Source organism: Lolium perenne, chromosome 1, assembly GCF_019359855.2.
Source record: "Lolium perenne isolate Kyuss_39 chromosome 1, Kyuss_2.0, whole genome shotgun sequence".
Lineage (NCBI taxonomy): Eukaryota > Viridiplantae > Streptophyta > Magnoliopsida > Poales > Poaceae > Lolium > Lolium perenne.
In genome coordinates, this window is record NC_067244.2 from 151,806,101 (window position 1) to 151,878,189 (window position 72,089).

At 44.4% G+C, this 72,089-nt stretch overlaps 1 protein-coding gene and 1 long non-coding RNA gene across 7 annotated transcripts; one reads left to right on the plus strand and one right to left on the minus strand.

The window, feature by feature from the left end:
* Window positions 1-13,811: 13,811 nt before the first annotated feature.
* On the minus strand, window positions 13,812-36,874 carry LOC127307672 (uncharacterized). 6 transcript variants are annotated; one of them, XR_007855715.1, is made up of 19 exons: window positions 36,583-36,874; window positions 27,619-27,895; window positions 27,426-27,497; window positions 27,168-27,311; window positions 26,813-27,013; window positions 26,433-26,493; window positions 26,209-26,317; window positions 26,021-26,092; window positions 25,761-25,905; window positions 24,848-24,974; window positions 24,638-24,707; window positions 23,940-24,057; window positions 23,101-23,220; window positions 20,263-20,386; window positions 20,093-20,169; window positions 16,474-16,776; window positions 16,254-16,369; window positions 15,244-15,359; window positions 13,812-14,077 (listed from the first exon to the last, which is right to left on the minus strand). It is a non-coding gene; the product is annotated as an uncharacterized lncRNA (long non-coding RNA). The 6 variants fall into 6 exon arrangements; XR_011743446.1 differs by having other exon boundaries at window positions 24,638-24,703; window positions 27,426-27,895; XR_011743443.1 differs by having other exon boundaries at window positions 20,346-20,386; window positions 27,426-27,895.
* Window positions 36,875-41,653: 4,779 nt separating this feature from the next.
* Window positions 41,654-47,080, plus strand: LOC139832761 (protein STRICTOSIDINE SYNTHASE-LIKE 4-like). The gene is made up of 3 exons (XM_071822610.1): window positions 41,654-41,744; window positions 46,607-46,641; window positions 46,736-47,080. Exon 3 carries the CDS (start codon window positions 46,763-46,765, stop codon window positions 47,009-47,011), a length of 249 nt encoding a protein of 82 aa, XP_071678711.1. The 5' UTR covers window positions 41,654-41,744; window positions 46,607-46,641; window positions 46,736-46,762; the 3' UTR covers window positions 47,012-47,080.
* Window positions 47,081-72,089: the final 25,009 nt, after the last annotated feature.

A 72,089-nucleotide genomic window follows, 5' to 3' on the forward strand; every position in this document is an offset into this window, starting at 1 on the left:
GATAAAAAAGAGTAATTTCTGAAGTGACATGCTACCAACATAATCTTGATCAATACTACTGTAAAGCATATGAGATGAATGAAGTGACTCAAAGCAATGGTCTATAGTTTACTAACAAATAGATAATGACTAAACAACTGAATCATATAGCAAAGACTTTTCATGAATAGTACTTTCAAGACAAGCATCAAAAAATCTTGCATAAGAGTTAACTCATAAAGCAATAGATTCTTAATAGAAGGTTTTGAAGCAACACAAAGGAAGATTTAAGTTTCAGCAATTGCTTTCAACTTTCAACATGTAAATCTCATGGATAATTGTCAACACAAAGTAATATGATGAGTGCAATAAGCAAGCATGTAAGAATCAATGCACACAGTTGACACAAGTGTTTGCTTCTAATATAGAAAGAAGTAGGTAAACTGACTCAACATAAAGTAAAAGAAAGGCCCTTCGCAGAGGGAAGCAATGATTAAATCATGTGCTAGAGCTTTTCAAGTTTTGAAATCATATAGAGAGCATAAAAGTAAAGTTTTGAGAGGTGTTTGTTGTTGTCAACGAATGGTAGTGGGCACTCTAACCCCCTTGTCAAACAGACTTTCAAAGAGCGGCTCCCATGAAGGACGTTATCTCTACCAGCAAGGTAGATCATCCCTCTTCTCTTTTGTTTACACATGTACTTTAGTTTTATTTATGGATGACACTCCTCCCAACCTTTTGCTTTCACAAGCCATGGCTAACCGAATCCTCGGGTGTCTTCCAACATTTCACATACCATGGAGGAGTGTCTATTTGCAAAATTAAGTTGCTTACTGATGAATCAGGGCAAAACATATGAAGAGAATTATTAATGAAAGTTGATTAATTGGGGCTGGGAACCCCGTTGCCAGCTCTTTTTGCAAAATTATTGGATAAGCGGATGAAGCCACTAGTCCATTGGTGAAAGTCCGCCCAACAAGATTGAAAGATAAAACACCACATACTTCCTCATGAGCTATAAAACATTGACACAAATAAGGAGTAATAAAGTTTTGAATTGTTTAAAGGTAGCACATGAAGTATTTACTTGGAATGGCAGAAAAATACCACATAGTAGGTAGTTATGGTGGACACACATGGCATAGGTTTTGGCTCAAGGTTTTGGATGCACGAGAAGCATTCCCTCTCAGTACAAGGCTTTGGCTAGCAAGGTTGTTTGAAGCAAACACAAGTATGAACCGGTACAGCAAAACTTACATAAGAACATATTGCAAGCATTATAAGACTCTACACTGTCTTCCTTGGTGCTCAAACACTTTTACCATAAAATATCTAGACCTTCGAGAGACCAATGGGCTTCAGCTACGGCAGTATCCTCCTGTTGCCACCTACGTCTTTGAGCTGGATCCCTTATCTACTGCACGTGCAGGGGACTTTCTTTGGAGGCAGGTTAACAGCCTCAGCGACCACTCTCTGTTCCTCGGACTCAATTACCCAATCATTGCCAACCTGAAGAAGCGTGAATCCAAAGCTCCTGATGGCACATTGGTTCCATTCATGAGGAAAAACTGCGTCTACACAGCATACCGGAATATTCGTTATAATCAATACCCTAAAATTTTGCGCTGCAACCTCCAGCCAGATGAAGGTGAGACTGTGGGAGTTATCAGCCTTCCCAAGGATGGTTGGGATAGTGTCCGACAAGCGGCTATGTGGTTTAAGCCTGCTTTAAACATTGCCCGTTCGGTGTTACCTTTAAAAAAACAGTGACACTTTTTTATTATGCTTGAAGTGTTGAGAAGTAGTACACTGTTTTTAGTATGTACTAGTTTGAATCAGTTTATTTGAACACTGCCCTGCTTTTGTATTTCGTGTTGCCTTCATATTATAACCCATGCATGGCTGTTTTAGGATTGACTTTATTTCAGCACTATAATTACAATGTGTGTACGGCCTTTATAATATAGCCACCTCTTGTTGATCATACTCATGAGAGGACCATTCCTATTTTTTTCGCCGCTAAAGGGTAAAGTACATCCACTGGCACGGGGGTGTGTTCGGTTCCACCCCATCCCCAAACCGAACATGCATCAACTACGAGCAAGGAAGTAGATGTGCGACCTAGGTGACTGTGCGGACCCCACATGTGAACCAAAGAAAAAAACATGTCAATACGGAACTGATGTACATACGACAACTCCTATATGATATGCGTATGTACGATTGAGCATCTGGAGGTGTGCTGCCACCTGCTTCCTCACACGAAGGGTTGGATCTTGTGTTTCGTACACGGATCGGACTGAAATTGTCATGTGCATAGCAAGGTTCATGTCAATAAGGCTGAGTTTGGCATCTAAGTCTAGGCAACAAATACTTTTGGGTTCCAACGGCCATCTACAAGGTATTTGCTATAGGCCTACTTGCTCCTGTCGAAGCCCAATAACTACAAATGGGCCTTTCTGCTCATGCAATGTTGGCCCTTTTCTAAAGAACCACAGATCCTATGATTGGCAAAAAAAAAAACACGGAGATTCTACATAAAAGTTGTTTGTATTTATTTTGAATTATTGGGTTGCAATTTTTGAAACTGCTCATGGCCAATATGAAAATCCTTGATCGCTCCATACCCACAAAGATCACGGTATTTTCAAAAATTCATAAAGTGGATTTGAAATTTAAAACATATCCTAATAATTCCATGATTTATTCTATTAACTTGCAAGATCTTGGAGCGAAAGAGCTTGTATTAGTCTGCGAAAATAATACCGATAAACCCGTCGTTAACAAGAAATGAAGGTTTATCGTTCGTAGAGGATGCCATGTGGGACCCATGAGACAAAGAGCGTCCTCAACGTTTCAAAGAAAAAGGCAAGTAGCCCGAAAATAGGGGTAAAAATAAATCCTACAAAGGAAACATTTATAGTTCATAGAGGCCGACATGTGGGACCGATCTCGCATTTGCATCCTCATCATTTCGAAGTCGGCAGGGATCGAAGAAAAAGGAAAATAGCCGTAAATTAGGGTCAAAAATAAATCCAAAAAGGAAACTTTTATTCTTCATAGAGGATGACATGTGGGACCGACCTGCCGTAGCGTCCTCATCGTTTCAAAGGCCGCAGGGATCAAAAGAAAAAAAGGCAAATAGCCGTAAATTAGGGGTAAAAATAAATCCAACAAAGGAAAGGTTTGTTGTTCATAGAGGCTGACATGTGGGACCCATGAGCCACGGCGACCTCAATTTCAAAGGCGGCATATGATCGAAAAGAAAAAGGCAAGTTAGCAAAAATCGGGGGTAAAAAAATCTAAGAAAATAAACTTTATTGTACATAGAGGATGACATGCGGGTCCCATGAGCCAAAGACCTTACTCAACGTTTCGAGGCGGCATGAGATCAAAAGAAAAAGGAAACCGACCAAATATCAGGAGCAAAAAATAATCCAAGAAAATAAACTTTTATTGTACATAGAGGATGACATATGGGTCCCACTTATACAAGCTCTTTCGCTCCAAGATCTTGCAAGTTGATTGTACATAGAGGATGACATGCGGGGCCCTTGTATCAGCAGCTTAATCAACGTTTCCAAGGCGGCAGGGGATCAAAAGAAAAAGGAAATATCCAAAAATAAGAGGGTGAAAAAAATCCAAGAAAAGAAACTTTTATAGTATAGAGGATGACATGTGGGTCCCATGAGCCAGCAGCTTCCTCAACGTTTCGTAGGCTGCATGAGATCGAAAGAAAAAGGCAAGTGACCAAAAATAAGAGGGTAAAAAAATCCAAGAAAAGAGACTTGATTGTACATAGAGGATGACATGCGGGTCCCATCGCCAAGCCTTACTCAACGTTTCCAAGGCGGTAGGGGATCAAAAGAAAATGGAAATAGCCAAAGATCAGAGGGTGAAAAAAATCCAAGAAAAGAAACTTTTGTAGTACATAGAGGATGACATGCGGGTCCCATGGGCCAGCAGGTTCCTCAACGTTTTCAAGGGCGGCATGAGATCGAAAGAAAAAGGCAAGTGACCAAAAATCAGAGGGTGAAAAATAATCCAAGAAAAGAAACTTTTATTGTACATAGAGGATGACATGTTGTCCCAACGTTTCAAATGCGGCTTGAGATCAAAAGAAAAAGAAAGTAGCCGTAAATTAGGGGGTAAAAAACTCCAAGAAAAGAAAATTGATTGTACATAGAGGATGACATGCGGGTCCCACGAGTTAGCAGCTTACTCAACGTTTCCAAGGCGGCAGGGGATCAAAAGAAAAAGAAAATAGCCAAAAATCAGAGAGTAAAAAAAAACCCCTAGAAAATAAACTTTTGTAGTACATAGAGGATGACATGCGGGTCCCATGAGCCAGCAGGTTCCTCAACGTTTCAAACGTGGCATGAGATCGAAAGAAAAAGGCAAGTGACCAAATATCAGGAGCCAAAAATAATCCAAGAAAAGAAACTTGATTGTACATAGAGGATGACATGCGGGTCCCATTGTGCGGCAGTGGTCCCAACGTTTCAAATGCGGCTTGAGATCAAAAGAAAATGAAAGTAGCCAGAAATTAGGGGGTCAAAAAAAAACTCCAAGAAAGGAAAGCTTTATCGTTCATACAGGCTGACATGTGGGACCTATGAGCCAGCAGCTTACTAAACGTTTCAAAGGCGGCAGGGGATCAAAAGAAAAAGGAAATAGCCAAAAATCAGAGGGTGAAAAAAATCCAAGAAATCAAACTTTTATTGTACATAGAGGATGACATGCGGGTCCCATTTTGCAGCAGCGGTCTCAACGTTTCCGAGGTGGCACAGGACCAAAAGAAAAATGAAGTAGCCAGAAATCAGGGGGTGAAAAAAATCCAAGAAAAGAAAGATTTCAATTGGGCTGCATCTGGACATCTGGGCCTTCGAACTATGCCTTTTGACTCGTACAATTTCAGCCCACTCCAGAATATGAAAGTTCGGATTTTTCTCAAAAAAAAAAACAGAAAAGTCCTATGCTTCGCCAAAACAAAAAACAAGGAGATTCAAGATATAAGTTGTAAAAATAAAGATTTAATTTATCCGTTTGCAATAGCTCAGAGCGAAATACACTGTTTATTGTCTGCAAAATAATCAAGATATCACATGTTTCTTGTACGGGGAGGCTGACATCAGGGACCCATGAGCCAGCAGCGTCGTCAACGTTTCAAAGGCGGCAGGGGATCGAAAATAAAAATAAACCAAATATCAGTTGGTAAAAAAATCCAAGAAAATAAAACATTTATCGTTCTGAGAGGATGACATGCGGGACCGATGAGGCAGCAGCATCCTCAACGTTTCCAAGGCGGCAGGGGATCAAAGAAAAAAAAGGAAATAGCCAGAAATTAATTAGGGGTTCAAAATAAATCCATCAAAGGAAAGTTTTATTGTTCATAGAGGATGACATGTGGGACCGACCTGCCAACATCGTCCTCATCGTTTCAAAGGGGGCAGGAGATCAAAAGAAAAAGGCAAATAGCCAGAAATTAGGGGTAAAAAATAACTGCAATAAAGGAAACTTTTATTGTTCGTAGAGGATGACATGCGGGACCCATGAGCCAGCAGCTTACTTAACGTTTCAAAGGCGGCATGAGATCGAAAGAAAAAGGCAAGTGACAAAATATCAGGAACCCAAGATAATCCAAGAAAAGAAACTTTATTTACATAGAGGATGACATGCGGGTCCCATTTTGCAGCAGCGGTCCCAACGTTTCAAATGCGGCTTGAGATCAAAAGAAAAAGAAAGTAGCCAGAAATTAGGGGGTCAAAAAAATCCAAGAAAATAAAGTTGATGGACATAGAGGATGACATGCGGGTCCCATGAGCTAGCAGCTTACTCAACGTTTCCAAGGCGGCAGGGGATCAAAAGAAAAAGGAAATAGCCAAAAATCAGAGGGTGAAAAAAACAAAGAAAATGAACTTTTATAGTACATAGAGGATGACATGCGGGTCCCATGAGCCAGCAGGTTCCTCAACGTTTCAAACGTGGCATGAGATCGAAAGAAAAAGGCAAGTGACCAAATATCAGGAGCCAAAAATAATTCAAGAAAAGAAACTTGATTGTACATAGAGGATGACATGCGGGTCCCAATTAGCAGTAGCGGTATCACCGTTTGAGAGGCTGCACGGGATCGAAAGAAAAAGGCAAGTGACCAAATATCAGGAGCCAAAAATAATCCAAGAAAATAAATTTTATTGTACGTAGAGGATGACATGCGGGTCCCATTTTGCAGCAGCGGTCTCAACGTTTCCAAGGCGGCACAGAACCAAAAGAAAAATGAAGTAGCCAGAAATCAGGGGGTGAAAAAATCCAAGAAGAAAGATTTCAATTGGGCTGCATCTGGACATTCGGGCCTTCGAACTATCTCGCTTGGCCTTTTGACTCGTACAATTTCAGCCCAGGTCCAAAACAGGAAAGTTCCGAATTTTCTAAAAAAACAGGAAAGTCCTATGCTTCGCAAAGACAAAAAAACAAGGAGATTCAACATATAAGTTTGTTTATGTAAAAATAAAGATTTAATTATCCGTTTGAAATAGCTCAGAACGCAATACATTGTTTATTGTCTGCAAAATAATCAAGATATCATATGTTTCTTGTACGGGGAGGCTGACATCGGGGACCCATGAGCCAACAGCGTCGTCAACGTTTTAAAGGCGGCAGGGGATGGAAAGAAAAAATAAACCATAAATCTGTTGGTAAAAAATCCAAGAAAAGAAACATTTTCGTTCTGAGAGGATGACATGCGGGACCCATGAGGCAAAGATCCTCGGCGTTTATTGTTCATAGAGGTTGACATGTGGGACCCGTGAGCCAGCAGCGTCCTCAACGTTTTAAAGGCTGCACGTGATCGAAAGAAAAAATAAGCCAAAAATCGTTTGGTCAACAAAATCCAAGAAAATAAACATTTACCGTTCTGAGAGGATGACATGCGGGACCCATGAGGCAGCAGCATCCTCAACGATTCCAAGGCGGCAGGGGAAATATCCAGAAATTAATTAGGGGTTCAAAATAAATCCATCAAAGGAAACTTTTATTGTTCATAGAGGATGACATGTGGGACCGACCTGCCAACAGCGTCCTCATCGTTTCAGAGGGTGCAGGAGATCAAAAGAAAAAGGCAAATAGCCAGAAATTAGGGGTAAAAAATAACTCCAAGAAAGGAAACTTTTATTGTTCGTAGAGGATGACATGCGGGACCCATGAGCCAGCAGCTTACTCAACGTTTCAAAGGCGGCATGAGATCGAAAGAAAAAGGCAAGTGACAAAATATCAGGAGCCAAAGATAATCCAAGAAAAGAAACTTTATTGTACGTAGAGGATGACATGCGAGTCTCATTTAGCAGCAGCGGTCTCAACGTTTCAAATGCGGCTTGAGATCAAAAGAAAAAGAAAGTTGATTGTACATAGAGGATGACATGCGGGTCCCATGAGTCAGCAGCTTACCCAACGTTTCCAAGGCGGCAGGGGATCAAAAGAAAAAGGAAATAGCCAAAAATCAGAGGGTGAAAAAAAATAAAGAAAATAAACTTTTATAGCACATAGAGGATGACATGCGGGTCCCATGAGCCAGCAGGTTCCTCAACGTTTCAAACGTGGCATGAGATCGAAAGAAAAAGGCAAGTGACCAAATATGAGGAGCCAAAAATAATTCAAGAAAAGAAAGTTTTATAGTACATAGAGGATGACATGCGGGTCCCATTTAGCAGCAGCGGTATCACCGTTTGAGAGGCGGCAGGGGTTCAAAAGAAAAAAGAAATTGCCAAAAATCAGAGGGTGAAAAAAATCAAGAAAATAAACTTTTATAGTACATAGAGGATGACATGCGGGTCCCATGAGCCTGCAGGTTCCTCAACGTTTCAAACGTGGCATGAGATCGAAAGAAAAAGGCAAGTGCCCAAATATGAGGTGCCAAAAAAAACTCCAAGAAAAGAAAGTTGATTGCTCATAGAGGATGACATGCGGGTCCCATGAGCCAAGGGTTCCTCAACGTTTCAAACGTGGCATGAGATCGAAAGAAAAAGGCAAGTGACCAAATATGAGGAGCCAAAAATAATTCAAGAAAAGAAAGTTTTATAGTACATAGAGGATGACATGCGGGTCCCATTTAGCAGCAGCGGTATCACCGTTTGAGAGGCGCCAGGGGATCAAAAGAAAAAAGAAATTGCCAAAAATCAGAGGGTGAAAAAAAACCAAGAAAATAAACTTTTATAGTACATAGAGGATGACATGCGGGTCCCATGAGCCTGCAGGTTCCTCAACGTTTCAAACGTGGCATGAGATCGAAAGAAAAAAGGCAAGTGAAAAAATATCAGGAGCCAAAAATAATTCAAGAAAAGAAAGTTTTATAGTACATAGAGGATGACATGCGGGTCCCATTTAGCAGCAGCGGTATCACCGTTTGAGAGGCGGCAGGGGATCGAAAGAAAAAGGCAAGTGAAAAAATATGAGGAGCCAAAAATAATTCAAGAAAAGAAAGTTGTATAGTACATAGAGGATGACATGCGGGTCCCATTTAGCAGCAGCGGTATCACCGTTTGAGAGGCGGCAGGGGATCGAAAGAAAAAGGCAAGTGACCAAATATGAGGTGCCAAAAAAAATCCAAAAAAAGAAAGTTTTATAGTACATAGAGGATGACATGCGGGTCCCATTTAGCAGCAGCGGTATCACCGTTTGAGAGGCGGCAGGGGATCGAAAGAAAAAGGCAAGTGACCAAATATGAGGTGCCAAAAAAATCCAAGAAAAGAAAGTTTTATAGTACATAGAGGATGACATGCGGGTCCCATTTAGCAGCAGCGGTATCACCGTTTGAGAGGCGGCAGGGGATCGAAAGAAAAAGGCAAGTGACCAAATATGAGGTGCCAAAAAAAACTCCAAGAAAAGAAAGTTGATTGCACATAGAGGATGACATGCGGGTCCCATTTAGCAGCAGCGGTCTCAACGTTTCCAAGGCGGCAAGGGATCAAAAGAAAAAGGAAGTAGCCAGAAATCAGGGGGTCAAAAAAATCCAAGAATAGAAAGAATTTTGGTTCATAGAGGATGACATGCGGGACCCATGATCCTGCATCGTAAACGGCTCGATCGGAGAACGTTGAACGAGATGGCGTGATCGAGAAAAAAAACAATGCCAGAGAGGCTGCCATCTGGGCCCTACATCCCTCGGCGGTGCGGATTTGCGTTGACTCGGCCGGCGAACCCGAGATTTCGAGATGCACCACGTCCCGGGCCACCATACGCGACGTTTTGGCCGCTTTCGTCGGGCTAGGTGGCCGCAAAAACGAGAAAAAAAAAGTTTTGACATGCACCACGGAAGGACCCAAAATCGTCGGCCATGGTACACCAGCAACCACGGCGCGACTTCAACTTCGTCGGCCATGGCAACTTTTCTTGTAGTGCTCCACGGTGGCTGTCGAGGATCTCGGGTGGGGAGGAGGAAAAGAAGGAAAGGGGAGAAAAGGGAAGCCTCGCCGAGCAGCCACCGTGGTGGGCTCGCTGTCACTAGCGTGGCGCCGGCCATGGGCGCTCGGGTTTTTTTCCCTCCGCGGCCGCCAGCGAGCGGGAGACGGAGCAAGGGGCAAATGGTTAGGTTTTCCTGGGGGTCGGCATTTTCGGGCCTTTTATACGGCCGATCGACGCGCACGACCATCCATTGTGCATCGGATGGCAGTGTAGCTCGGAGCCGCCCCTCCCGCGCGAGCAGGCCGTGGGCCGCATTGCTGGGCCAATCTCGCAGGCCGCAAAGCTCGCGTGGGCTGTGGGCCGTGGGAGCAATTGGGCTGCACACAGTTTCTTTCAACATTGCATTTTTAGTCAATTTTGGCTGTTTTTATGCCTAATTGTATCCAAGTTTTATCTGAATAAATAAACCAACTGATATTTGTTCAAGAATTAAAAAGTGAAAGTTTATGGCTCTGAAAATTTTAAAAGTCAAAGTTTGAATTCAAACCGCTGCAAATATTTAAAGATGTTTTTTAAAATTTAAAAATGCAAAAGTGATGATTAAATTTAAAAAGTTAATTAAAAGTGATTGTTGAAACAATTATGATCCTGTCATTTTATGACCAACGTTATTTGTTGTAACAATATGTGAAAACGTGAACATTAAATTTTCAGAGAGATGATTAAAGTAATTATTATGATAATTATAGTTATGTTATTTTTGGACCAACGTTATTAATGGCATGATCATGTTTTGTTGCAATAAAGGTGTGCATTTATCTCTATTTTCTTCCTAACGGTGATATAGATTTAATTGCACAAATATTTGTATGTTTTAATTTTAACCAACGTTGAATTATTGCATGCAATTATTGTTATGCTCACACTCAGATGTGGTTTTAAATGAGGGTACTAATTGATGAGCTGCATCAAAGATGTTTCAACCCTCAGAGGTGATAACTACACTGAGTGCAGGAAGAAGATGGATTTTTCCTTCGTTTGTGTTGAGGTGGACTCGGTTGTGGACACTCCACAGCCGGTCAGACCAAAAGATCCAGTCAGAGATGACAAGGATGATGATGCTGCATGGCAGAAAAAGAAAATGGACCATGCTCCAGTGGAGATGGGATATACCCTAAAGAACCAAAAGTGGCTAAGTGCCATGATACGTTCCAAACGTATATATAATTTTTGATTCTCCATGCTTGTTTTGTTACAATTCTTATATGTTTTATGTGTACTTTTCTACACTTTTTAGCATTTTATGGGACTAACCTATTAACGCAGTGTCGCAGTGCCAGTTCCTATTTTCTGTTGTTTTTGTGTTTCAAAAAAGTTTTACATGAAAATTTCTCGGAATTGTACGAAACAAAAGCCCATAGTCTTATTTTTCTGGGACGAAGACGGAGCCAGAAGGACACGCGCAGGAGAGCTGCCACATGGCAGTACATAGGGCAGGCGCGGCCCCACCCTTGGCCGCGCATGGCCCATGTATTGGCACCTCGTCGCCTAGTTCTACCGATTACATCTACCCTAGTGGATCCTAGGGATTCAACATTGGTATCAGATTCAGAGCGCCTAGGGTTCTAGATTTTTCGGTAGAAAAGAAATCAAAAGAAACAGCAAGAAAATGCAAACCCTAGACCGCTGCAAAAGAAAAGTATCACCGGCTGCTGCTGCCTTTGGCCGTGGCGCCGGCAAAGAAAACCGCGCCGCCATTGACCTGCCTCGGGCTGCAGCTGCTCGAGATCGTGGCGCCGGCAAAGAAAAATCGGCACAACCTCTGCGCCGCTTGATGGCGATGCGCCCACCCTCGGGTGCACGCACACGCCGGCAAGATCGGCAGGCACAATACCCAGGGCCTTGAGAAGTGTCGACTCAGCCGCGGAGGCCTTCTTGGGCGCCTTCCCTGCACACTTGGCCAGCGTGGTGAAGCGCACGCTGCGTCTAAGGGTGAAGGGTTCCGCATCAGGGCGCAGGGCGGAGACCGATGCAGATTCCACTTCCTGCAGCAGAGGCGGGCGCAAGCTTTTTTAGAATGCAGTCCCACAACAGAGGTACAACCCGCTTTTGCACCGATCTGCCTCGATAAAAAAAGACTGTGCACCAATCTGCCCGTCTGATTTGGAATCCACAGTCCCAAAAAAAAGGAATTTAGAAAAAACAGCCGAGGAATTGGCAGTTTGTACGGACCGGCTGCTTGTTTTGTTGAAGAGCCTATACACGTCTTTTAGACTAAACAGTTGGTACAGTACATAACATATCAGATATTTTTAAAGAAAGACACATAATCAAGAGGAGGCACCATGGACGGACAGGCAGTGGAAGAGGATGCTAAGAAGAAATATAAAAACTACTGACCGATCTTTCTTCAAGCACACCCACATCCCAGCTCGCTTCGCCTATGTCGATCTAAAAACAGAAGGTAACATCAGCAGAAAAGGCAAATCATCCAAGAACCGTCGAGGAAGGGATTGATGGAATACTTGTGGTTGGATGCTCCCCTTCACGGCCGGCTGCACGACGACGAGGGAACAACGATGAAGCCAGCCGGCCGAGAGATCGAATCGACGGACGGCAGAGTGTACTCTCTCATCTCATCTCCTCTCCTCTCCGAGCAAGAGTCTAAGTCTAAGTCACACGCGACGCACGCGTAAGATACACCCCTTGTGGTATATATAGATGGTGGAAGGTCATGGCAGAGTTTTCGTTCGAATTTAAAAGAAAAAACTGGCGCCACATTCTGCCGCAACATTTTCATCTCCGAGATGAAGAGGTTTCTAATGCAAAGTAAACGGACCTACCAGATGGAAACCAAACGGTGTGGCTGGGGAAACGGAATTAATGCATCCGTGCATGGCGGGCCGGTGCTGTTTCCACTCCCTATTGGCTATTACTAACGATTCTCCTCCCTCCTATATAACTGCTCCTACAGTAATCGCTCCATCTTTCAAGGAAACTAGAAATCATGTAAAAAAAAAAGGAAACTAGAAACCAAATGATGGTCTCTGTCTCATGTTTGTTTCTAATGGTAACTACATAATGTGGCTGTATCCCCGTGATATTTTTCCTGATATTCATTTGCATCCAAATATGTGAATTAAACTTTGGCACGGTTATTACGATAGTTTTTTTCTTTCCTTCAATAGTATTTCAAAAAAACTAGCATCTAATCTCTCGTTTCCATGTTTGTTTCCAATTGAAATAACATAATGATGCGGCTATGTTCGGAGTCTCACCGTGGTATTTTTTTCTTCTTCGTTTTCTTATAATAGCCATGCATTTTCTTTTTCGCTTCCGCAAAGGTGAATTAAAAATCTTGCCACAGTAAAACAAGGAGTTATTCTTTTCCTTTGATTCGATCCATGCAAAAGTTATTTTGCTAGAGAAAATGGTTTAACAAAAATTCCAATAGGGATGTGGAATAATTAAATCTGGATATTTTATAATAACAAGGAAAAAACGTCAAAAGTAGTTAAATCTTTTTTGTCCCACTTCTTGATCGGCCAGTCAAACGCAACGCACGCCTGGTATTTATATATGGTGAGGAGGCCATGGCTGAGTCTTTGTTCGAATTTTGAAAAACTCGGCCCCAAATTTGACGCTACTTTTTCACCTCTCTTTTGGTTTGTTGGAGAGGAGAGGTGGAGAGGATCCACGATGATTATGTAATTGATGGGACACGGATAACTGACTTGCCAGTGGAAACCAAACACTAACACAGGAAATTAATGTGCGCTTGCATGGCGGACTAGTGCTGATTTCTCTCCCAATTACAACGGATGGACTCTCAGTAGTACTAGTACCGATTCTCCTCTCTTCCTTTCGTTTTAAAAAAATTCTCCTTTCTCCCTTCCGTTTCAAAAAAAAAATCTCCTCTCCCTCATAACTGCTCCTTCACAGTAATCACACTCCATACTTCATGTACACTAGCAGCAAAATGATCGACTCACGTTGTTTGGTTCTTATTTCGTTTGCTTTCAAAAAGGTGAATTAAACAGTTGTTAAACAACGATTAAACAAGGAACTATTTTACTTTGCCTACAGAGACAAAGATATCATGTCACATACCAGGCAACTCCATTTAGAGTCAATCTACCAAACGATCAATCGTATATCAACACGCAGCCACAGTGCATGTCACCAATGGACTTGCATTTCTCCTTATCTGTATTCTCCACTGGTCAGTTGCGTAGATCACACTTGATCGACCACCTTAACTTGCACATGCATGTAAGCAAAACTGCCTCTTCTTTGTTATTCTTTTTACACACAAAAAAAGGAGCAAAACTCTCTTAACAAAAATGTTCTGCATTAGCTAAGCATTTTTTGGCAACATCTTTGGCCATTGTTTTAACATTTCAATCTCAAAGCAAACAAAAAAGCACAGCTCTAAATGTACAGTTCAACTCAGGTTTCATTTCCCATAAGTGCAAGTTCAAAATCATCAAGATTGCCACCAAAGTGCAAAGTCAACATTTAAACATGCAACTTCTCGTGGTTGCAACTTGAATACTGAATTGTATCACACTAAACTGAAACAGTATTCACAGCACATAAACACAGCGCATAAACACAGCTGGACAGTAAGCAGGGTCACGCCAAGCGGGAGAACAAGCAGACATCGCACGCAACCAACTCCAGCTTCAAACCAACTCCCTTCCTGCAAGTGAGTCAACAATAGACATCAACCTAATTACACAGCTACACAACATGGAGACTTGTACAAAACGGCCATAACACAGCTCCATGGCAGATTCATGCATACAGCATTACACGAAAACAAGGGAGATCGCCTAGAATAGCTACAAAAAGCTTCACTGCACAACCATTTCCACTAGAAAAATGCTAGCCATAACCCCTTCACAGGGAAATCAAATCAAGGCTTAGAACTACACCGATTTCATGTTAATCATGTAAAAATTGGCAGATCAATACCATCCTATGTAAGCAACAGTGCAAGAATCAAATCCAGTGTTCTATTGTCAGAATCAAACGTAACTACATGGATGAATAGCATATCACAAAGAACATGACATAGTTTTAAGTTTTAACCTTCATGTGAGAAAATCCTGCAGAACAGCAAAGCTGAATATCCAAAGCTATGTACTCCTGAGACTACTGAAGATGCTCATGTCAATCAAAATCATATTTTTGACCTCTACACAGATATGAACTAAATCAACCCTCATAGCAGTTTATCACAAAGACTTCCCATAACTGGTTTAACGTTCCTATGAGTGAACCATAGACATCAACGTAATACACATCTACGTACACTACGGACTTGTACAAAACGGCCATGATTGGCATCAGGACCGGTACCACAGCTCCATTGTTACCATAAACTGGATAATGAATTAGTTGATTAACTACCTTCACATGGCCAATTGAATCAAGGCCTAGAACTACACCAATTTCATGTGATTCTATTGGTTGATGTAACCAAAACTAACTGACATGATGGATTGATGGTGCACACGTATTAAATTTAATGCAACTAGATAACAACATAACACTACACCTACATTTGGTATGTATCCAGTATTACCGAAATTAGTACTTGATCCACTGAATGGAACATAAATACAATAGACAACAACTACAGATACACCAGAAAATGCTAGAATTAACTGGATGTGGAATTAGATGATTAACCCCTTCACAGGGCAATCGAATAAAGTCTTAGAACTACACCAATTACAAGTTAAATCAACTTAAAATGCCATATCAATATCTTCCCATCTAAAATATCAGTGCAAGAACCAAATTTAGTACATATCAGAATCAAGATCATGCATATAAGAAGAGGAGAGCTGAAGAAGCAACCAAAACCAAGCCGCGCTGCATAGTCGGTCGACCAGGTGGAGTCGTGCCAAGGCCTGGCAGCATCATCCTCGACACTGAGCATGTGACACCCCCCACTGCACTAGGCCAATCGGAAGCTGCAGATAACAGAAAAAAGACGTCATTTTGACTTAACCCACATGACACAGGCATCAAGCTCTACTTCCTTTGTCACAAAATACCAGCAACTGCAACCTAGTTGATGCACTGAAATGTCAAGAGGGAAAAAAGGCTAGCACATGTACCATAATTCAGGCCCACTACCTCACTCATCGTAAAAATCCACCAAAATTATTCTACTCTCCACAATAATCAATCATCATCCTAGTGGCGCTGATATTTATATTTTTTCTTCAAACAGCAAACTCACAAAGAAAAAGAGTTGGGACAATAGACGCATGCCAATATAAATGTAATACTTGAACATAAATAGAGATCCACGAGTCCTAGACCCATGATGAGCAACCTGTCAGTGACATGAGTACAGGTCAACAAAACAACTAGAAGATAAAATTCAGCTTGGTGATGCCTACTTTCCTGTTTTCTGGAGAATTTTAATTCTTAATTATTTTTAATAATGATAAAAAACTATGCAATTTCTACCTTAGATTGCATCCATGGCATATCTGAGATCGTTTGGTAAGAAGTCATTAGTGCCAACATATGCGATCCCTGATTCCCTGTATGTCACTTTTCTCAGAAATCACAAAGCTTATTCAATGAACCATCTCTTACAGAATATAAGCTATACAATTTCAAAAGTCTAAGGTTCCTACAAAGAGCAATAATCTTGAAACTTCGTAGAATATAAACCGTCTTAATAATGCAGAATATATTTCATAGATATCAGAAATGCAGTTTTCGTAGTATAATTTGGGGCAGGGCTCTTCCTTAACATTTTCCTCCCATTTCACAAGAACATACATAATGCACAAAGATTTACAACTGCATTAAGCAACCATACATACAAACCACCAGGACCATGATATTACCTTAATGTCGTTCGTGCTTGATGGTTGGACAACTTGTCCTAGTGGAAGTGAGCAGCAGGACGGTGGCATCCTCTCTTGCGACATCAGTACCGCTGCAGCACTGGTCAAAGCCCTTCCTGCCAGTGGAGCGAAATCAGTCACTTTTCAGTATGTTCAAAACAAGAGGAATATACATGATGGCCTTGAACAGCAATCAATCTGAGCATGACCAAGGAGGTACATTTGGACGCCGATGCCGACAAGCTCCTGAACGGCAGCATCAAGATCATCACCGTGGGACTTGGGTGCGAGAAGCTTAAATGACGCGGACACCCCACACCTGGCGTGCCTAGGTGCCGCATCCACAGCCTCCCTGTTGTGGGGCACCCCCACGAAGATGCTAGCAAAGCGGCGCGGTGCTGACTTGGCTTCGGCTGGTTTGCGCACCTTCTTGTGGCCGCGTTGAATAGAAATCAAGAGGAGAAAAGGGAACAGCGATGCTAGCACCGACAAGGGGTCCTCTTCATCTTTCCTACTCCTTTTCCTGCCACCAGAAAGAAAAATTAGCCTGTGAGAAAATGCAAAAATATATTTGCATGTAAGCAAACTGCTAAGCTTCAACAAGTTGGAAGCACGGTGAAATACCCTTCAATAATAATTCACTAATGAAAATGTGTAACCTGAAGCCATTGTGAATCCTAAATGGTTCATCAATTGGTTGTAGCTAGATGTTTGCCTTGACGAAATTAAGTAAGACATTTCTGATTCTTCCTATAACAACAAGTGAATATAAAAATTGCTGTTCGGAACGTCAAAGGAGCGCTAGAAGTTCAGTCATTTTGCGTTTTCTCGGAAAAAAAAGACGTACACTACATGAAAACTTTAGTTTGTGTCTGCATGATTGCAACTGCAAAGACACAAAGTGGCAGCAAGTGAATTTACAGTTGTTTTGTATCTTTCTAATCTCCACATCTAATCAAAGTATCTCAACAAGTCAACAAGGATATAAGCTATGACTTTGTGCACTTTCAATTGCAGCTGCCCTACACTTACAATCAACATACATGCAAAACTAGCATGCTTCCCTGAGAAACACCACCAGGTTTGAACATACATGCAAAATTAGGCATGTACGGACATTAATTAATCAATTAGATAAGGATAACCAATACAATGTTGTGCGACGCATACGCATGTGCATTATTCCTATAAGGGAATCGTGCGCAGAGCACAAAGATGCTTAAATCACACGAACACACCAGTGAGTACATAATAAGTAGATCATCAACAGCAAGCCCACAAAACATCCATGTCTCAAATCATGACTTCAAGTAACATCGAAACATTACGATAAATAAACTGGAAAGCAACAAGCAAAGATCCATGCATCTAATAATCCCATTAAAAAAGGCATCTTAATCTGATTACCTAAGCAGATGTACATGCGCATCTGTAGCAGGTTGAGAAATGTTATAGTATACTCCCTCCGTCTAAAAATAAGTGTTATTTTTTTCTAGATATGGATGTATGTACAACTAAGTTGTGTCAAGATACATCTGTATCTAGAGAAAATGAAGACACTTATTTTTGAACGGAGATAATATTTGGCAGTTGTATATTACACGAGATTTGTATGGGAATCGTAGTCCATCTCCTACCATATCTCTAGGAGAGCTTCTTAGAGCATCTCTAGCAGATACGGCATATCGGCCCGCAAACGCGACGGCGGGCCGATATGCGGTTTTCGGCGCAAATTTGGGCCAGACCAGACCCTGCATCGGTGGTCTGGCCTGGATATGGGATCCAGGCCGCAGCCCAAATCGCCATTTTGCCCGCATATATAGCGGTCAGCGGGGCGGATGGGGGCCAAACCCCATCCGCTCCTCCGCCTCTTCGCCTGCCGTTGACGACAAATCCGCCCAGCTCCGACGTGACATTAGCACGCGCTAGCGACAAATCCCGGCGAGATGGTGTCCGGCGGAGGTCGGGGAGGACGCTGCCCGTATCCGCGGATCGTACCACCGCGACCTCGAGGCGTCGAGGTCGCGGGCTCTGCCGCCGCTCAAGCTCCCACGACATGGAGGCGTCCAGCTCTAGCGCGCCGCGCGACCTCCAGCGCCCCGGCGCCGCGCCGCCTCACCTTCTCGGAGGTCTCGAGCTCGAGCGGGCCGCCCCCACCGCCGCGATTCGACCCCGCCGACTACGCGGAGGACGAGGACATCGCCGCCATCGCGGCAAGGCTGGACAAGGAGGCATAGGACGCGCTCAAGCCGGGCGACTTTGTCCCGAGGCGGCCCTCAGCACGGTGACGAAGCTCGTCGAGGAGAAGTCAGCGCGCGACGCCGAGAAGGAGCAGGAGTGGCGCCGCGAGCAGGTGGCGCAGGACGAGGTCCACATCGAGCTCGACAGCGAGAAGGCTGCCGGCTCCGCCGCCGTGGCACGTGGCGGCGCCATTGACGTAGAGAAGCAGAGCACTAGGCTCCACTGTTGAAGTCCTGTTGTATGAACAATCCCTGGCGCGAATAAAATTTTAAATTTGCAGTTTATTTATCGCGTATCTGAACTGCGCATGCGTTTTTCGAACCCCAAATCCGCATTGGGGTGCCCTGGATACGCGAATTTGGGGTTTGCCGTATTTGCTAGAGATGCTCTTAGCCTCCATGTCTTGTACTACCATATAACTTGCCCGAGAGGCTCAATACAACATAGCCGGAGGCGAGCCACACTTCATAGCCAGTCAACGACGGACCAGGCAGAGTCGTCATCCTCGGGGCTTCACCTCCGCTGCACTAGGCGAAGAGAAGCCTGCAGATAACCATGGCAGCTAGCACTTAACCTATACAACTAATGAATTGAATGGAAATCACAGTCTTTAGATCTGAAATAATGGATGCATCGTTCAAAATAAACTCATCATCAAGACAGCAATGTATGACCAAGATATATCGATTTGTTTTTCGATCTCACATCATCTTACACAATTTTAAGAGAACAATTGTTATACATCAGGAACAGGTTTGATGCAAACAGGCGTAATGGACAAACAGGGAAAACAAAACAAACACCAAAAGTTACTTTTATTTGAATGCTGCCTCTTGGGTAAAATTGGTCCTCGACCCAATACAAAGGCCTTATCTGTGACACGATTCTACCGGTCAAGAAATACAGAACACAAGATAACAACGTAAAATAAAGAAATAACTCTTGAACTACAGACAGGTAAAAGTGCACATATATACTATGAACTGCCAAGGAATAAAGCATTTATGCATGAGTTCATTTTCACACAGAGAAACATGAATAGGACAGTATGCAAATAACAATGGGCATGTCAAAAATCAACATTTATAGCGCAAAAATACCTATATCGGTAGATTCATAAAAGATATACAGCAGCTCAGTAAAGCGAGTCTTTCTATATCAATAAATAATAATATGCACATCACTAAATCCAATAGTTTAGGTTCCTTAATATAAAAAAAATATTTAGCTGATGCTACAGAGTTCAAAAAATTTGATCCGGCAAAGAAAAAGAATGGGCCTAAAATACCCAGTACTAACACGAGCACCCTTATACATAAATAAAAGAAAAATAAGTGTTAATATAAGGAAGGGAAGGTATTTATTAGCAACAAACAAAAATCGTGTCAATTAATGTACCAAAGGCAAACTCATAAGACTATGGTCACATGCACAGCAAGATAAAAAAAAACCGTTATGTCAATTAAATTTTTAGCCAGTGTACACGCACAAAAAAAAACAACAGAAGGTGTTCAATTATAAAAGAGATACAAATAGTACAATGAAAATTCCAGCTATTGGTAAGCTTGGGTCTGAATATAAGCAAGAAATTTACCAACCTGCGTAATGTTCTTGATGATCAACATGAGCATGAATAGAGGCCCGTGCGGAACTCCTCCTCAACCTTCCTTACCTGCTGTCAGAAGAGTCATGACAGCAAAAAAAGAGAACCAAGTCAGTAATTAGCAATACAAAATAGCCAGCTGAAACGAGAAGGTCTTGGTCATACATTAGCTCAGATCATCGATTTCTTTTTTGATCTCACATCGTCGGACAAGACAATGTATAATCATTGGGAGAATTGATGCTTACATTAGCAGTCGTTTCCTCCATCGTGGTGAGACGCGAAACCTCTGCTAGTTAAAGGCCAGAAAAGATAACAATTTAATAGCTCAAGATTACAAATTCAGGACAACATAAGACTTGAACTCAAACCAGCATTATACAAGAACTGATGGTAGGTACAACAACAGCGAGTAACTGCACACATTTTTTTCTCGAGAAAACGCAAAGGACTGCGTTTCATTTCATTGAAAAGATAGGGGGAAACAAGTTTACAAGCCTCCTAGGAGGTGGGTTACAGATGATAGCCAAGAAAAGCCTAGTGCACACATTGAAACATTAAGGTAAATAAACTGAAATGTAACAAGGACAAGAAACCAACTGATCAGCTAAGAGCTCATGTCCATAAATAAGTCGGTTTCTTCAAATATATTATACATATACTTAGACAAACAAACTGGTCACTAAACAAATACTTGACGACAATAAATGCAAGGCGCAGCCGTTTTCAAGCTTTCTCTTTGACTAATAGTCGGTTCAACAACACGGTGGACTATGCAACAATACACAACTAGCATAATGCCACTAGTGTTCACAGTCTACTAATTATATATGCAACAAAGCGGTTCATGTTCTCCAATCAATAACATTCAGAATTCTCAGAGAAAAGTCATGAATTGATCAGGAACAAAATTGATTTTATAGGATTAAATCACTATACATAAAGATTCATGGCTAATCAGCTGAATCCACAGCCAAGAGATACATTTTATTCATGCTCGACAAATTGAGAGAATCGGAACTATGCTTCAGCTACCAAGGACTATATTCTTTTTGTAGAACACAAGATAACCTGAAATATGCAGGGTTATGTAGATAGCAGACACGTCTATTTAACTCTTTTGTGGCCTTTTACTCTTGGAGCTAACTGGGCACACATAAAAATTTAAAAAGAAAAAGAAATTTGGGATCTTCAATTAGATAAATCAGAAAGCTGGCCATTAACTTTGCCTCTAAACAAGAAGATGCTGGATAAAAGAAAAGACGATTACGTTTTACTCTTACATGTATACCTAAATCAAACAAAACATGCACATGATTGTGTTTACTCACACACATGAACAACAAAACTGTGGTAAACTTTCAGAACAGGGTACAACATTTTCAGAGATGCCAAGTTGAAGTTCTCTGTCAAAAAAATAGCATTTTGGTCCCAATACTCTCTATTTGAATAAAAACTATTTGTGCAACTGGCCTCTATCAACTGAAATACTGGCTGCCAGTTGACACCAATAGTGTTACTGAATACCCTTCATCTACAGAACTAGTTTAACCAAATAGTAATTATGCAGAACTAGTACAGGAATAATATCCCTGATACAAGTCAGAGGAACAAGCAGAATGGGATCACCAAAATACCAATCATCATGCATTTTCCTAAATTATAACCAATGCAAGCATTATTTAATCTTAAGACAAACTATAGAGCTAGAGTCCAACAATGCGTGCCTAAACCATACAATTCAGCTAGATGAAACATAACAGAATAAACCTACTGATCAATCGCACATTCAATCCATATAACTGGTAGTTTTAACATCACATAAGAAAATGCCTAGTAAAATGGATGCATTACTCTGCATGAGCAAAAGCCTACACTGCCTGTGCATAATAAGAAGAAAATAATAAAAAAATAGCACATCCATTTCATGCATATGTAGTTATGTACACTGCCTATGCACATCAAAAATTTATTGAGTGAACGAAATTTGCATCCATACATACATGCTTTATCTATTGCCCACACATTGAATTCTAACGAAAAAAGAAAATTTGCATCCATACATACATGCAATCAGCAGAATATTTTCAAGAATCAATCAGCTGGTGTTATAATGTTTTTGCTTGATCACAAGAGTAAAAGAAATACTATCGAATATAACTAATCAGAAACATCAATAGATTCAAAGAACACGACCATATGGTTACTGTGAATTGTAACCATAGATTAAAGCATAGTAAAAAATTAAAATAAAGCAGTGATCATGGTAAACATCAGGATGGAGGTCCTAGAAAGCAAACTGCGATGCCAAAGTATAATCCAGAATAGCTTCCAAAATTAATAAGGCCAAAGCTTCAATCTTAACCCTGTGCATGGAGGTCCTTTACTATCGCCTGAGCATGGGCAGCCCGGCCCGAACGGCCCGACCCGACCCGGCCTGGAAATCCTGGGCCAGGCTGGGCTTGCATGTCAGACTGGGTTCAGGCCTGAATTTGGAGCCCAAATGTCAGGCCAGGCCGGGCTTGCAGAAAACATGGTTTTGGCTTAGTTCGGGCCAGGCTTGTCGGGCCGGGCCGGACTTTTGTCCGTTCAGCCCGGGTTCAGGCCTAGTTTGTAAGTCCGAAGGTCGGGCCGGGCCTGGGAATTTAGGTTCAGGCTTTTTGGGCCCGGCCCGAAAAATGCCCAGGTGTCAATGCATGCTTAAAAGAATATTGTATACTCTACTACATAAACATTACAAAGATTGTTGACTGCATGAAAAATCTAGACCAATGAGTAGGAAATCAGAGTGCAGCAAGCATGCTGGTTTAAAAAACAGAAGGAGCATTTGTCCTCAAATATTAGCACAAGCACACATGCTCAAATATTGACTTGGGAAATAAGCTAGGGACGCTAAAAATCTAATCTTTCGGTGCAGGAGTCTCGTTCGTTTGTTCGTCACACCCGACAGAAACATGCACAACGCAGTCCAAGGAAAATAGGGAGGCATTGAGAGAGAGAGACCTTCCGAGGGAGCATGTGGTACTGTAGCGGATGTGTCGTAGTGCACGCCAGTTCCGGTGGACAGCACGAGTACCACAACACCAACGGAGGGGTTCACCACCACTGGAACAGCAACTTTACCTGAGAAAATCAAATCATGCATTCAAACATAGATCCAAGCGATGCAGATAAACTATCAAACAAATTATCGCAACTTTCATATGCATAAATCAAATCTAAGCCTGAAAGTATTGCAGTTAATAATAATTTATTTTCTCAGGTGGGACATTTGCATTACATACCGTTATATTACATCATCGCCTATCATGCCCCAATCATGAATGGAAACAAGTGCTCGACGATGAAGGAAAAAGTTGGTTCACAAACAGCACAACACACACATAGCTTGCTCAAAGGAAAGACACAAATGCACAGAGATACAAATTGGTGCTAAACAATATACCTACACATTGGTGCTATACAAAATTGCAGCTAAATCCTGGTATCAAATAAACGAAAAATAAATACCATGGATAGTATAAACTAGAGAATTAAGAATAGACCAATAACCAGCAACCACAGATCATCTACACTAGTTAATATTTAACCATGACACTGATGCCAGTAGCTCACCTAATAAAATCTAAAACAAACATATATGTTAATAAGATTTAAATAAACACCACATGAGTTTGTATGTATGCTAGCAGCAAGTACGTCTACAAACATCAATACATCATTAGAGTCCTAAATAACTATATCACAATTGGCGCCATGGCCAGAGCATAGAATAACCAAAGCTCCAAGCCCATGGTGTCACAGAGATCGCAAAGAAGAGAAGGGCATAAGAAGAAGCTCACCTAAACCATGGAGAGGAAGAGGCCACCGCTCGCTGCTACCGCATGGCAGCGAGGGTGGAGATGAAGCGGTACTGCTCCCTTCACCCAGCTCCAGCCAACTCCACGCTCCAGACAACGCCTTGTCACAATTTTTTTAGTACAAAGTTAATACCAGGAAAAAACAATTACATACGAATGTTTGATGATTAAAAGAACAATAATATGCATGGAGCGTGACACATAGCAACCAAGGACATAATATTTATAAATAAACTTCTCTTAGAAGATAACATGTGCATAATTCAAAACTAAACAGAATAGATGGTATATGATTCTACAAGCTAAGGAAATTTAAAGAAAATGCAAACCAGAAAACATCCCACGTTGTATCATGGAAACCAGGTGACTAATCTACATAACAAGCAACACATTCCAGTAATAGAAAAGCACGACAAATTCTTAAAAGTTTTGTGGCCAAAACAGCAAACCAGCAATTTAGGAGGTGATTTTCCTTTAATGCGATCAAACCAACAATATGATGGACTAGTTGAGCATGCCCCACTAGATTAGTGACACAATTCCAGCCATTCAATTTAAGATGATGTGCACTTACATATCTCAAGATTCATTTTTTGCAGCAACATATTTCTATCAAGTAAAACTGAATCAAAAGATTTTTCAATGTCACATGTTTTGAATAAAAAAAAGAGTAGGCTTACCCATCAGCAACAGTCAAATAAGGATGGCTTGCTGTACTGCCTGGCCATCATGGGAATGCTTGGGGCCTTGCTGGTCACAAAAACATCATATAATTAACTATTAGACAAGGATTGGCAAATGCTATCTAAAAAGGCATGCAAGCAAGAGAAACGTGGTTGTGTGTTGAATGCAGTGATACTAACCAGCAGGGTTGGAGAGAGTGGAATTACCTCGACACTGTACTCGATGATGATTCCGAAGAGCGTATTCTGCTCTCTCTGGCAACATTGCCAACGCGCTGCTGTGTAACTTGTTGGACAGATGGTCCCCATTGGCAACCAGCCATGAAAGATGTTCCTGCCAGTGGTTCCAAATCGCATATAATTTCAGTAAGTAGAAAGAGAAGAGTAGATTAGGTAGGAAGATAGAATCGCGGGTATTGATGGACCTAGAAATTTTCATGTAAAAGACTAATACATCACACTAGAATACACATAAATATTCATCATAGTATCAATGGGATAAAATATCATTAGTGGAAAAAGATGGGAGAACTCAATGCGACAGAGTAAAGATTAACTCAATCGCCAAAGTTAACACACAGATCTGCTAGCATATTGATTACGACAAGCTAATCACGCCTCGAGTAAGGTGCAGATTCTAAACCACTATGCTATGTCGATCCAGCAAGTGAATGAAGTAATCATTCAACCACAGGTAACGATCCACTCAACGGTGAGAAAAAAGGGTGCAAATGTATACACTTGGAGCTACGAAGCATCTTAAAGCCTGCCTTATAGCCGAGTGTGTATTTGCCGGCCGCTATTCATCACTTTGCCGTAAAGGATTGGCCTGGTTGTGGTATGGACTGGCAGGACTCGATGAGGTGCCGCTGCTCTTGACAGAGACCTGGTAGTGGGTCCTCAGCGTCGGCATTGGCATCACGGATGACAGCAGCATGTTTCTTCATATTAATGAGCACAGATGTTGCAGAAAGATGGAAGGATTTACAGAACTCAGCTAGTGCTGCTAGCCACATGGGAGGAGATGCAGTAACACAAGGATTTAAAGTTTATGTACAGTACCTAATTTGCAACCATGGGAAAGTAGGCTAGATCATAGCGGAAGATGGGGAAAATGGACCTTTTGTGGGGGGTCGTAGTGGTCGAAGCCTCCATCGAGCTCGAGATGGGCCTGGGCGACCTCTTGGTGGGGCCCCGCATGTCCACGCCGCCCCCCTTTTTCCCTTGTCCATTCTCATCCACGTCATCAAGAAAGCTACCTTGGCCTAAACAGCAAGAGAAGAATTCCAGAGCAAGAGTGTCAGCGCGAACGAAAAAAAGATACTAACAATAGAATCGGTAACAAGGCAGACTAGAATGTATATGCCTAGGAATACTTACCAACTCAAACTTCTGCACTGGAGGTCTTTCTGCAAGAATGTCAGAGGGAAGGATGGGAGTTTGATAGGCCTCCTTCAGCATATACAACATTAATGGAATTAGCAAAAAGAGTTGCAAAGTAAAAAAAAATGAAGCAACACATAGCATAGCATAACATTCATTATATACAGGAACATTAAAGATCGGACCTAAATTGCGGCCTTTGTGGGAGCAAAGTACTTGATAACAATGGGTGGATTTTGGAACCTGCCCTGTGTTGTGGCCTCCAAGACAAACATGTGTGGGGCAGTGGAGCCGCTGAAATTGCAAATTATGGAGAGTCATTTTCTGTAACACCATAAGGATAAGGAGACGCCAAAAAAACAGAGAGATGTGTTGCAAAAGAGTACTCAGGGGTCACGGTTTTTGCGACCTCTCAAAAGACGCTTCCTTTGGACAAGAGTCGTCATTAATGGTCACAAACATAGGCGGTTCTGCAAAATAAAAAAAAGGCCATCACAATGACACAATATAATGAGTAAAACAATAAAATGTAATCAAATATTTTGCCCGTGCAACTAGAAATAAGTATTTCAGGAGCATCAAAAATACTGCCATATGTATTTTATTTTAGAATGTCAAAGGAAAGAAACTTGTAGGTCCGAGAAACAGTGGTGAGCTCTAATACCATGAAATTAGAAGGGTAATTTAAAGCAATAAGTGGTGAGCTGATACCATGAGACACATCAGAAAAAACAATTGTTGATTGACTTATAGTTGTGAGCAGCTGAGTAATAAAAACCAAGAGATTACATCCAAATAAGCTGAGTAGCTGGGCGTGTATTTGCCGCTCTTCATCACTTTGCCGGAAAGGGCTGCCCGGTTGTGGCATGGGCTGGCAGGACTCGATGAGGTGCCACTGCTCTTGACGGAGACCTTGTGGTGGGTCCTAAGCGTCGACCTTGTCATCAGGGATGGCAGCAGCATGTTTCTTCATATTAATGAGCACAAATGCTGCATAAAGATGAAAGGATTTGCATAACTCAGCTAGTGCTGCTAGCCACATGGAAGCAAATGCAGTAACACAAGGTTTTAAGTTTATGTACAGTAGCTAATTTGCAACCATGGGAAAGTAGGCTAGAGCATAGCAGAAGAGGGGGAAATGCACCTTTTGTGGGGTGCCGTAGTGGTCGACGTCTCCATCGAGCTCGAGATGGGCCCGGGCGACTTCCGAGTGGGGCCCTGCATGTCCACGTCGCCCCCTTTTCCCTGTGTCCATCCTCATCCACGTCATCCAGAAAGCTACCTTGGCCTAAACAGCAAGAAGGAATTCCAGAGCAAGAGTGTCAGCGCCACACAAAATAACATACAAACATTAGACTCAGTAACAAGGCAGACCAGAATGTATATGCCCAGAATTACTTACCAACTCAAACTTTTGCACTGGAGGTCTTTCTGCAAGAATGTCCGAGGGAAGTATGGGAGTTGGATAGGCCTCCTTGAGCATATACAAAATTTATGGAATTAGCAAGAGTTGCAAAGTGAACAAAAGAAAGAAGCGAACCATAGCATAACATACAGTACTGAAACTGTATATACAGGAAGAAAGAAGATCAGACCTGAATTGCGGCCTTTGTGGGGGTACTTGATAACAACAGGTGCACCTTGGAACCTGCCCCGTGCTGTGGCCTCCAAGACAAACATGTGCGGGCCAATGGAGCCACTTGAATTGCAAATGATGAAGATTCATTTTATGTAACACCGTAAGGAAGAGGAGACGCCAAAACATAGAGATGCGTCGCAAAAGAGTACTCATGGGTCAAGGTTTTTGAGACCTTTCCAGAAATGCTTCCTTAGGACAAGAGTCATCATTAATTGTCACAATCATAGGCAGTTCTGCAAATTTAAAAAGCACCAACTTAATGCATCACAATGGCACGATATAATGAGTAAAACAATAAAATGTAATCAAAAGGTTTTAGGGATAACGATTTCAGGAGCATCAAAATGTTGAATCTAGCAGGATCAACTAGCTCTAGTTTAAGCCACAAAAGAATAAGATCAGAAATACCTTGATCTGAAGATGATGCCATGCCTCCTCTTGTTTAATTGCTCACACCAGAATGGAGCAATTTGTGCTAGGTTCTTCCCAGTGCTTTAGTGCTAGCCTGATCGGTGGCTTAATTTGTGTGAGAGAGAGAGTGAGAGAGAGAGCTGAGAGCAGCTGTGTTTTTCTCTTCTCTTCTAGGGTCATTTGACCCCTTTATATATGTTTAGCACTATGCACTAGGGGAACCAGCACCGTTGGATCAAAATCGATGTCTCCGATCAAGACACCACATAAGGATAGGTGGCCATTTACTGTAGCGTTACTGTAGTGCCGCCTTACTGTAGCTACTGTAGCACCGCCCTACTGTAGCAGCCCAAAAAGATCTGACCTAGGAGAGTCAACTAGCTCTAGTTTAAGCCACAAAAGAATAAGATCAGAAATACCTTGATCTGAAGATGATGCCATGCCTCCTCTTGTTTAATTGCTCACACCAGAATGGAGCAATTTGTGCTAGGTTCTTCCCAGTGCTTTAGTGCTAGCCTGATCGGTGGCTTAATTTGTGTGAGAGAGAGAGTGAGAGAGAGAGCTGAGAGCAGCTGTGTTTTTCTCTTCTCTTCTAGGGTCATTTGACCCCTTTATATATGTTTAGCACTATGCACTAGGGGAACCAAAGACCGTTGGATCAAAATCGATGTCTCCGATCAAGACACCACATAAGGATAGGTGGCCATTTACTGTAGCGTTACTGTAGTGCCGCCTTACTGTAGCTACTGTAGCACCGCCCTACTGTAGCAGCCCAAAAAGATCTGACCTAGGAGAGCAGCCTAGATCACCAAAATATCCAACATTCTCCCCCTTGATCGTAAGGCTGATCATTATAAGCTCATTTTTCAACAAAATAATGCACTTAAGACGAAAAGATTATAATGGTCTGTTAGGTACCATTTAATCTAGTGACTATAGCACATTACTTCATATCAAAATGAAACTCTTTAATTTATGAGCTCCATAAACTTTATTCACATCATATATTAACTTAATTTACATAATTCTTTACATAAACATCATAGACATTACAGACTCATCTTTTGATAAAATGGTACACCAAGACAATAGGTTACAACAGTCAATTAAGTACTGCTAAACCAAGTGACTATGGTTCCCATCTGATCTCAAAATGAGCCCCTTTTGGGGAGATGGTGCCATAATAGTTCCAACTTCTCCAGGATTAAAAGCTTTCAACCAAACCCATGCCGGCAACATGCTCTCTAAATACGCTGGGTGGTAAGCCTTTCGTGAGCGGATCCGCTAACATAAATTTAGTACTAATGTACTTGATATCTATTGTTTGATCCTGGATTCTATCTTTCAAAACAAGATACTTAAGGTCAATAAATTTGCCAGCTGCACTTGACTTGTTGTTACTCGCATAGATCACTGCGGGTTGATTATCGCAGTATAGAGTGAGAGGCACGGAAATGCCGTCAATCACTCTTAGTGCCGGGATAAAATTCTTCAACCATACCGCCCGCCGGTTGCCTCATAACATGCTACAAATTCTGCCTCGCATTGTCGACGATGCAAGAATGGGCTTGCTTCGAGCTTTTCCATGATATAGCTCCTTTTGCAAGGGTGAAGATATAACCCGATGTGGATTTCTTAGTATCAACACACCCCGCAAAATCAGCATCCGAATAACCCACTATTTCGAGATTATCGATTTCTCATAAGTAAGCATGAGACCTTTAGTACCTTGCAAATAACGCAAGACCTTTTAGCAGCCTTCCAAAGGATCCGCACTGGATTGGACCGATATCCGCCAAGCATCCCGGCCACAAAAGCTAAATCGTGGCGAGTGCACACTTGTGCATACATAATACTCCCAACAATTGAGGCATAAGGAATTGACTTCATCTGTTGATTCATAATTATTTCTTGGGCACCGGAAAGTCCCAAATTTATCGCCCTTAACAATAGGAGCAAAGTAGGCTGAGCACTTATACATATTGTACTTTTTCGCACCTTTTCAATATATGCTCTCCGAGATAGCCCCAAGATCCCTCTCGGATCTATCCAGGTGAATTTCAATTCCTAAAACATAAGTTGCTTCACCGAGATCTTTCATATCGAACTTTGAAGACAGGAATCTCTTGGTCTCCATCAACATATTTTTATCACCGCCGGCCAAGAGTATGTCATCAACATATAATATCGGGAAGATATAATTACTCCCCACTGAACTTAACATAAACACAATTGTCCTTCTTATTTTCCTTAAAACCAAATTTCTTTATGACTTGATCAAATTTGAGATACCACTCTCTTGATGCTTGTTTCAAACCATAGATGGATTTCTTCAGATGACATCCTAAATGTTTATTTTCTTCCATAACAAAACCTTCCTATTGTGCCATGTATACATCTTCATGTAAGTCACCATTTAGAAATGCCGTTTTGACATCCATCTCGATGTAGCTCTAAATCATAATGAGCCACGAGTGCCATAATTATTCTGAATGAATCCTTCGAAGAGACGGGTGAAAAAGTTTCATTATAATCAATCCCTTCTCTTTGAGTGAATCCTTTTGCCACAAGCCTTGCTTTAAACCTTTCGATATCACCCTTGGAGTCACGTTTGGTCTTATAGACCCATTTGCATCCAACTGTTTTGGCTCCTTCAGGGATTTCTACTAAGTCCCATACATCATTAGTGCTCATGGACTTCATTTCATCTTTCATAGCATCGAGCCATTTAGACGAATATTCACTTTCCATAGCCTCCTTAAATGAGGTGGGATCATTATCCAACACCGGCTCATTTGTATCCTCACTCATGTAGGTGAGATAATCATCGGGAATAGCAGGCTTTCTAGCCCATTGTGACCTTCTAAGAGGCTCATTATTCGGCACATTAATAACAGTTTGAGACCGCCGATTATTTTCAATAAGAGCATCATTAGATGTGACATCCGGAACGATCGCCGGTGTATCGGCAGGGTGTTGCATTAGCAAAGACGTTGCCTTCTTGAATACACTCGTAATTGCCGTTCTTGGTCCTTTTGTTGTCCGATTATGTGAGCACCATCACTACGGAGAGCCGAAACTTGAGGTGCAATTTCGGTATGTACTGGAAACACCGGCTCTTGGATTACGAGGCATTGGGACATATTCTGTTTTTCCTCCAAGACTATTTCTCCGGGAGTCATGCTCCCCCTCATCATATCACTTTCCAAGAACACGGCGTGTCTTGTTTCAACAAATTTCGTTGTTTGATTTGGACAATAAAATCGATATGCTTTAGATTTGTCGGGATAACCAATAAAATGGCAACTGATCGTCTTGGGGTCTAATTTTCCCATAACCGGATTAAAAATCCTTGCTTCAAGAGACAGCCCCATACATGGAAATAATTCAGGGTTGGCTTTTTCCCAGTCCATAATTCATACGGTGTTTTGGGCACCGATTTCATCGGGAACCCCGTTAAGAATTTGTCTTTCTTGTTTTAAGGGCTTCCATCCATAAATTCACCGGTAAAGTGGAGTGGCTTAACATACTCCGCACCATATCCATAAGTGTGCGGTTTCTCCTTTCAGCCCACCCCGTTTTGCCGAGGTTCACCGGTCTTGAGTATTGGGCGGCAATGCCATTTTCTGTAAGAATTTTGCAAATGGTCCAGGAATTTGACCATAAGTTGCATGTCCGCCGTAGTATTCACCACCACGATCAGATCTTACAACTTTAATTCTTTTATTACATTGATTTTCAACCTCGGCTTTGAAAATCTTGAACTTGTCTAATGCCTCCGATTTTTCTTTGATTTGATAAATATATCCATAACGGGAGAAATCATCGATGAACGTTATGAATGAATTATAACCGTCCACCGATCTCACATTAAACGGACCACATATATCCGTATGAATTAATTCCAAAACTCCCGTGCTTCGGTTTGCACCTTTCTTAATTTTCTTGGCATATTTTCCTTTGATGCAATCGATACAATGATCAACATCCGCATCCGAAAAATCAAGAGAAGGAAGAACTTGATCTTTAATGAGACGCTCAATCCTCCCCTCGAAATATGGCCTAAACGATAGTGCCATAATTTCGAAGAAGTCTCATTATCATTACGTTTGCGTTTGGTACCGACATTTATATTTGAGGTAGAACCCACATTATTTATATCATCACAAAGGGAAATTACATAAAGTTTGTCGTGTCGACAGGCAAGGCCAACATTATTATTGTCATACATAATTATACACTCGCTTATTCCCAAAGTGACACTCATAACTATCATCATCTAAACATGAGACGGAAACTAAATTCCGTTTCATCGAGGGTACATAAAGAACATTATTTAGCTGAAGCTTAAAACCGCCATGAAGTGTAAGAGTGAAGTTTCCAATCGCCTCGGCATAAGCTTCAACACCATTAGCAACTCTAATTGTTCTTTCCCCTCTTTTTAGGGTCTTCCTCATATTGAATCCCTGCAACGAATTTACAACATGAATTGTTGCACCTGAATCAATCCACCAAGTATTGGTGGCATAATTAACATAAAGGGATTCTTCAACAACAGTAATAGTGTCGGTACCTTTTTCTTTGAGCCATCTCTTGAAGCCAAAACAATCCTTTCGCCTATGCCCACCTTTTCCACAAAAGTGGCAAGCATTGGAATTATTTCCTTCACATTAGGCGCTTTTTCTCGGCTTCTTTTGTCGTGAACCTTTTGAGGATTGGCCTTTTTCCTTGAACTTATAAGGCTTGGGCTTCACATATTCATTCACAAATTTTCTATACTTCTTCTTTTGTGAATGACCAAACTGATTAACATGATCAATTCTATCAGCCTTAAGCCTTTCTTCTTCTTGCACACATCGCGCCATCATTTCATCAATCTCCCATTTAACATCCATCGCATTATAGTTGATCATAAATGGATCAAATTGGGGAGGCAAAGATGACATAATAAAATGGACGAGGAAACCATTAGAGATTTCCATCTCCATTGACTTTAGTTTGGCGGCCATGTTGCACTTTTTCATAATATGCTCTCGAAGACTTCCAGTGGGATCATATTTTTCATCAATTAGCCTTCTGATAAGACTTGTTGCATAAACTTTAGAAGACCCTTTAAATTGATGCTCAATTTTTGCAAAGTACCCTTTTGCTGTCTCACAATCAGGAAGGGCTCCCCTCATACTCTGTGTAATGGAGCCCTTTATCATCATAAGGCACTTGCGATTAGAGTCATCCCACTTAGTCTTAATAATGTCATATTCCTTCTTGAGGGCTTCATAATTTTCATTATTTTCTTTAGGCACCTCAGGAGGATCATTAAGGAGAGCATAATCAATATTGAGTAAGGCCATAGTGATCTCAAGCTTCTCCTTCCACGTGACATAATTGCTGCCATTTAGCTGTTCGATGCCATTTAGCATTCCAGCAATATTAGAGACATTAGTTGCTGCAAAAGAAAAAATTCAAAAATGCTTTAGTAAGCATCATCATAATCATCATTAAAATTTTATTGATCAAATTCAAATCAGCTTTGGCCAGAGATGAAAATGAACAACAAAATTTTGTGGACAAATATTCATCAATTAGCTTTGGCCAAATTGATAAATAGAAGCCACACATTAATAATCCTCATTCATTATTTTCTTTTACCGACCCGGTTCACATCAGCTTTGGCCAGAAGTGAAACAGACCAATAAAAGAATTTTGCAGTTAAAATGCCCGTCAAACAACTTTGGTCAGAATGACGAGGCATAAAACCACACTTTATTTGAGGATCCATAAACTTTATTTTTTTGCAGCGAAAACATTATCACATAATAATTATAGTGATAAATATCACCATAATTCATTAATCATAAATAAACTAAATAATAAAAGTAATATCAACATGTAAATTAACTAAGCATGACAATTAAAATTGTGGCCTAAAATAAACATAATAAGCATAATCAATTCATCCAGAAAAAATAGCCCCGAAAAGATATTTATTTCAGCCCTAATTTTTTTTTTTTTTTTTATTATTAGCATAATAATCTCACTGAATCAGGCCAAAATTGGCCCACCAAAGACTTTAACTCCCCCTGATCCCCTCCTGGGCCTTGGCCCATTAGCAACGTGCCAGGACGACCTGGACCGTCGGATGCAATCCGACGGCCAGGAACGACTGCAGCTGGAACAAAACCAGCCCGCCGTCGCCTGGCCCCCGCGAAACCCTAGCCCCCTTTCTTTCTTCCTCCTCTCCTCTCCCGACAGCGATGGCGACGCCGAGCGACCAAGAGACGGCGACGGCGAGCACCATGCGACGGGGAAGAAGACTCGGCGTCACCCAGGCCCTCTCGCCGGAGTTGCGTGCAGCTTTGGCCAGCGCGCAGCTCCGTCGAGCGGCTCTGGACGGCACCCTGCGCGAGGCGAGCGAACGCGTGCGGGCGTCCCGCGCGACGGCGTCGGCCGCGAGCGCAAGTCCGGCACCGCGGCGGCCTTCAACGGCGACGTGCGCGCGAGGAAGGAACGCCAGGGCCCGGTGCGGTGGTCGGCAGGTTTGCTCGGGTACATGCCCGGGCAGAACCGCCATCATTAAATGGTGGCACCGGCGCCGCCGTGGCCAACAACGGCGACGACACCCATAAGGTAAATTCCACCGCCATGATTCTTAAGTTAGGGTTAGGGTTCCTCCAAAATGGGGAATTTCATGATTTAGGGTTTCGGTAAATTGGGGATTTTGCTTTAGGGTTGATCACGGCATCAAATCAATCCATCCCCACTTCAATTCACACTTAGCCGAAACCATAAACATCAAAATAGGGGAAAATTTCATCACTTTAGGGTTTCGGATTGGGAAAAAACATCAAGATTTATGCATAATTAACTTATTTCCCCTTAAATCTTAATCAATCTTAAACCAGAAGCTCATAATTGAGGAGGGGAAAAGAGGACAACATTTCTAGGGTTTCTGGAAAAAATAGGAATTTAACATAAGGGCTTTAATTCCTTTAGTTAATAGCTCAAATTGAAACCCTAGAATGTCACATAATCTGTTAGGGCTTAGAGTGTGAAAAAACAGGGCTTAAACTTAAGGCATGATTAATAACCAGGAAGAACAGCCTTTAAACATAAGCATAAAATTCTTTCACAGAAGCAACTTGGGCATATGCCTTGACTTGGTGACAACATAAACACATGGGTATGTGCATATGCCCTTGATCTTGATCCTTGCTTGATAAACCAAGCATGAATCTTAACATAAGAGGGCTCAAACTTAAGAGCTAGATGCTCTGATACCATTGTTGAATCTAGCAGGATCAACTAGCTCTAGTTTAAGCCACAAAAGAATAAGATCAGAAATACCTTGATCTGAAGATGATGCCATGCCTCCTCTTGTTTAATTGCTCACACCAGAATGGAGCAATTTGTGCTAGGTTCTTCCCAGTGCTTTAGTGCTAGCCTGATCGGTGGCTTAATTTGTGTGAGAGAGAGAGTGAGAGAGAGAGCTGAGAGCAAATTTGTGTTTTTCTCTTCTCTTCTAGGGTCATTTGACCCCTTTATATATGTTTAGCACTATGCACTAGGGGAACCAGCACCGTTGGATCAAAATCGATGTCTCCGATCAAGACACCACATAAGGATAGGTGGCCATTTACTGTAGCGTTACTGTAGTGCCGCCTTACTGTAGCTACTGTAGCACCGCCCTACTGTAGCAGCCCAAAAAGATCTGACCTAGGAGAGCAGCCTAGATCACCAAAATATCCAACACAAAATACTACAATCTGTATTTCATTTTAGAATGTCAAAGGAAGGAAACATGTAGGTCGGAGAAACAAGTGGTGAGGTCTAATACCATGAAATTAGAAGGGTAATTTAAAGCAACAAATTGTGAGCTGTAATACCATGAGACACATCAGAAAAACAAGTGTTGATTGACTTATAGTTATGAGCAGCTGAGCAATAAAAACCAAGAGATTACATCGAAATAAGCAAGAAGCTAGTGCCATGTTCTATCCAATCCGATCTTGTCTAAATTGTGTGTGAAACCAAGGCTAGGCTCTTATGAGTGTACCAACAGTGTGAGCTGAGCCCTCACGAATTCTAAAAAATTACTTCCCCTTGCTAGCTAGCTGTTTGCCTAGAGAAATAAATGACAGAGAACTGTAACCATCCATTAGCTCGCAGTTATAGATAAAAATAAATCCAAGATCTGTATACTAGTTCATATTAGCAGAACCAATGAAATGGTTTTCATATCATAGAGAAGCTTTGTTCTGGATTTCTGGGCATGAAACGAATTTCAGTGAGTGACAACATTCGCGCATATATCTAGTAGTTACACACCCAATTCTGAAATTTAGAATCGAATCCTACAGCAGATCTAGAACACCTTGGAACTCTTGAGCACATCTGGAACACATTCTTAACCTACAGCCGGGGATCCAATCTTTACAAAACGGTTCCTTCTTACAAATGTGAAGCGTCCTGCAACACAAGAACGTGAGTGAGGAGGGATTGGAGGTCTCACCGGCTGCAGCACCTAGGGCAGGCAACCAACACTCGATTCGTGCCTTCTGTGCCAAGTCGTCGCCGAGAGCCAGGTCGCGCCGCCCTGATTGTACCCATCGACGTGCCACCAGTTCCGCCCGTGGAGCTCCATGGCTCGGGCGCCGCGGCGGCCGGCGCGCATCGTCTTACGTGGGGTACTCGTCCAGGAGGAGGGTCGGCTCTCCGGTGAGGATTTACTGGAGCGGCGGAGGGTGGCCGGTGAGGGGGAGGCGGCGGAGGGACTGTGCCTGTGCGGGCGGCGAGATCGATCGGGGAACAGGGGTGGGTGGGCTGGGGATTGGGTTGGGTGAGGTTGGACGGCTAAGATCAAGCGTGGGCACGCAATTCGTGTGATCTCATATTTTGGAGAGGGGTTTCCCCGCTCAATCTGCCTCAAATTTCTCACGCCTTTACTACTCCCTCTCTATGATATTTGCCACTAGTATGGATGAACTAAATTATGTCTAGATACATCTATATATATATTAGTGGCAACTAATATGGGAAGTAAAAAAACATACAGCTTGATCGGGAGGTAGTTCGGTAGACACTGCGTCGACGCGCATGACCGAAATTTACAAATCCTCCATTCATTTAAGTTGCTCGACGACCATCAGAAGTGCGGCTGCAACAACCATGACCACTGCGGGCGTCAACATCCGCACCTCCTCCACATAGATGACGTCACGACCCATGCGCTACCTGGCACCGTCGGTCCTCGGTCGCGATGTGAATCTGCGGATGGCGTGTCATCGTGGAGTTTGCCCAAGACGGAGGTAATTGCTCCCAACACAGGGCCGGACCCTAGCCTCGGCGCTTATCACGGTGACCCTCGATCCCAGTCTGAAGAGAACACGCTAAGTAGGTGCACGAGTGAGGAGTGGTCTAATACAAGGTTGTTTCATGGATGTACCAATGGTCGCATGCACTAAATATCCAAAACAATACATGGGCATCCTCCGGACCAGGCCCAGGGCCAAGAAAAGCCCAACGGAAAAAAATCAAGCCCGAACCTGGCCCGGTCAAAAAGTTCAGAAACCCGGCACATTGTTTGTCCATGGGCGGGGCCTCTTCCTTAAAATGCCTATTTGCAACGCCCAAGCCTGACCTAGTCGTCGGGCCTAGATGTTTGGGCCAGGTCCGAGCAGGGCTGCCCATGCACATGTATAGTCCAAATTGATATCCCTATAGTGAATGCATGTTAGTACTCTAGGCGTTCCGGAAATCCCGAAATTTCGGGACAGGAAATTCAGGAAAAAAATATTCGGGTTCCAGAAAATGACACCCGAAAATGCATCATAATATTCATTCCCGACATTTCGGGTGCTGGATCGAGAATTCCTAAAAGACCCGAAATTACAAACTGAATAAAAAAATTACAGCAAGAAGACAATGTTTCATCAGCCATCCTGCACTCAATGCACGCGATGATGAGGTGCAACTTGCCGTTGTCGGCCTCCAGTCTCCACGACGAGGTGAGGAGGATGGAGAGCGAAGGTGTTCCGTCAAGGACGACATGGAGCTCAGGGAGCTATCGATGAGAAGAGGATGACAGGGAGATGTCGATGAGGAGACGACGGCAGTGGCGAGCGACACCAGATGACGGTGGCCAGTGGCGAGCAACGGCGAGTGAGGTTGGGGCGAGCGGAGGCGGGTGATGTTCTGGCGAGCGACGGCAGACGGTAGTGGGCAGTGGCGAGCTTCGACGGCGGAGGGTCTAGGGGAGACGGGGAATGGGGAATGGGGACTAGGGAGAATGGAGGAGGGGATCTGCGCTCGTTCCTGGTGGTACTGCTAGTCTAGGGTTACTCCACCTCCTCCACTTAGGCTAGGATCAAGGCATCTCTACGTTTGGGCTTTCTAAATTCTAAATGTTGATGAGCTACTCGGGATATTCGGATATTCGGGTACCAGGACTACATGCCTGAAATGCCTAAAATAGTCTCGGGAATTCCAAACACACCTTCCAAAATAGGTTTTCAGGATATACGGGTTCTGGATCGGGAATTTTGGGTTTGGGAGTTAGGATTCGGGTTTTATGTCCGGAGTGATGTTACGACCGGCAACCAACTTATTGCATCTTCTTTTCACTTCATGTATTAATACCTAAAACTAGATGGAGCGAGACAAAAGAACTTAGCAAAACGAGAGCTATGTACGATCGAAGAACCTCGTATGCATGCATGCATGGACTCCACTACTAGATCAGCAGGAATGAGCCAACACTGCCAATGACGCGCTAGCTAGCTAGTCCTAACCGGACGTGCACATGCATGCGGGAAATAGTAGCAAAGACCAAGTGACTACAATGGTACTCCCTCCGTTCGGATTAAATATATGGACGCAAATCGATGTCGTTTTCAGCTAGCATCCTTCACAAAAATAGTTCGGGTCGCGTCAATTAAAATCGTCCAGAGGTAGTACTTGTCTAGTTAAATCTAAAAAGCTTTTAGCTTCTACAAGCTCGAATTCTAGCTTCTTCTTCTAAGATGGACTTTTTCATAAAACAATTGTACTTCAAAAATACATACAAGAGCGGGACACATTACAAAATCCATGGAAAATATATTTCTAGAAACACTAGGAGTCTAAGATTGAATTTAACCCATTAATCGTGGTATCTTAGGTGCAAACTGCCACCGCTAGCATGCTTACGCAAGGAGACAGGAGGGAGAGAGCATTGCCGATCAAGCATGTGGCAAACACTCATGATACGGTGTTTGGCAAGTGTCTAGCTACTCCATCCGTCTTTAAATAAGTGGATGTTTAGCTTCAAAATTTGTCCATAAAAGAGTGTATTTCTATATTTCGAAAGCACTTTATAATGTAGCAAAAATAACTTCTCTCTCATTGCATGGAAATCAAACCCAATAATATTCAGTACATGCTATCTTCACTTTCTACATCTGCTTAGCTTATTGGACGTGAAAGAGTTAAAGAGCAGAGAGATGTTAGTTTGCATCTTTCCGATGCAATTTTCTATGCACTTGGTAATTTGTCTTGAAAAATCCGCACATCCACTTATTTGTGAATAGAGGGAGTATGAAAATTGAAGGGATTGAATAACGGGTCATCATCAAAATGAATGGAGCAAGTCACGGAAAAATGGGAAGCTTGGATGGCTCTGGCATGAATAGATCAAGACGAGATCCAAGCGATTTAATCGGAGCGGGTGTTTCCGTACGTTCGCGCGCTTCGACTTGGAGAAGGGAATGAATAAATTTCTCCTCGAAATAGGCTTCCGTCATATTAATATAGCAACGAACTGATACAAGATAGAGACCACCACTGGGGCAAACAGCATAACAAAGCCCAAAAGAAAACAAAAGAAGAAGAAGAAAGAAAGAAAGGATGACAAAGTCGGATCGACGAAAACGCTGATGAACCGCAACCGCTGCGCCCTCCGGAAGATTCACACCACGAGTCTTGCCCTCCGAAGCGCCGCATACCAAAGCAGCACCTTCAAGAAGGGATGCGACGATGATGACGCTGCTGCCCGGACAAGCCTAGGGTTCCTCCCGGTATGCGGAAGGGAAGTGGGAAGGGGAAAACCCCGACGCCCCTCAAGAAGGAATGGTGGCGCCCGCGAGCGTCACTGCATCGGTGTCGGCCATCCGACGAGGATTTCTCCCGTCCCCCATAGACCCACGGCCCCGGACACTCCGTCAAGCTCCGCCAACCTCGCCGCCCACCAACTTGCGCCACCACAGTCACGCAACCACCAACGCCGTCTCACCGTGGCCCACTGACGAAGACCGACGAAACCGATAGGAGTCACCCCGAGCCGAGGAGAGCCTGGACAGGAGCCACACGCGGGAGGGCGCAACCTCCACCGCCAGATGCGGTGACATACCGGACGCAGCTATAGGAGCAAACCAGGCCCCTCTGGCCCGGCCGAGCCCGACGGGCTCGTGAAGCTCCCGTGGCCGCGCTGCAGTCCACGCGCCGCCGTCCTAGCCACACTCAGCAAGAGACGCACCACCAGCCGCCGGGAGCAGACCTCGGGAAGCCAGACCTGGCCCGCCCTAGGACGGGCCTAGGTCTGGGGCAGGACCGCCGCTGGTGTCCATGCCGCCCCGCCGCCAAGAGGCCGCGTCGTCGCCACCACGTCACCCGGCGCCGCCGCCACCCGGGAGGAGCGCAGCCGCCGCCGGAACCCTGTCCACCGAGAAGCACCGCCGCCAGCATCGAGAGACCCCGCGTCACCCGCCTCGCGTATGCGCGAGACGGAGATTACTTGCCCGGTTTTACTTTGGTTGGATTAATTAATTGAGCCGGTGAAGAGGTTTTTATTCCCCCAAGCTAGCTCCTGCATGCGGTGGCTCGCGGGCGAGATAAAAAAAACCAAACGAAAGGAGGCGATCTAGATAAAAACAAAACAAAACGAAAGGAGCCTAGGTACACTTTTTGATTAATAGTGCGTACGTACATTTGTGGTGCGCAGTATTAATTATTGGTGAAAGAAATTTCCGCAAGTGTTTTTGTACGAGTAGATTTGTTAACTGTTTTTTGTACGAGAAGAGCGAGGCAGAGACACGGAGTAGGAGGAGAGCAGACGGGCTGCTGCTTCCACTGGAAAAAAGAAGAAAAGAAGAAGGATTAATGAGCGGGTGGTGCGTGCGGGAGTCGACGACCGGCCGGGTCGTCAAATCACGTATTCACGCACGGCTGGCATCCGTTAATGAGCGTCCCGTGGTCGTGGGGTAAAAAAAGTTGGGTTGGCTGACTATTCCATTCGCGCGGTCGTGAGTGACGCGTATGGGCGTGATTATGCCCTGCCGGGGTTGACTCGCGCGGTTGGGCCCGCGGAAGGAGTCGACCGACCGACCCAGCTGGGGTCAGCAGCTGGGTGCGAGGCTCGCGCGGGCGCGCGTACGTGCGGATGCGGTTCAGCCCGCGGACCAGGCGGAGCCGTACTTCGCCAACGGCGTCAACCCGGCCTGGCGCCGGACCAGGCGGGCTCCCTCGATCATCTACTGCGACACAGTCATGATCCTTGTGCGTTTCGAACTTTCACCTGAGGCCCCTTGACGTGGGACGCCATCGGAGGTGCTCGAGGTGACCGCATCAGCGGCGACAAGGCAGGCACGGTGGCGAAGTTCACCGGCAGCCTTCAAGGCTACCCCGACAACATCCGGTACGACGGCTGTTAAGAGATCGGTCCACATACGTGTGTATTTGTATCATATGTGCCTTGTATTGTAACCTGCCAAGTATATAAATAGAAGAGGTGGGGAGCACGTTGCTCCATCCACGAAAACCCTAAACGTGTGTTTTAACTTGGTATCAGAGCCTACAGCCGCCGCACGGGTCTCCCTTCTCCCGATCCGATCTCATCGCCGCCGCCCTCTCCGATGGGTTCCTCTAGCGCAGCGATGCAGCTCTCCGTCATCGGACCGGTTGTCTCTCCGCCCGCGCCGACGGCTGCTCCCACGGTTCCCACTGTTGGGATTCGTCTCGATCGCAACAACTTCGCTCTGTGGCGTGCTCTTACGCTCACCAACCTCTCCGGGGCTTCGCTCCATGGTTACCTCGACGGCACGGTGGCGGCGCCAGCCAAGACCATCACCGAGGGCACCGGCGACGCCACTCGGCAGGTTGACAACCCCGCGTATGGTACGTTGTGGACTCAGGACCAGAAGGTGCTGGGCGTGCTCCTCTCCTCCATGACTGAGGAGATCGCGAGCCAGCTCCTCGGCTGCAAGACGGCGGCCGTGGCTTGGACAGCAATCCAAGCCATGTTTTCCGCGCAGAGCCGCGCTGGAGTCAGGCATCTCCGTCGCCAAATTCAGGGACTGCGGAAGGGCGATGCGACCGCAAGCGAGTATATGCACAAGGTGCAGGCTCTGGCTGACGCCATGGCCACCGCTGGGTCTCCTCTTCGTGACGATGAAATCATCGATTGCATGCTTACCGGCCTCGGCTCCGCTTTCAATCCGATCGCGGCGTCCCTGAACATGATCACCAGGGTGGTTACTGCTGCCGAGTTCTATTCCATGGTCCTGAACTACGAGGGCTGCAGCCTGTCACAGCCTGGCTGAGACCGAGGAGTGGGCCTCGTCTCGCCAATGCTGCTGCTCGTGGTGGTGCTCCCTGGCAGCCCCGCGCGCCCTTGCCCGCCTTCTCTGGCGGAGGCTCTCAGCCCGGTTACGGCGGGGGCAACAGCGGCCGTCAGACTTACGGCGGTAACGGTGGAGGCGGCTATGGGTCGCCGGCGGGCGGCCACGCCCAGCCCTACGGACCGCCAGCGGGCGGCAACGGCAACGGTCGCCCAACTGGCGGCAATTACGGTGGTAACGGTGGCGGTGGCAACCGCGGCCAGAACGGAGGACGCCGGCGTCAGCGCCCGCAGTGTCAAATCTGCGGCTATTGGGGGCACAGCGCCGATGACTGTCGGAACCGCTTCAACCCCGACTTCGTGCGCGGCGGCAACCAGCAGCGCACCGGCAACAACCAGACAGCGTGCCGGCAACTCGGCATCGACCAGCTCTCCGCCCTGGATGATGGACACCGGGGCGACGGATCATCTGACAAATGATCTTCAGCGTCTCCACATGCAGGAGCGCTATGGCGGGACGGATCAGGTTCAGGTGGCCAACGGTGCAGGTTTGTCTATTGCCCACATTGGTCACTCTTCTTTAGCCGGTTCACAACTAAAACTGAATAATATCCTTCATGTCCCACATATTAGTCGAATCTTCTCTCTCGTTTATCGCCTTGTCTCTGTGACAATGATGTCTTTGTTGAATTTCACCGATATTTTTTCTGTGTTAAGGACAAGGTCTCCCGGAGAATTCTGCTTCACGGTAGAAGTCATGTCGGACTCTACCCCGTTCCGTTTAGCCGTGCGTCTTCGCCGTCCACTCGTCGTGCTCTTTCTGGTGCCAAGGCTTCATCGTCTCAGTGGCATCAGCGTCTAGGTCATCCCACAAATAATGTCGTTCACACTATTGTTAAGAACCATGATTTATCCTGTACTTCCACTAGTCCTCGTTTGGTTTGTGATGCTTGTCAGTGTGCCAAAAGTCATCAACTATCATATACTTTGTCTCATCGTGTTACCACTATGCCTCTTGAGCTTATACACTCTGATGTTTGGGGTCCTGCTATTGCTTCTTCCGGTGGTTTTAAGTACTATGTTAGCTTTATCGATGACTATTCTCGTTTTTGCTGGATCTATCTCCTTAAACATAAATCTGATGTTGAACGGGTGTTTTATGCTTTTCAGGCTCATGTTGAGCTCCTTTTGAACACCAAAATTAAAGCTGTCCAATCCGACTGGGGCGGTGAATATCATAAACTCCATCAGTATTTTCAGCGCACGGGAGTCTCACACCGTGTCTCCTGCCCTCATACCTCCCAGCAAAACGGTGTCGCTGAACGCAAACACCGTCACTTGGTCGAGACAGGTCTTGCCTTGCTCGCCCACTCCTCTCTCCCTTTACGTTTCTGGGATGAGGCTTTCCTGACGGCTTGCTACTTGATTAATCGCATGCCTACACCCGTTCTTAACAAAGAGACACCACTTTTCCGCCTTCTCAAAATTCAGCCCAATTACGAGTTTCTCCGTATCTTTGGCTGCGCGTGTTGGCCGAGTCTTCGCAAGTATAATGCTCACAAGTTTGAGTTTAGATCCAAGATGTGTGTTTTCTTGGGCTATAGTCCTATGCACAAGGGCTACAAGTGTCTTGATAAATCCACGGGTCATATCTACATCTCCCGTGACGTCGTTTTTGATGAATCCGTGTTTCCGTATGCCACTCCTGGGGTTACGGTTGATATTCCCACTCTTCGTGAAGCTATTAATTTCCCTGTCACTGAACCGGCTACGAGTGATCATGTGCGTCAATATGACCTATCTTACCTGTCCACTAACCTGTCCTCTCCAGCTGTTGATCTTCCTGTGCAGAATACCGCGGTGGTCGACGTCTCTCCTCCGGCTATGGACGTGCATGTGCATGCCCCGGGAACCGCGCCCCACTCGGATGCTGCCACGTCACCGTCGGGTCTTCACGGCGTGGATGTTGCCGCGCCGCCTCCGGGTCACACTGGTACGGATGCGGTCACGTCTTCGGCGTGCCCTCCCTCGTCGCCTGCATCGTTTCCTGCATCGTCTCTCGGATCGCCTGCGTGTGGCGCGCCCACGCCACCGCCTTCAGCTCCATCGCCTGGCGGGCCGTCAGCTGAGCAGCCGGCTCCGGCGGCCTCACAGCCTGGCCATGGCATGGTCACTCGTCTGCGTGACAACACTCGTCGTGAGAAGCACTACACCGACGGCACTGTGCGGTACGATACTCGTCGCCGTGCTCTCTTTGCAGCGCCGGTGTCTCACCATGATGCTCTTCGTGAACCGGCGTGGCGCGCCGCAATGACGGATGAATTCACCGCTCTCGCTCAGACGAAGACCTGGACTCTGGTTCCTCGACCACCTGGCACTAATATTGTTGGCAGCAAGTGGGTGTTCAAAACCAAGCATCGTCCAGATGGTTCAGTTGAGAAGCACAAAGCTCGCCTGGTTGCTCGCGGGTTCACTCAACAGCACGGCATTGACTATGGTGATACTTTCAGTCCTGTTGTCAAACCAGCCACCATTCGCCTAGTTCTCTCTCTAGCTGTTTCTCGAGGCTGGACCCTTCGTCAGGTTGACGTCAGCAATGCTTTTCTCCATGGTTTTCTGACAGAAGATGTCTATATGCAGCAGCCCCCTGGTTTTGAGGATGTCCGTTTTCCCTCTCATGTATGCAAGTTGCAGCGTGCTATCTATGGTCTGAAGCAGTCCCCTCGTGCTTGGTATGCTCGCTTGAGTACTCGCCTTTTTCAGCTGGGGTTTCTTCCTTCCCGGGCTGATACATCCTTGTTCATCTTCAATCAGCGTGGTGTTCAAGTTTTCATGTTGGTTTATGTTGACGACATTGTCATTGCTGGTTCCACTACTGCTGTTGTTGAGGGTCTTGTTCGCTCTCTGTCTGCCACTTTTCCTATCAAGGATCTTGGCGTTCTGGAATATTTCCTTGGATTGGAAGCGTCGTACAATTCAGGGGGCATGACACTTATGCAGCGCAAGTATGCGCTAGACTTGTTGCATCGGGTTAATATGGAGAATTGTAACCCCACTTCCACTCCGATGGTGCCCACTGAGCGGCTTGCTCGAGATAATCGGTGCACTTCTTGGTCCAGAGGATTCTTTCGTATATCGCAGTGTGGTTGGTAGTCTACAGTATTTGACTCTCACACGTCCAGATATATCTTTTGCTGTCAACAAGGTTTGCCAGTTCTTGTCTCAACCCACTGAAGTACATTGGGAGGCTGTAAAACGTATCCTTCGTTATGTCAAGGGAACATTGGATACAGGGCTTCGCATTAGGAGGTCACTGCAGCAGAGTGTTAGTATTTTTACTGATGCAGATTGGGCTGGAGATGTTGATGATCGACGCTCTACGAGTGGTTTTGCAGTGTTCGTGGGTCCGAACCTTATTTCATGGAGTTCGAAGAAGCAGCCCACGGTTTCCAGATCTAGCACTGAGGCAGAGTATAAGGCTCTTGCAAATGGAGCAGCCGAAGCTATGTGGGTTTGTTCATTGCTTCGAGAACTTGGTGTTACCCAGCGGCAAGCTCCGATTTTATGGTGTGATAATTTGGGTGCTACCTACCTAACGGCGAATCCAGTCTTCCATGCTAGGACCAAGCACATTGAGATTGATTTCCATTTTGTGCGAGAGCAGGTGGCTGATGGCGCTCTGGTGGTAAGGTTTATCTCTTCTAATGATCAGCTGGCTGACATCTTCACTAAGCCAGCGGCACGGCAGATGCTAGACCGATTTCGAACCAATCTAAACCTTGTATGTAATAGTAGTTTAGATTGAGGGGGAGTGTTAAGAGATCGGTCCACATACGTGTGTATTTGTATCGTATGTGCCTTGTATTGTAACCTGCCAAGTATATAAATAGAAGAGGTGGGGAGCACGTTGCTCCATCCACGAAAACCCTAAACGTGTGTTTTAACTACGGCGAGGGCCGGTACTGGATCGCCCTCTCAGCGGTATGCACGCACCAACCAGTCCTCCATCTCGTCGAATAATAATCCTTGAAATCTTCGTCGTGTGCCTGAAATCGCCTTGCCGGTCGTCGAATAGGGAAGGACGCTGGAGTGGGACGTGCTGATGAGGTGGCCGTTCGTGCGGAAGCTGGTGTACATGGTGGACACCTACGTGGTTTCGGTGCCGCAGAACCTGAGATACGCGGGGGCTATGAGCGTGACACTGGATGGGGAGCCGGTGACCATGTACACCGACCGGGGGCTCGCGCACGCCACGGGATGGCTCAAGGTCGGGGACTACCTCTACTACGGCTCGCTCGCTAGCTCCTACATCAGCAGGATCGACCTCACCAAATCATCCATCGAAGCCTAAGACGACGACCGTTTCATCGATCGATTATCTCTGCGTTCATGGTTTGTTTGAATGCTGAACCTCGTGGGCTGTTTTCTAAGTAAACAAGTAAACGACGACCCTCTTTCATCGATTATCTCTGTCGTAGCTCTTCTAAAAAAAATAAGCAAACCTACACACGGGAAAGTGTTGTTAATATACATATATATATCCGTAAATAAACTGCCACAACTAATTTGAAATGGAGTGAATACAAAAGGACGTGCCACAACATTTTGTTCTTTTTTTGAGATAACAGACACTTAATCAGCAGGGCGCCTTCAACTAGTCCATTAGTAATGGTAAACTTGTTTCTAGTTGTTTAGAACTGAATTTTTTTTCCATCGGACATAGGAAGATATATGATTCGCCAAAATATTAGTCACTCTAATGCAATCCCGCATGACATTAACCATCGGGCATGAGAAGATTGTATGATTGCAATCTCAGTTTAAATAATGATTCATAGTCGTCTCTATAATGGGTGAACAATTAAAACTTGTTTACACATGCGTTTGAATGGTTGGAGGAGCGGTGGGCTGCTAATCGGCTTCTAGAATAAACTCTATCTTGAAAGAATGAATGACGCCCTCAACAACACAACCTTGAATTGGATGACAGTAGCTTCCTAGAGAGAAAATTGAACGTTGCCCAGATGACCGTTTTATGCCGCTGATCCTGAAATCCACGATACGTAGAGCCTGTATTTTTATGATCTAGCGTTCAGCGTGTAGGAGAGGCAGGTGACTGCAAGATTTGTAGCTTTTTTTTTTTGAACAATGCAAGAGCCTTGCATGTATTAAATTACAAGAGGGAAAAAGACCACAGAAGTGGTTAGAGTATACAGAACGACCAAGCTGTTCACACTGTTGATTGGTGGAGTTGTTGCACATATAACACAAAAAAAATACAAATTTGAGAGATATTTATACAATCTAAAATGGGACAACATAACGTTTGAAACCACAAATATTTGCAATATCTCAATAATAGTCTCAATGGTAACAAATATAGCAAAACATGTCTCATGGCACCTTGCAAGCTCCAAGTGTTTGATGGAACATTATAAGCTCCAAGTGTTTTATGATGTGTCGTCCTCGCTGAAACTCCAAGGTGGGTGTGGTTGCGACGGTGTAGACTAGGCATCGTGGCTGTGCCGACGGTCGGCGAAACGGTGATGAGTTGGATCCTCACCATCCAGCCCATGTCAATGATCTTGCCGTGGGACGGTGGTCAGCTCCTCCTACTCTGATAATGATGGACCTGGTTGAAAGTGCTTGGAGCCCCATGTGTAGTTTTGGTAATTAATGATATGTCTTATGGACTAATGGTTGCATTGAGTTATATTTGTATGATTTGTTCATAGGCAATGCTTAAACCATATGTTGGCTTCAATGTTGCAAGAAGAACAAAATGAAGAAGATCAAGTGACAAATATGTCTTGAAGACGAAGACGAAGTGATCCCTCAAGTTTATCTTCAAGCAATCAACATGATGAACAAAGACAAAAATGATGTGCAAGTTCAAAATGATCTATCTCGAAGAAGTCATGAGCTTGAAGCTTGTCATCAATATGGTGATCGAATATGTGAATACATGAGTTGAGCCTATAGCAAGTATGTCTCAAAGAATAAGATATACATTTTCATATTAAAAACTTTTTCATCACAAACCTCGAGATTGTATCCTTGAAATGGTGGAGTGACCACACCAATTTCTAGCCCCGCATGAGCCTTTTGTCCATGATGGTAAGAGATCAGAAGTTGAACGAGCCTCCAATTTAGCAGATTCAGTGAATTAAGCTAGGAACATCGACCCAAAAAACTTTCAGGAAGAAGCAAACAAAAAAAAGGCTTCCTAGAGCGGCAAAGCTCACAGAGGGGATTTCTTTGGAGGTTAAACAACTGAAGAAGAGATCAGTTTCTAACCTAGTTTGGTGTAGTTGAGGCCTTGAGGGATATTATAGGACATCGACTTTGCACCGATCTGCCTCGAGAGAAAAAAAATAGACTATGCAATAATCTGCCCGTCTGATTTGGAATGACAGTCCCATAAAAAGGATTTAGAAAAGACGCCCCAGGAATTGGCAGATTGTACGGACCGGCTGCTCGTTTAGTATCTACTATGGGCCGTGCCACAGCAGCCTAAAGCGACCTCAAAATGCAATTTGGCTGGTGCTCTCTCGGCGCAACCGTATCAAGAGCAACCTGGTTACATCATTGCCGGTTGGGAACCGACCTCACCTTACGCGTCTCGTGTCCTACTCGGAATCGAGTCCGCCTCGGCCCCTGCAATCCCTGATCTCGACCTGCATATAAAGAACGGCTATTGCTCCGGTGTCCCCCCCCTCTAAACTTTGTTCTATTTAGACGGCTAGGATCTGCTGATACCCCTTCGTGGGTTGACTTAACATGTGTGTTTGGTTCATGGGCAAACATGTACGGGATGGGATGGGATAAAATATGTTTAATTAACGATTAATAGAAAAATATAAATATGCCATTAACACACCGGTTAATATGTAATTAACGGATCATTTTCCCTTTGTGGTGGAGGCCGGACCTAGCGGGCAGCCGCCTACCCGTGCCTAGCAAGGTCACTACCTGCACATACTTAGCGAGGCCGTTTCTTCGACTGGGTGTGGCGCAGACGTAGCAAGCTCGTTGCTCGCCATGCCATGGAGGCCGCCGCCGCCGAGCTAGGGAGCCACGTTGAAAATCAAGCCCGCCGCTTACCGCGCCCTGGAGGCCGCCGATGTCGAGCTGGGGAGCCACGCGGAAAAGCAAGCCCACCGCTCGCCGTGACATGGTGGCCGCTGGTGAGCTGGGGAGTACACATACGACGGTGGCAGGTGTCGGAGTCGCGTCGACGGCCATGGATTCTCAGGCGGCTAGTGAGATTAGTCATGAAATTCACGGATCATATGGTCCAGCCTTTCTCTGAAATATTCGGCTTTTGGGATGGTATCATCCATATTTTCTGGTCATGAACCAAACGCACGTTTACCACATGAACGTCGTTCGCCAAGGGGGGGACACCGGAGCACAGCCCAGAAAGAACTCCACAGGGTTGCCTCAACCCTCATCCCGGTGCTCGTACAGTCGCCAGCACCTTTCGCCCTACGTGCTGAGACCATGAGGCCTGCCGACGATCCACCAGTCAGGACGTTGATCCAGCGGCACAACCCGTGGGACGAGCTGCAGAACTTGGCCCTCGCCATCATCGACCACACCCACGCCGCCGCGCTCGCGATCAGCGGCGGCATGCGCGACGCGGCCAGCGGCATCGTCACGCTCAGCCGTCCCATCGACGCCGCCGACCCGGACTCGCCGGTGCTGACCGTCCACGCGAGCGCCACACACTGCTTCGTCGCCTTCAGCAACACGCGCGGCGACGCGGACGCGTTCGCCAAGTACACCTCCTTGATGGGGAAGAGCAAGCCGACCCACTGCCTCGACCTGGTCACCATTACTATCTCCCCAGGGACGCTCCACCTTGCCCGCACCGGCAGTGGCGCTGTCCGGCGAAAAAACCACGCCAACATCAGGAGCAGCATGGGAGAGCTCGCCATAGTCGACGCCATCGTGTCGCGCCTGGACGCGTTGATAAGGGCGGAGAAGGAGCTGCTCCGCAAGGCGGCCGCGGCTGGATGCGGCTCGTTCCCGAAGATGGCCGAGATCAACGAGGTCTTCAAGGTTCTCCAGGAGATGAGAAGAGAGATGGACCTCGAGGCCGTCATGCACACGAGGTCAAAGAAGCGGCACGTCGTGGAAGAGATTGCCCGAGTGAAGGCCACTGCAACGACGGCTCGGAGTAGCGCCGGCCCGACAGAGCCGCTGACGAAGAGGGTGAGGACGCTGAGGGTCGTCGACCCAAGATCTAGGTCGCGGGTGGAGGTGCTTGAACAAGTTTGTAGGAGTGCAACTTAGGGCAGATGGTCATCATGTTCTGTCGTGCTCGTGCCACTGATGGGCTATACACTTTGACTCTTTTGAGTATTGTCAATTTGTCCTCCAATTTCATTGGCCCTTTGCGATTCTTTATTCAATCGATTGGTGGGATTTGGGAGCAGCCCTAACTATGAGCAGCGAGCTAGCAGCCAGAAATCGATCGATGTCGGTTAACGGTGGTAAGCGGATGTTTCAAGTTTATAACTCGGTTGTTGGTGGTACAGAGTCGTCGCCTCCATTCTACGGCCTGGGCATCTTGACAACGCCAAAGACAAACAAAAGCAGCTTTGAAGAAGCAATGAAGGTTACAAAGGCAAAATCTTTGGCCAAAGATTAAGAAGAAGTTCATTTAATTAGCGGAAAACAAGCCTTTGAAGTCCCAACTGGATGTGGATCATCCTTTAATGGCTCGTTGTTTGTTCACAAGCTCTACTTAAACTTCTGATGAAACCAGTTGTGGCTTTTGGCCACAATACGAGGATGACTCGCTGGACGACCCGCAGGGAGGCGCTATCTCTAGTAAGTTCTAGCTCCTATCTACCTAGAGCAGCGAGGATGATGGTTCGCAGCTGTCTTGGCCTTCATATATGCTATCATCACACAGGAGCGGTGGCTTCGTTCACCATCTACCCACCATGCATGGGACCATAGGTGTCATATCAGGTACCATGGATGTATTAGCAAGTTCGGATGGTGACTCCATATCCGTAACAAGGCTGATAACTTCACATGGAGTCTCGGTGCTGGAGCTGCTGAGGATGAGTTTAAAACTGATTTCCTTTGTGATTTGGTTAATCTGGCAAAGGGTAACCCATACCCTATTCTAATAGGAGGATATTTTAATTTGATTAGATTCCATTATGAAAAAAGTAAAGGTAGATTTGATAATCATTGGCTTTTCTTGTTCAATGTTGTTATTGACAGTTTGAAATTGAGAGAGGTTGCAATGATGCACGACAGTTTACATGAGCAAAGAGTCTTCCTGAACCGACATATGAAAAGCTAGATTGCGTACTGATGGATACAGACAGACTGGGAAGATAAATTTCCCAGGGTATCAGTACGGACTCTAGAAAGTATTGAGGGTCTATTACATCACTCTCATATACCAACTACTGGAACTCCTATACCATCTTGTGCTCTCCAATTCAAGTTTGAAATTGGATGGTTACATCGTGAAGGCTTCCATGATATGGTAAAACAGTATGGGAAAGACCTATTATTGGTCGTATGCCAATTCAGAGGTGGAATAAAAAATTGTGTGCGACACGCAAGCATTTTTCTGGTTGGGCACGGCATACAATAAGTATCCTTAAAAAAGGAAAGCAAAGACTATTGTCCATTATTGATGATCTTGAGGCTTTGGCTCAAGTGAGACCACTATCCATGCAAGAGATTGAGCTCAAGAGCCAGTCAAATGCACATATAGCAACTCTCCTTCGGGAAGAGGAACTCAAGTGGTACCAGAGATCTAAAGCCCAGTTTATTCTAGAAGGAGATCCGAATACATGATACTTCCACAGTGTTGCCAGTGGTAGACACAAGAAGAATCGTATCCATGCTCTTATACAGGACGAGGATGCTTAGTTGGCTTAGTTTCAGACTTTTTTGGTTCCATGGTTGGTTTATGTATCGATATGAGTGATATGTGACATTTTGTACAACATACTTTTGTTTTGACTCGAATCTTTTAATAAAGGCCGTGTGCATCACTATGATGCAGAGGCTGGGGTGATATCCCCTTTTCGATTTTTTTTATTATAAAGACATGTTTGGTGAACCTGAAGAAGGAAACTTCTCCATGGATGAATGCGAATAGATGACATGCCTCCGGTTTCAGAAGAGCAAAATAACCTACTCAATAAGTGCGAAAGGAGATTTTCCAAATGGAACATATCAAGGCACTGGGTCGAGATGGTTTTCCAGCTGAGTTTTATCAAAAAAATTTGGGACATCATTAAAGTTGACTTGCTAGATTTTTTCAGCTCTCTTCATGCTACATAACTAGAACTATTTTGTATAAATCTTACTACCAAAGGTTAATGACGCGGAAATGATCCAACAATATAGACCTATCTGCCTTCTTAATATTTGATTCGAGATTTTCACTAAAGTGGCCACTATTACACTTAACGCGATAGCAGATCATATGTGGTTCGGCCCTCGCAGACCGCTTTCAATCAAGGAAGAAACATCCTGGATGGGGTGGTTACCCTTCACTAAGCGGTGCACGAACTACATGGGAAAAAGGTAAATGGGGTTATTTTGAAATTTGATTTTGAGAAAGCTTATGACAAGTGAAAGAACGTATCTCTTTTAGTAAGTGGTTTTGGTGTTGATGACAGTAATTATATGTGACTAATTTTGTTGTATAAGAATTGAAGGATATAGGGATGATCGTTGTGCCGAAAAGTTGAAGAGCTTGAAGAGTTTATTTCGGGAAATGAAATTATTTTCTTGCTTGGACTTAGTTGGAAGAAAGAATGGAAGAGAGAAAAGAAAGAAGAGAAAGGAAGAAGATAAAGGAAGAAAAGAGAAGAAATGAAGAGAAGAAAAGGAGAGAAAGGGGGGCTACCGCCGGAGGCGCGGGAGGTACCACCAGCCTCCCTATGGCCGGAGCCTCCGGGCTAGGTACCGCCCATGGTACCACTTATGGCCTCTTCCCCACAGAGATGTTCCAGGGAGATAGGGAGGCTCGGCGGTACCCGGGCCGGTACCACGGCCGGAGCCTCCGGCCTCCTCCTCCCAGCCCGCAACTCCATCGCCCAACCTGGTCACGTGGCCGCCTCCGACTCGCGCGCCCCATCGACACCGGCCGGTACTACCGGTCAGGCCCCTCCAACGGCAACTTCCCCTTTAGGGGTATAAATAGAGCGTCTTCTCCAAATGATTCTTCTCCACATTTTTGCTCAAATCTGAGACCACCATTGCTGAGCTCCAAATGCCTAGATCTCTCTACTCCTCCACTCAAACTCCACCATATTTGAGGATTTGCTAGAGATGACCTAGATCTAATCTTCCACGAAAGGGATTTGTGTTCGTCAACATTCTTAGTAGATCTTTGTGATGTGACCTCGAAGCTACTCTTCGTGTAAAGCTTCGTGGTTACATCTTGGGAGCCTGCAATTTGGTTGTGGCTGTGTGCCTCAATCTTTGTGTAAAGGTGCCGGTTGCGACCTCAAGGCAACCACTTAGTGGAGCGTGGGCTAGGCCTTTGTGGCGTTGCTCACAAGAGAATAGGGTGAGCCTTCGTGGCATTGGTTGGCCTTCGTGGCACCACACCCCTCCGAATGTAGACGTACGTCCCTTTACAAGGAAGGAACTACGGGAATCATATCGTCGTCTCTCCGTATGCTCCACCTCAGTTACCTCTATCCTCCCACCGCCTTTACTACTTGTATCTTGTATTGTTGCTTGCTATCTTGTCATATAGGTGAATTCACTTAGTTGCATATCTAGAGAATTTACCTTTGTGTCAATCCTAATTTGAAAAAGAATTGAAATTTGAGATTACACCTATTCACCCCACTCTAGGTGTCATACGATCCTTTCAATTGGTATCAGAGCCTCGGCTCATTTTCGGGCCTTACCGCCTAAGAGAGTATGGCCGAAGAGGGGGAGCCCTCATCCATGGAAGACATCAAGGAATTGAAATCGGCAATCTCCTTGATGAATGACTCTATAAGTGAATTAAGGGAGATGATGATGAGCTTTATTGAAGCCAATAAACCTCCTATCCCTCCTACCACCACTACCGAGGTTGTCACTCCTATTGTTGATAAAACCTCCATTGGTGCCCCTATGGAGGCCGAAACCAAGGACGGAGAGGGTAGTGGCGAGTCTCCTCCCAAGTTAGATCCTAATGCCACCGGAGTGTACTCGACGGTTGCTCCTCCACTCGTGTATTCTCCGGATCCTCCCATGTTGGAGATATGCCCAAGAGGCAATAATAAAGTGGTTATTATATATCTTTGTGTTTATGATAAATGTTTATATACCATGCTATATTTGTATTAACCGAAACATTGATACATGTGTGTTATGTAAACAACAAGGAGTCCCTTGTAAGTCTCTTGTATAACTAGCTTGTTGATTAATAGATGATCATAGTTTCATGATCATGAACATTGGATGTTATTAATAACAATGTTATATCATTATGTGAATGATGTAATGGACACACCCAATTAAACATAGCATAAGATCACGTCATTAAGTTCATTTGCTAAAAGCTTTCGATACATATTTACCTAGTCCTTTCGACCATGAGATCATGTAAATCACTTATGCCGGAAGGGTACTTTGATTACATCAAACGCCACTGCGTAAATGGGTGGTTATAAAGGTGGGATTAGGTATTCGGAAAGTATGAGTTGAGGCATATGGATCAACAGTGGGATTTGTCCATCCCGATGACGAATAGATATACTCTGGGCCCTCTCGGTGGAATGTCGTCTAATTAGCTTGCAAGCATATGAATGGTTCATAAGATACCACATACCACGGTACGCGTTAAGAGTACTTGTCAGGAGACGAGGTTGAACAAGGTATAGAGATACCGATGATCAAACCTCGGACAAGTAAAATATCGCGTGACAAAGGGAATCGGTATCGTATGTAAATGGTTCATTCGATCACTAAGTCATCGTTGAATATGTGGGAGCCATTATGGATCTCCAGATCCCGCTATTGGTTATTGGTCGGAGAGAAGTCTCAACCATGTCTGCATAGTTCGCGAACCGTAGGGTGACACACTTAAGGTTTGATGTCGTTTAAGTAGATATGGAATATGGAATGGAGTTCGAAGTTTTGTTCGGAGTCTCGGATGGGATCCAAGACATCACGAGGAGTTCCGGAATGGTCCGTAGAATAAGATTCATATATAGGAAGTCATTTTATAAGTTTGAAAATGATCCGGTGCATTTATGGAAGGTTCTAGAAGGTTCTAGAAAAGTCCGGAAGAAATCACTATGGAAGGCGGAGTCCCGTAGGGACTCCACTAGCATGGTTGGCCAACCCTAAGGGGGAGGAGTCCCAAGTGGACTCCACCAATGGTGGCCGGCCACCCCCCTCCAAGGAAAGGTGGGAGTCCCACCTTGAGTAGGACTCCCATCTTGAGTAGGATTTGTCCTTATGGCAAGTTTTGGTGTTGGGGTCTTATTCGAAGTCTTGGACTACAACTCTTGGGGGTTCCACCTATATAATGAGGAGCAAGGGGAGGGGGCCGGCCACACCAAGCCACCTTGGCCGCACCCCCTTGAGGTCGGCGCCCCAAACCCTAGCCTCTCCCCAAACCCTAGCCTCTCCTCCTCCACATAATACTCCCGCAACGCATAGGCGAAGCCCTGCCGGAGTTCTCCACCACCACCGCCACCACGCCGTCGTGCTGCCGGGATTCCAAGGAGGATCTACTACTTCTGTTGCCCGCTGAAACGGGGAGGAGGACGTCATCTTCATCAACACCGTACGTGTGACCAAGTACGGAGGTGCTGCCCGATTGTGGCACCGTCAAGATCTTCTACGCGCTTTTGAAAGCGGCAAGTGATCATCTTCTGCAACAACGAGATCTAATCTCGTAGGCTTTGGAAATCTTCAAGGGTTAGTCTCGTGATCCCCTCATTGCTACCGTCTTCTAGATTAGATCTTGGCTTGTGTTTCGTTCTTGCGGTAGGAAATTTTTTGTTTTCTATGCTACGAATCCCATCAGTGGTATCAGAGCCGTGTCTATGCATAGATTGGTTGCAAGAGTAGAACACAATTGTTTTGTGGGCGTTGATGCTTTGTTGTCTTTAGTTCGTGTACTTTGCATCTTTGTGGCATAGTGGGATGAAGCAGCTCAGGCTAACTTTACATGACCGCGTTCATTAGATTTGCTCCACGCTCGATATGCAACTTGTATTGCATAAGTGGCTTTGCGGGTGTCTGTCTCTCCCACTATAGTGAAGATCCAATTTACTCTTACTATTGACAACACTAGTATCACCGTTGTGGTTCATGTTCGTAGGTAGATTGGATCTTACTCGAAAACCCTAAACCACGTAAAATATGCAAACCAAATTAGAACCGTCTAACTTGTTTTTGCAGGGTTTGGTGATGTGATATGGCCATGATGTGATGATGAATATGTATGAGATGATCATTATTGTATTGTGGCAACCGGCAGGAGCCTTATGGTTGTCTTTAAATTTCATGTTGAGTAGTATTTCAAAGAAGTTGTAATAGTTGCTACATGGGAGTACAAACATGAAGACGGCGCCATGGACCTTGACGCTACGCCGACGACGATGGAGATCATGCCCGTTGATGATGGAGATCATGTCCGTGCTTTGGAGATGAAGATCATGTTCGTGCTTTGGAGATGAAGATCAAAGGCGCAAAGACAAAGGGGCCATATCATATCACATATGAACTTCATGTGATGTTAATCCTTTTATGCATCTTATATTGCTTAGATTGCGACGGTAGCATTATAAGATGATCCCTCTCACTAAATATCAAGATAATAAAGTGTTCATCCTTAGTAGCACCGTTGCTAAGACTTGTCATTTCGAAGCATCACGTGATGATCGGGTGTGATAGATTCTACATGTGCATACAACGGGTGCAAGCCATATTTGCACACGCGGATACTAAGGTTGCCTTGACGAGCCTAGCATGTACATACATGGTCTCGGAACACGGAATACTGAAAGGTAGAGCATGAGTCATATGATTGATATGATGAACACTTTGAGTGTTCGCCATTGAAGTTACATCTTGTCTCGTGATGATCAGACTTGGTGTGGTGGATTTGGTTCGTGTGATCACTAAGACAATGTGAGAGATATTGTTTTGAGTGGGAGTTCACCTAGTTTTTAATTTTGTTGAATTAAAATTTGAACTCAATTTGTCATAAACTTAGTCTAAACAATTGCAAATATATGTTGTAGATCATGGTGTCCCCATCAATCAATTTTAACCAGTTCCTAGAGAAAGAAAAGCTTAAAAGTAATGGTAGCAACTTCACCGACTGGTTCCGTCATGTGAGGATCTTCCTCAATGGCGGAAATCTTCTATATGTGCTTGATGCACCGCTAGGTCCCCCACCACTCCCTGTAGTATCCGAGGAAGAAAAGAATGTTTACGAGACTCGGGTGACTCGCTACTCTCAAGTTCAGTGTGCCATTCTGTGCAGCCTAGAGGCAGAGCTCCAAAAGCGTTTTGAGCACCATGATCCATGTGATATGATCAATGAGCTCAAGGTTATCTTTGAAACTCATGCGGCTGTGGAGAGCTATGAGGCCTCGAAACAGTTCTTTGGTTGTATGATGGAAGAGGGCAGCTCCGTTAGTGAGCATGTGTTCGCTATGTCCGGACACGCGAAGAAGCTCAGTGACTTGGGGATAATCATCCCTAACCAGCTGGGTATTCATCGTGTTCTCCAATCACTGCGACCAAGTTACAAGAACTTCGTGATGAATTACAACATGCAGAACATGAATAAGGAGTTACCTGAACTCTTCTCCATGCTAAAATCTGCTGAGATTGAGATACAGAAAGCGCACCAAGTGTTCATGGTCAACAAGACCACCAGTTTCAAGAAACAAGGCAAACCTAAGAAGGGCAACATCAAGAAGGGCGTCAAGAAAGCTGCCGCGCCTCCTGAGAAGTCTAAGGGTGGTCCTAAACCTAATACTGAGTGCTATTACTAAAATTGGAAGGGGCACTGGAAGCGTAATTGCCCCAAGTACTTGGCTGATCTGAAGAGCGGCCTTGTCAAGAAGAAGAAAGGTATATTTGATGTACATGTTATAGATGTCTATCTTACTGGTTCTCGTACTAGTGACTGGGTATTTGATACTGGTTCGGTTGCTCATATTTGTAACTCGAAATAGGAACTACGGAATAAACGAAGCCTAGCGAGGGATGAAGTGACGATGCGAGTTGGAAATGGATCCAAGGTCGATGTGATCGCTGTCGGCACGCTCCCTCTACATCTACCTTCGGGATTAGTTTTTAACCTCAATAATTGTTATTTAGTGCCTGCGCTGAGCATGAACATTATATCTGGATCTTGTTTAATGAAAAACGGTTATTCATTCAAGTATGAGAATAATGGTTGTTCTATTTTTATGAATAATATCTTTTATGGTCATGCGCCTGAGAAGAATGGTTTATTTCTATTAAATCTCGATAGTAGTGATACACATGTTCATAACATTGATGCTAAGCGAATTAAATTGAACGATAATTCTACTTATATGTGGCACTTTCGTCTTGGTCATATTGGAGTGAAACACACGAAGAAACTCCATTCCGATGGACTACTTGAGTCACTTGACTTTGAGTCACTTGATAGATGCGAAGCATGTCTAATGGGGAAAATGACTAAGACTACATTCCCTGGTATTATGGAGCGAGCTACAGACTTATTGGAAATCATACATACCGATGTGTGCGGACCAATGAGTGTAGCCTCACGCGGTGGTTATCGTTATGTTCTAACCTTCACAGATGATCTAAGTAGATATGGGTATATCTATTTCATGAAACATAAACCCGAAACTTTCCAGAAGTTTAAGGTATTCCAAAGTGAAGTAGAAAATTAACGTAACAAGAAGATCAAGTTTCTACGTTCTGATCGCGGAGGCGAATATCTGAGTTATGAGTTTGGCATGCATTTAAAGAAATGCGTAATACTTTCACAGTTGACACCGCCGGGAACACCACAGCGCAATGGTGTGTCCGAACGTCGTAATATCGAACTCTCTTAGATATGGTTCGTTCTATGATGTCTCTTACTGATTTGCCGTTATCATTTTGGGGTTATGCATTAGAGATAACTGCATTCACTTTAAATAGGGCACCATCTAAATCCATTGCAACGACACCGTATGAATTGTGGTTTAATAAGAAACCTAAGTTGTCGTTCCTTAAAGTTTGGGGTTGCGAAGCCTATGTAAAAAAGATACAACCGGACAAGCTAGAACCCAAAGCGGAGAAATGTGTCTTCATAGGATACCCTAAGGAAACTATTGGGTATACTTTCTATCACAGATCCGAAGGCAAAATCTTTGTTGCTAAGAACGGAACCTTTCTTGAGAAAGAGTTTCTCACTAAAGAAGTGACTGGAAGAAAAGTAGAACTCGACGAGGTTACTGAACCTTCTCTCGTTGATCAGAGTAGCGTAGTACCGGAAGATGTTCCTATGCCGCCTGCACCGATAACAGAGGAAGCTAATGATAATGATCATGAAACTTCGAACGAGGTATCTACTGAACCTCGCAGATCGACAAGGGAGTGTACCACTCCTGATTGGTATGATCCTTGTCTAAATGTCATGATTGTGGACAACAATGATGAGGACCCTGCGACGTATGAAGAAGCGATGATGAGCCCAGATTCCAACAAATGGAAAGAAGCCATGAAATCCGAAATGGAATCCATGTATGATAACAAAGTGTGGACTTTGGTAGACTTACCTGATAGCCATAAGGCTGACGAGAATAAATGGATCTTCAAGAGAAAAACAGATGCTGATGGTAATGTTACTATCTATAAAGCTCGACTTGTCGCAAAGGGTTTCCGACAAATTCAAGGTGTTGACTACGATGAGACTTTCTCACCTGTAGCGAAGCTAAAGTCTGTGAGGATTTTGTTAGCAATAGCAGCATTTTTCGATTATGAGATTTGGCAGATGAATGTCAAAACGGCGTTCCTTAATGGTGACATTGAGGAAGAGTTGTATATGGTACAACCCAAAGGTTTTGTCGATCCTAAACATGCTGACAAGGTATGCAAACTTCAGCATTCCATTTATGGACTGAAGCAAGCATCTAGGAGTTGGAACTGACGCTTTGATAAGGTGATCAAAGACTTCGGGTTTATACAGTGTCATGGAGAGGTCTGTATTTACAAGAAAGTGAGTGGGAGCTCTGTAGCATTCCTGATATTATATGTAGATGACATATTATTGATTGGGAATGATATAGAACTATTAAGCAGTGTAAAAGGTTATTTGAATAAGTGTTTTTCAATGAAGGACCTTGGTGAAGCAGCATACATTTTAGGCATCAAGATTTATAGAGATAGATCAAGACGCCTAATAGGGCTTTCACATAGTACATACCTGGACAAGATTCTAAAGAAGTTTAGAATGGATGAAAGTAAGAAAGGGTTCTTACCGATGTTGCCAGGTAAGGTCTTGAGTAAGACTCAAGGTTCGGCTACGGCAGAAGAAAGAGAGAGAGGATGAATCAGATCCCCTATGCCTCGGCAGTAGGCTCTATCATGTATTCCATGCTGTGTACTAGATCGGATATAGCACATGTTGTTAGTTTGACTAGCAGATATCAAAGTGATCCAGGAATGGAACACTGGACAGCGGTCAAGAATATCCTGAAGTACTTGAAAAGAACTAAGGATATGTTTCTTTGTTATGGCGGTGACCAAGAGCTCGTTGTAACCAGTTACACCGATGCAAGTTGGAACACTGATCCTGATGACTCTAAGTCTCAGTCTGGGTACGTGTTTATATTGAATGGTGCTGCAGTAAGCTGGTGCAGCTCCAAGCAGTGCACGGTGGCGAAGTCTTCAACAGAATCGGAATACATAGCGGCTTCGGAGGCTTCATCGGAAGCGGTATGGATGAAGAGGTTCATTGTTGAGCTTGGTGTGGTTCCTAGTGCATTGGACCCACTAGTCATCTATTGTGACAACATGGGTGCCATCGCCAATGCACAAGAACCAAGGTCACACAAGAAGCTGAAGCATATCAAGCTGCGCTTTCATTCGATTCGCGAGTACATCGAAGATGGAGAAGTAAAGATTTTCAAAGTACACACTGATCTGAATGTGGCAGATCCTTTGACTAAAGCTCTCCCTAGGGCAAAGCATGACCAACACCAGAATGCCATTGGTGTTAGGAACCTTACAATGTAATCTAGATTATTGATTCTAGTGCAAGTGGGAGAATGTTGGAGATATGCCCAAGAGGCAATAATAAAGCGGTTATTATATATCTTTGTGTTTATGATAAATGTTTATATACCATGCTATAATTGTATTAACCGAAACATTGATACATGTGTGTTATGTAAACAACAAGGAGTCCATAGTAAGCCTCTTGTATAACTAGCTTGTTGATTAACAGATGATCATAGTTTCATGATCATGAACATTGGATGTTATTAATAACAAGGTTATATCATTATGTGAATGATGTAATGGACACACCCAATTAAGCGTAGCATAAGATCACATCATTAAGTTCATTTGCTATAAGCTTTCGATACATAGTTACCTAGTCCTTTCGGCCATGAGATCATGTAAATCACTTATGCCGGAAGGGTACTTTGATTACATCAAACGCCACTGCGTAAATGGGTGGTTATAAAGGTGGGATTAGGTATTCGGAAAGTATGAGTTGAGGCATATGGATCAACAGTGGGATTTGTCCATCCCGATGACGGATAGATATATACTCTGGGCCCTCTCGGTGGAATGTCGCCTAATTAGCTTGCAAGCATATGAATGGTTCATAAGAGACCACATACCACAGTACGAGTTAAGAGTACTTGTCAGGAGACGAGGTTGAACAAGGTATAGAGATACCGATGATCAAACCTCGGACAAGTAAAATATCGCGTGACAAAGGGAATCGGTATCGTATGTAAATGGTTCATTCGATCACTAAGTCATCATTGAATATGTGGGAGCCATTATGGATCTCCAGATCCCGCTATTGGTTATTGGTTGGAGAGAAGTCTCAACCATGTCTGCATAGTTCGCGAACCGTAGGGTGACACACTTAAGGTTTGATGTCGTTTAAGTAGATATGGAATATGGAATGGAGTTCGATGTTTTGTTAGGAGTCTCGGATGGGATCCAGGATATCACGAGGAGTTCCGGAATGGTCCGGAGAATAAGATTCATATATAGGAAGTCATTTTATAAGTTTGAAAATGATCTGGTGCATTTATGGAAGGTTCTAGAAGGTTCTAGAAAAGTCTGGAAAAAATCGCTATGGAAAGCGGAGTCCCGGAGGGACTCCACTAGCATGGCCGGCCAACCCTAAGGGGGAGGAGTCCCGGGTAGATGATGACCCACAAGTATAGGGGGTGTATCGTAGTATCTTCGATAAGTAAGAATGTCGATCCCAACGAGGAGCAGAAGGTGTTGACAAGAAGTTTCGTTGAAGGATTCCTATAAATGCTCACATACAAGTATTCAGGGGGGTTTGATGTAGCAGATGAATAAAGTACGAGTAAGTAAAGCGCGGGAGTAACAATTGCAGTGAGTGGCCCAATCCTTTTTAGCACAAAGGACAAGCCGGTTTGTTTACTTATAATGACCAAACGTTCTCGAGGACACACGGGATTTTAGTCTAGTGCTTTCGCTACATACGGCTAATTAATCTTCATTGTTTTGATAAGTGTTGTGTGGGTGAACCTATGCTAATGTACCGCCCTTCCTAGGACTAATACATACTTGTGATTATACCCCTTGCAAGCATCCGCAACTACAAGAAAGTAATTAAGATAAATCTAACCACAGCCTTAAACTCTGAGATCCTGCTATCCCTCCTACATCGATATACCAACGGGGGTTTAGGTTTCTGTCACTCCGGCAACCCCGCAATTGGCAAACGAGTACAAGATGCATTCCCCTAGGCCCATAAAGGTGAAGTGCCGTGTAGTCGACGTTCACACGACACCACTAGAAGAATAACACCACAACTTAAATATCATAACATTGAATATTACTCAACCATACTTCACTACTAACATTTAGACTTCACCCATGTCCTCAATAACTAAATGAACTACTCACGAGACATCATATGGAACATGATCAGAGGTGATATGATGATGAATAACAATCTGAACATAAACCTTGGTCCAATGGTTTCACTCAATAGCATCAATAACAAGTAGAAATCAACACCGGGAGAGTTTCCCCTATCAAACAATCAAGATCAAACCCAAATTGTTACAGCGGTGATGATGTGCAGCGGTGGAGACGGCGGTGATGATGATGGAGATGATGATGATGGTGATGGAGATGATGTCCAGCTCGATGGCGGTGACGATGGCGTCGATTTCCCCCTCCGGGAGGGAATTTCTCCGGCGGATTTCAGCCTGCCGGAGAGCTCTTTTCTCTCTGGTGTTCTCCGCCCCGCAGAGGCGGCTGTGACTCTTCGCGACTTATCCCCCTGAGCTTAGGTTTTCAGGACGAAGATGTACGCGAAGGAGAGGAGGCCAGAGGGGGCTGTGGGCCCCCTCCCCACATGGCGGCGCGGCCAGGGCAGGGCCCGCGCCGGCCTGTGAGGGGGGCCCATGGTGGCCCTCCTCGGCTCCTCCTTCTGGCTCTCGTCATCTTCTGGAAAAATAGGATTTTTCATATAACTTTCGTCAATTGTTGATCTTCCGAAATATTGCATTCTGACGGCGCTTTTTCCAGCAGAATCCTGACTCCGGTGCGCGATCCTCCAATAATCATGAATCATGCAAAATAGGTGAAATAACATAAGTATCATCTCCAAATATGAAATATATCAATGAATAACAACAAATTATGATATAAAATAGTGATGCAAATTGGACGTATCAGTAGACTCCACCAATGGTGGCCGGCCACCCCCCTCCAAGGAAAGGTGGGAGTCCCACCTTGAGTAGGACTCCCATCTTGAGTAGGATTTGTCCTTATGGCAAGTTTTGGTGTTGGGGTCTTATTCGAAGACTTGGACTACAACTCTTGGGGGTCCCACCTATATAATGAGGAGCAAGGGGAGGGGGGCGGCCACACCAAGCCACCTTGGCCGCACCCCCTTGAGGCCGGCGCCCCAAACCCTAGCCTCTCCTCCTCCACATAATACTCCTGCAGCGCATAGGCGAAGCCCTGACGAAGTTCTCCACCACCATCGTCACCACGCCGTCGTGCTGCCGGGATTCCGAGGAGGATCTACTACTTCTGCTGCCCGCTGGAACGGGGAGGAGGACGTCGTCTTCATCAACACCGTACGTGTGACCGAGTACGGAGGTGCTGCCCGATTGTGGCACCGTCAAGATCTTCTACGCGCTTTTGAAAGCGGAAAGTGATCATCTTCTGCAACAACGAGATCTAATCTCGTAGGCTTTGGAAATCTTCAAGGGTTAGTCTCGTGATCCCCTCGTTGCTACCGTCTTGTAGATTAGACCTTGGCTTGTGTTTCGTTCTTGCGGTAGGAAATTTTTTGTTTTCTATGCTACGAATCCCATCATCCCATTCCTCACCCTCGCATTAATCCATGAGGACATCCACCGTCACTTAATCCTAATGCTTTTTCTTTGTGGAAAACCAAGATTAAGTCTTGTTTAATTTCCTCATCTATTGAACTATGGAGAATTGTTGTTGAAGGATACAAGCCTCACAATCCTAATGGTTTGTCTTGTAGGGAAGTGGTTGATTGCCAACTCAACGCCACCGCCTTATATCTGATTCAACAAGCCGTTAGCAAGGATGATAGACCCTACATCGAGAAAGCAACAACCGCCAAGGATGCTTGGGATATTCTCGCCGAAGTATTCCTTGGAAGCTCAAGCATGAGGCAAAATAAGTTCCAAGAGGTTAGAAATAAAGCCGAAGGATTCTACATGGAAGATGGTGAACATCAGGATATGTACCGCCGTCTCAAGGCTCTTGCTATCTCCTTTCGGGATCTTGGTGCCACTTATGTTGATGATGATTGGATCAAGAGGAAGTACATCAATGCTCTATTGCCCTTTGAACTAGCCGATCTAAGGATTCTCAAGAACAAGCACAACTTTGAGCAAATGACCTCCAATGATGTCATGCAAGAAATGGATGCTTTCAAGGTTGATTCAAAGATTGCGGTTGATAGTCGTTCCTGGGCTACTGGGATGAAGAGAAGTGAAAACCTTGCATTGAAGGCACATGTTAGTGTTGAGGATGATGAAGATTTGATGGAAACTAAGTATGAAGGACACTCCGAGGAACTCAAACGTGATCTACATGGTCATATTGCTCTTCTCACAAAATCCTTTTGGAGAGATCAATTGTGGCAATAAAGATCACTTTATTGCCGAGTGCCCATATGAGAATAGAGAAGATCATGGTGGAAAGCTCATTGTCAAGGACAAGTCAAAGGTTCCTCGCAAGAAGCCATTTGTCAAGAAAAGTGGATATGACATTACCAAGAAGCCATCGAAGTATGTGTTGGTTGCCCGTGAGGAGTATTCTTCTGGAGAAGAAGATGACAAAGACGACTCAAAAAGTGAGGTGGCCGCCATTGCTATCACCTCTACACCTTCATCATCTCTCTTTGAATCTCCCAATGAGGACTCCTCCAACAATGCAAGATGTCTCATGGTCAAGGCCTCTCATGCTCTCACTTCCGGAGATGAAGAAGATGTTCACGAAGACACATTAAGTGAAAAGGCCATTAGTGCCTCTGATACGTCTCAAACGTATCTATAATTTCTTATGTTCCATGCTACTTTATTGATGATACTCACATGTTTTATACATACTTTATGTCATATTTATGCATTTTCTGGCACTAACCTATTAACAAGATGCCGAAGAGCCAGTTGCTGTTTTCTGCTGTTTTTGGTTTCAGAAATCCTAGTAAGGAAATATTCTCGGAATTGGACGAAATCAACGCCCAGGATCTTATTTTTCCACGAAGCTTCCAGAACACCGAAAGGGACACGAAGTGGGGCGACGAGGCGACGCCACGCAAGGGCGGCGTGGCCCAGGTCCAGGCCGCGCGGCCCTACTGTGTGGGTCCCTCGCGTCGCCCCTAAACCTACCTCTTCGCCTATAAGAAGCCTTCGTCGATAATAACTCCAGTACCGAGAGCCACGATACGAAAAACCTTCCAGAGACGCCGCCACCACCAATCCCATCTCGGGGGATTCAGGAGATCGCCTCCGGCACCCTGCCGGAGAGGGGAATCATCTCCCGGAGGACTCTTCACCGCCATGGTCGCCTCCGGAGTGATGTGTGAGTAGTTCACCCTTGGACTATGGGTCCATAGCAGTAGCTAGATGGTCGTCTTCTCCTAGTTGTGCTATCATTGTTGGATCTTGTGAGCTGCCTAACATGATCAAGATCATCTATTTGTAATGCTACATGTTGCGTTTGTTGGGATCCGATGAATAATGAATGCTATGTTATGTTGATTATCAATCTATCATCTATGTGTTGTTTATGATCTTGCATGCTCTCCGTTATTAGTAGAGGCTCTGGCCAAGTCGTTACTTGTAACTCCAAGAGGGAGTATTTATGCTCGATAGTGGGTTCATGCCTCCATTAAATCTGGGATAGTGACAGAAAGTTCTAAGGTTGTGGATGTGCTGTTGCCACTAGGGATAAAACAGCAATGCTATGTCTAAGGATGTATTTGTTGATTACATTACGCACCATACTTAATGCAATTGTCTGTTGTTTGCAAATTAATACTGGAGGGGGTTCGGATGATAACCTGAATGTGGACTTTTTAGGCATAGATGCATGCTGGATAGCGGTCTATGTACTTTGTCGTAATGACCAATTGAATTTCACACTACTCATCATAACATGTATGTGCATTGTCATGCCATCTTTATTTGTCAATTGCCCAACTGTAATTTGTTCACCCAACATGCTATTTATCTTATGGGAGAGACACCACTAGTGAACTGTGGACCCCGGTCCATTCTTTTACATCGAAGACAGTCTACTGCAATACTTGTTCTACTGTTTTCCGCAAACATCATCATCCACACTATACATCTAATCCTTTGTTACAACAAGCCGGTGAGATTGACAACCTCACTGTTAAGTTGGGGCAAAGTATCTTGGTTGTGTTGTGCAGGTTCCACGTTGGCGCCGGAATCCCTGGTGTTGCGCCGCACTACACTCCGCCGCCATCAACATTCAACGTGCTTCTTGGATCCTACTGGTTCGATAACCTTGGTTTCTTACTGAGGGAAAAACTTGCCGATGTATGCATCATACCATCCTCTTGGGGTTCCCAACAGACGTGTGCTTTACCGTCATGTAATGTCCCAGGTTTAGAGACGACCGAGGGGTAGATTTTAGAAAGGGATGTGCATTGCATTGTAATTTACGGGGAAATTTCGCGCTTTTAAAACAAAACTGCATCGAAGGGGGACAGGTTTCTCTCTCGACACCTTACAGGGTTAGGGTTTCGAGAGTGCGATGAACTTGTTCTTACTTATCTAAATTAGGGTTTTGAGAAGAGAGAAGTGATATTGCATTGAAATCTTAAGTTGCATGATTGAATTACAAGTTAAGTTGTATGATTGAATTCAAACCAAATTTGAATTTGAATCTCAAATTCAAACATCAAATGGTTATCACATAATTCAAACTTGAGATGATTTATTAAACAATTATCATTAATCAAGAATCTCTACTATTAAGAGCAAACTGGTGAATGCCTGGTGTCACATTTTCAGGATGGACAATAATACCCCCCACGTCCAATCTAGATAAGTACGGAAGAGAAGAAGATATATTTTTAAAATTAAATATCCTATCTGATCCAACAATATCGGTAACAACCCGCAAGCAACAATATCGGTAACAACCCGCAAGAAAAAACGCGCATACTTTTCATCCCCGCCGCCCCGTCTACCTCGACCTGCGCTGGTGACAAAAAGTCGATCATCTATTTCTCGTCGCTGCTCCTCTCTTCCGTCTTCCTACTTCTTAAATTCCTCTTTAAGAAGGAAGCAGTAAAGCTCGATTGGATGTTGCCGTGCACGTGGGAGATCGTTCGGATGACTCTGCATAGTTGCATTGTCTTGTCACCGGACAGGGGCATGGAGGCGGCCACGGCAACATCAACCTGCGATGAGTCGTGTGAACGAAGGATCCGGCTGTGTGCGGCTGGCTGCGGCAGTAGCGGTGGGCTGGACATCGCAGCTCTTGGCTCCTGTGATCAGTTCATGGCCGGTGGACATGGTCACATGGGTACTATAGCTGCGGCCTTCGGCAACGTCGGCATGCCGGACGGCAGAGCTCGCTGCCGGCAGCGGATAGTGTCCCGATGGCCTGATCTTCCTCTTCAACAAGACGCTGCAATCGGCTAGGATCGTGTCCTTGATTTTTGATTTAGTTAGGATCTACAAAGACTAACAAAGAGTACAACCGTATCATGCTTTTTCGTTGGGTGGTGTACAGCAGGCGTATCCTGATACAGAGACCAGAGTACAAAGGGATTAGGGGATGACGAGCTTTGAGATAAGTGCTGTAACCTGACGTGTCGCAATAACAGGAGGGGCCTCACGAGCGCCACGGTAAGGACCAGTCCCATAGAATTTTTTTCCATTGGGGGCCGCCTCTTCCATCCATTGGCTGCCACCGCCAGTCCTTCCCGGGACATCGTCCGCGCCACCTACTCGCCTGACTTCCACCGTCACAGATCGACCTGGCCGCCCGAATCGCGCCACTGACCTGCGGCCTCGCCCGCCCGCCTTCTGTCCATGCGACGCCGGGTCAGTGCCAAGGCGCGCCGCACATTCCTCATCCATCCGCATGCAGCCGGAGAAACCAACGAGCAGGTCAAAGACTCGAAGTCGCAACCCACCAGGAGCAACATCGCTTGCCTCTTGGCGCCTCCATTTCATCGCATCGCCACCGGTTGTCAGTTCCGTGCAACCTGCGGATGTGCAGAGGTGTCTAAGAAGAAACACAAGAATTTGAGTCCTCGTTCCGTGGTTGGGTCTACAGCTCGGCACCTCCGCCAGCCAATTCCTCTCCATCTTCGTCTCCACTCTCCAAAGTCACTTCAGGTGAGAGGTGACCTCCCTGCGGCCGTTTGCTTTAGTTGGTCCCTGCTGGTTTGTTCTGAAAACTATGCAGGAATAGAGCATTAGCATCGCAAAGCTAGCAGCAACAGTAGGGGCGAGCTGAGGAAGAAAATTGGGCCCACCTTTCATTGAATGCATAGCAAACTAGAGCATGAACAAAAATACAGAGCAAAGATTTTGCTAGCTACGTGTACATTATTGATGCACTGTCATTATTCATGTTTCTTCAAAACTCCCTTTTTTGGCGAATTTGTTCGCAACTCTAATTTTACTATTCATGCTCCAATATGATGAGCAATGTAATATATGTATTTTTTTAATCTTTGCAAATACCGGAAACAATGATCGTTTGGAGAAGATGGCAGAAAACCAAATGTTATGTGACATAGTCGCGTGTACAGTATATCCGTTTGTTATGCTCACGAGACATGCACCTGCTCCAATCATGTCATGTATGAATCAACCAGTTGTGATCTTTCTACTTTGTTGTTCCATAGGTTGTTCTTGCAACTCTTAGATCAGCTAGATATTTAAAAACAGATGCAACTTGGTGCTATATGGTTCGATGGAACTGTATAGTTAATTTATTTTCTAGATGGACATCACACTCACTCTTGGATTTTTTTAAAACTTCTGGCACTTGAATACTTGTTTTTTTTAGAAATGGGGCATCCCCAACTTGAATACTTGATAAATGAGTATTGGCACTTGATTTACCATGCGAGAGTGATCTGGAATTTATTTTGTAGTTATTGTACTTCTGGTGTTATGAGAGTGTAAGTAAGTCTTCTATTTTCTAATGATAATTAGGAACCAGATGCGAATGGTCTTCATGTGGTGGCTACTACAATGGATGCTATGAAGATACTACCTCCATCCTGAGATTTAAGGCTTATAACTTTTCAAAAAGTCATACTATATCAAGCTTGATCAAGTTTTTATCAAAAATAGTTAACATGTAAAATACAAAATATCATATTTGTTGATAGATTCTTCTAAAAGTTTAGTCAAACTTTACTCAATTTGACTTTTCAAAAAAAATATAAGCTTGCCTTGGGATGGAGATAGTATTTGCTTCCTAGATGGACGGTATAACTCTTCATGGTGTACCCTATCATTTCCATGATTACCTATGATTATTTCATTCGTCCCCGATAACCTTTTCTATTTATCAGGTTACATGTCCTAATATTGAGTGTCAATCGGAATTTCACGACGAACCATGTTCGGAACTGAAGGGTATGGCAGCATGGAGTAACCATTCAATGAGTTTTTTTTAATAACATTTGAGAGACTGTTTGGATTAGTTACTCCCTCCTTTTCATATTAGCTACCACAGAGGAAGTAGTTTGTAATGAGAGTGGTGTTCTGGCACATGCGAGCATATGCTTCCTTTATTTTAAAATGCATGTTACACATATTTTGAATTTTTTTTTTAAGATTGAAACAAAAGATTCGCACGTGTATCTTCAAGTGCTACGCATTCACAAAGTCATTTCATGAAAAAACGACTTGTGGTGTGGCGTGTGTAGAAAGAAAAAATTCAATGCTAAAAATAAGGCTTTTCAGAAGATAATTTTTTTTTTTTTACATAGACTAGAAAACATATTGGTTCCTCGCGAAATTTGATGAACACACATATATTATGGAGATGTACATGTTTTTTTGTGATTTTTTTTTTTGAAATTTCTAAATATTTTTTTCATTGCCTCTTACGAAATGAAACCATTATGAGGTTAGGGTGTTAGGCAACAAATTGGCAGAGAATAAAGAAGAGATGGCTCTTGTGTGTATAACAAGATATTGTGTACATAAACAGAAGTGGGAGGATTAAATGCACAACATCCGAATGGGTAAGTTTTCCGGTCTTCCTCCGGTGCGGTTCCTGAGGAACCTTTTGCCGTCCACGTGCATGTGATATTGCTGCCCCCGGGACAGCTGCTCTCGGCTAGGCAAGGTCGCGTGGGTAAGCCGGGCAAGGCGAGAGAAAGCCGACGGAGGGGCGGGAAGAAGGAGGCGGCGCCGAGCTTGTGCGTCGGGAGATGACGAACCTCGTAGGCGGCCATCAAGTGCTCTGGATGGGAAATCGACGGCGGAGAGCGCGCATGCTAGAGTGGGGGAGGCTGGCGGCGAGCATGGTTGGGCTGGTAAGTCGGAGGAGGTTGGGGCAGGAGGGAGACAAGGAAATCGGGGTGGTCTCTACTCGCTAGGGTCCATGAGGGAAATCGGGTCAGTGTCCTTCCTTTTACGGGGGTGCGCCAGAACGTACGAGCGGGCGCCTGTGCGTCCGCTAGACGAGTCATATAGTTA

Bases quoted from the DNA above. Each gene is read 5' to 3' on its own strand.
- LOC139832761 (XM_071822610.1), top strand. From the start codon at position 46,763: ATGAGGTGGCCGTTCGTGCGGAAGCTGGTGTACATGGTGGACACCTAC.